The 72,089-nt window shown below is 42.6% G+C and overlaps 1 protein-coding gene and 1 long non-coding RNA gene across 4 annotated transcripts; both read right to left on the minus strand.

Annotated features, from left to right (window-relative positions):
• Window positions 1–12,292: 12,292 nt before the first annotated feature.
• Window positions 12,293–21,050, minus strand: LOC124672641. The gene is made up of 3 exons (XM_047208840.1): window positions 20,472–21,050; window positions 13,347–13,534; window positions 12,293–12,734 (listed from the first exon to the last, which is right to left on the minus strand). Exons 1-3 carry the CDS (start codon window positions 21,048–21,050, stop codon window positions 12,293–12,295), a joined length of 1,209 nt encoding a protein of 402 aa, XP_047064796.1.
• A 12,698-nt stretch (window positions 21,051–33,748) lies between these two features.
• LOC124679332 lies at window positions 33,749–38,581 on the minus strand. 3 transcript variants are annotated; one of them, XR_006994928.1, is made up of 3 exons: window positions 38,212–38,581; window positions 34,542–38,115; window positions 33,749–34,077 (listed from the first exon to the last, which is right to left on the minus strand). It is a non-coding gene; the product is annotated as an uncharacterized LOC124679332 (long non-coding RNA). The 3 variants fall into 3 exon arrangements; XR_006994929.1 differs by having other exon boundaries at window positions 34,542–37,679; window positions 37,958–38,581; XR_006994927.1 differs by having other exon boundaries at window positions 34,542–38,581.
• Window positions 38,582–72,089: the final 33,508 nt, after the last annotated feature.

The raw sequence follows: 72,089 nt of genomic DNA on the forward strand, positions 1-72,089 counted from the left end.
TTCACAAGCCTGGGCGTCACACTTGATAAGACAGTCAGTAATGCCGCAAGAACCGGTGTCTACACATTTGTTGCGCACGGGGAATTGTATTATAAGATGGACGATCTGGTGCCTAGTGGTCACGGACCTAGACATCTCCAGCTCTACTTCTATGATACTGATGAAAGCTTAGAACATAGAGTGAAGCGGTCTCCAGATCTTGACATCAATATCATACGGAAGATCCTTAACATACTAGAAGACAACCCGTATGTGCAGACCTTTAAGAGCATTGGATCTGTTCCCAACCTAGAAGAATATAGGATATCCCTTAACACGTATATAAGACTGGACCAACGAAGGTACAACAAACCCACAGCTTCCCAAGTGGCCGCAATGTGGGTTGAAGGGAGTGACCCGCAGAACACTTTTGATAGGCAAGTTGTGGTGTATGGAAAAGGAGACCGTCCAATATTTATTAGAGTTTACTATGGTTGCTATGATCCTTTGGCGTATCCATTATTCTTCCCGAGAGGGGAGACGGGATGGAACCGTTGGATCCCATATGAGAAACCACCTTCCGTCGCTCAACAGACCAAAGAGGGTGACACCGAGCGTGAAGACTTCCAATGTCCAGATCAGAGTTCAAATGTAGATGCAGAGCAAAACACTGATGAGATCGCAGGTGATTATTACAATGCTTTAAAATGTCTGCCACATTTTAATCATTGTTACTGGAGATCACTCATTAATCAGTTTTTTATACATGTTCCAGATGATGAAGATGATCAGGATGATGATGAAAATGGATCGTCTAGAAAATTTGTTAGCGCAAGGGAGTACTACTGCTTCAAGCTACAAGTCAGGAAAAAACTTTTTAACATTATATTGTTTGGTGGACGCGGGTTTCAGCAATGGGCTGTCGACATGTACATCAAGATGGAGACTATGAGACTTGATTTCTTCTCCAAGCCTAAGAATCAGATGCTAATTCGTGCTGATCTTTACCAGGTATCACAATGTTCTCCACTAATCATGATTTCCATGTTATATTACACATGATTGGCCCTAGACAACTATATTCACCACAAAATGATGTTTTCTTTGATTTGTTTCTTAAGGGTGTTGTTGATGTATTCATGCTGGTGAGACAAGTGGTTCCCAGGTTGGCAAGAGAATCGTGCTACCACGGACTTTTCCGGGAGGAGACCGAGACATGCAACGAAGATTTTTAGATGCGATGGCGATAGTCCAGCGGTTTGGGAAGCCGGATTACTTCATCACGATGACTTGTAATCCACACTAGGAGGAGATTACATCCAGACTTGAACCCGGGCAGACACCACAAGACCGTCCAGACCTTGTGGCTAGAGTATACAGGGCCAAATTACTAAGTATGAAGGATCTCTTGATCAAGAAAAAGTACGTTGGTGAGGTTGCTGCATATGTCCATGTTACCGAGTTTCAAAAGAGGGGGCTGCCACATGAGCACATGCTTTTGATCATGCGATCAGATAGCAAGCTAACAAATCCAGACGGATACGACAAGGTGATATCTGCAGAATTCCTGACAAGGATAAGTACCCTGTTTTGCATGCTCTCGTGGTCAAACATATGCTCCACGGACCATGCGGTGCTCTCAAGAAAATTTCTCCTTGCATGATAGATGGTGAATGTCGATTTCGCTATCTACGGCAGTTTTGTGATGCTACGCAGCAAGGAAAGGACTCATATCCTATCTATAGGAGGAGGGCTGATGGTCGTAAAGTGAAGGTCAGAGGAGCGAGAATCGGATAATAGGTGGGTTGTCCCATACAACCCTGGTTTACTTATGCGATATAATTGTCACATCAATGTTGAAGCTTGCTCTAGCATCAAGGCGATGAAATATCTATTCAAGTACATCTATAAAGGACATGACCGTGCATCATTCTCAGTCGATCCAGCAGTAGATAATGATGACGGAGTAATCAATGAGATTAAACAATACAGGGATGCTAGGTTCGTGGGGCCACAGGAGTCTATCCACAGGATTTGCGCTTTTCCAATGTTCGGTGTCTCTCCCGCTGTTCTCCAACTTCAACTTCATTTGGAGAATATGCAGACAGTCACATTCAAGGAGGGTGATGATCTAGAGGATGTCATCAATCGAGATTCTTCTTCCATGCTCATTGAATATTTTAAGATGAACAAGGTTGATCCTTATGCGAGGAACTTCTTGTATAAAGAGTTCCCAGAATTCTATCGTTGGATTAAGGGCAAGAAAAAGTGGCAGAGAAGAAAATTAAAGGGGCGGGGGCAGGTTGGGAGAATTGTGTACGCACATCCTGCTGAAGGTGAAAGGTACTTCCTCAGAGTGCTTCTAAATCATGTTAGAGGTGCAACATCATATGAAAATTTGAAGAGTGTGAATGGCAAGCAATGCGCCAATTTCAGAGAATCATGTGAAAAAGAGGTTTGATAGAGACTGACAAGACCCTTGATGACTGCTTGACTGAGTCTGCTACTTTCCAAATGCCATATGCTCTAAGATGGCTTTTTGCAACTATTTTGGTGTTTTGCGAGGCGACCAACATCCGATCATTGTGGGACAAACACCTCGAGGCAATGTCTGAGGACTACCGCCATAGCCAGCCCAACCAAGCCGTAGTAGAGCAGATGGTCCTTAGAGACATTAGAGATCTGGTGCATTCGATGGGGAAAGATATTGGAAGTTTGGAGGATTACGTGGTGACGCGTGGTGATGCTTGACTGAGTCGTGGTGTTTGGAGGAGATTTTTGGCAGGTCCTTCCAGTGGTGACGCGTGGGACAAGAGCGCAGATCACTGACGCTACCCTACGGAGATCTTACTTATGGGATAAGATTAGAAAGATACGCCTCACGCGTAATATGAGGGCGCAAACTGACCAGTGGTTCTCCAGTTACCTTCTCAGAATTGGCGATGGAACAGAAGAGACGATCGGTGACGATTACGTGCGTCTTCCGGATAAAATTGTTATTCCTTACGCTCCTACTGAAGAACCTGTGAACAAGCTTATTGAACATGTCTTCCCATCGCTTCATGAGAACGCCGCATCTGGCTCCTACATGAGCTCACGTGCCATCCTTTCAACCAAAAATGAACATGTGGACAATCTAAATACAAAGATGATTGAAAGGTTTCCTGGCCAAGAAAAGGTATATTCTAGCTTTGACTCTGTCGAGGATGATGCACGCAACAACTACCCAATTGACTATTTAAACTCCATCACTCCAAATGGTCTGCCCCAGCATCTTCTAAAACTCAAAGTCAATTGTTCTGTCATTCTTCTCCGAAATCTCGATCCTCACAACGGGTTGTGCAATGGAACACGATTGATGATTAGAGCATTTCAAAATAATGCAATTGACGCAGAGATTGTTGGTGGATAACATGCTGGAGATAGAGTGTTCATTCCGAGGATCCCTTTGTCGCCCTCTGAGGACATTTCACTTCCTTTCAAATTCAAGAGGAAACAGTTCCCCATACGGTTGAGTTTTGCTATGACCATCAACAAAGCCCAGGGGCAAACCATTCCAACTGTTGGTATTTACCTCTCTGAGCCTGTATTCTCGCATGGACAGCTTTATGTTGCATTGTCGAGGGGTGTGTCAAGGCAGACCACTCGGATTTTGGCCAAGCCAAATAATGATATAGATCCCACTGGAAAAAGCACGAAGAACATTGTGTACATGGATGTATTGGAGGGATGAAATAGAGGTTTGTTCTTCCTTATGTATGGTCATTTATTTTTAGTGTTTAATGCTCCTACTGCATCTATTGCTCTTCTCATTTCATATTGCTCATTTCCCTTTTTCTGATATAAGTATTTTTTTGTTTTGCAGCACATTTGTTGCCAGGTTATGAAATACGATCTGGCCGGCATATATCGTGATGATATGTACAGTTCTATACAGCTTGAGAATGGGGCTTATACTTGGCTTGATGATTTCCTTTTTTTATCTCATAGTTCTTGTGGTCCGCTGCTCTGCACAAGTACCATTCCAGGTTTCAGAGAAAGGTGAATTGCCGAGATTACCAAGTTGCTCATGATATCGCTAACATAGGCTGCAGTGTGTCAAGTATGGGTGTGATGCTTAATTCAGTACTGACCGTTTAAGCAAGATTGTAAGAACTTGGTTTCTGTGAATTAATAAGATCACTCTTTCAAAAAGAAAAGATAAATCTTATCTTCGTATGTAAGGGTTTATTTGCTGTTAAATTCTCAACTATGTCACTTTTCATGTCTTCCAGGAAACTATATTTTGTTTCCATTGAAAATATGTGTTCATTCCATTAACTCGATATGCAGCAAATGCAACAGTCCTTGCACTTTGCCTCACGCACCACATCGCCGGTTTCTAGGTTTCAGACGCTGCAGCCACCTCTTCGTCAACCCTGCCGGATAACGCTGCAGCTTGGTACAGTCAACTCCCAGGTTTGCTATCACTTGGTTTGACATGCAAAGAATTAATAGGTAGTCCGAATTGATTGATGGAATTATGTCTTTTGAAGGCGTTAGAAATTATTAGATCTATATACCAATGGTCTGGTGGATTTTTCTTTTTGCAAACTACCTTTTTAACTTTCTGCCACACCAAGATCATGAAAAAAGTAGATGCTGTCAGCTTTTCCTACCTTGTTTCCTCATATTGTTACATCAAGATAGATAAAACATTCTGATGTTTCTCGGCTGCTGGAAAATTTTAAATTGTTATGAAAACGATATAACTAAAATGAAGCAATGTATCCATGTCGGCCCTATGAAACACGGTGCAAACTTATATATGCCATGAAGAATATTCTATCATGTAATAATTCGAAGATTTTTTTTTCTTCCAATACGTGAAAATATCCGCACATAAAAAGGTATATGTCTTTTCTAATTGATATGCCTACCCAAGGGAGAGTGAGGCTATGACTTGATAATAATATGCTAAAGCCTAAATGATTGCAGGTGTACCAGATGAATACATACAGTACCAACAATAAAAGATACTAAGAGCAGACATTGCTATAGCAAGAATTACGAGACAACTACATATGTACATGTCAAAATAGTTTCCAAGTGGAGAATCATCTATATTTACCTGAAACAACACATTGCAGTTCATCCAAAGCAAATGTCATGCCCAGAATTGGTATCATACTGGAAATGCATTCCAGGACTTCCACCATTCCAGGACTTCCACTAGATTTCATGAATACAGCAATACCATACACCTATTAAACAGTTGAAATGCAGGAAACGAGTTAAGCATTGCAGACTTTTTTTTCATACTCTGATACTTCAGTATTAAGTAAATGGCGAAGTTACCTAAGTGGGGCATTACAAAAATAGCACCATGGAAGAATGATCCCTGCAAAAAATAGCAATTACCAAAGATCAGTTTAGTGGTTGTTGCGAGGACCTGGAATGACCACAAAACACTACATAGCGAGCACAATCAGTAGTACCAATGACATATATTAGCCAATATTATTTCATTGAGATGGCAAAACATCCATGTGAAAGCTTACAGTGCATGACACCAACCTATTTACAATTGGGAGAAGGCATATGAACTGCACAGACTGAAGTATGGTGTTATAGAATAATACTAGGGATTTCAAGTAGTGTGGAGATGAGAGGGAACTGACGAACCTAGGATGGGGGCGATCTTTCGGGTAGGCTTCTCCGGCAGAGATTAATTGAGGTGAGGTGGGAAGGCGCGTCGACCATCCACTCTGGGAGGCTCGCGACACGGCCAAACCGCCGGAGCAGAGCTTCCTCGCCGGCGTCCCGAGGCGCTTGCGTCGATACACCAGCTTGTCCCACGGGAGGAGGATGAAGCGCCGTGGATCCCTCCAGCACGCACTATCGCCATGGCCGCTGATCCAGTGGACAGAAGATCCGCGCCTCCACCTCCGTCGGCGTTCTGAAATGGCGCAAGCGGCGGGAGGCATCACGCGAGCCAGAGCTCGCGGGGGCAGCGGGGAAGGGGGAGGCTGGAGTGGCGACGGTCCTCGCGCCAGCTCCGGGGAGGCAGTGGCCCTCTTGCCAGCTGCTGGAGGCAGGGAGCGGAGGCTCAAGCTCCATCGGCGGAAGGCATAGGAGGGGAATAGGGGATGCTAGAAGCGACTGGGAGAGAGAGGGAGGATAGTGAGAGCGTGGCAGCGAATGTGTCCGATTCAAGAACAGTGCTGTGGGCGACATCACCTACATTTACGTCTTCTTTATTTTCTTCTACACTTGTACTGACCAATTCCATAATTTTATATGGCCAATCGAGTATCTCTTCTGTTTCAGTTCTGAAAAAAGGGCGTTTGCTTTTGAATTATAACTGGGAGTTTTAAAATCCTGTTTGCTTTTGAATTATAACTAAAACTATTAATATTATTTTGAAGATTTCACTTGATTATACACTAAATTAATCGTCAAAATTATGTAGGCACATAGATTATGATGTGATTTGTCCATGTTAAACTTTATGTGAGATGTTTTGTTTAACATTACTAAACATGTATTTGGCTCGATGATATCATGATATTGTTTTACGTAATGGTTGATGGTGTTCCTTCATTGGAGTAAATAACTTTTTTGCCATTACAATTTTTTTCTAAATTATTTATGTGTCATTGTATTTTCAAAAAATCTCTTTCATATATCTTATTCTTCATTTTATCCTCCGTTTTGCGCTTAATGAATTTTACACCATGTCGTATGTGTACGAAATGGTGGTTACACCATTGAGATGTGTGCGTGAAAGAATTTTTAGTTCAGACTTCAAGCTTTTTTTCTTATATAATTTTAATATTTTTGAATTTGTCGGTTACCTAAATACTTCATAAGTACATTGTCATAAACATGTGTGAAGGTTTTGTTATATTTTAAAGTTGTAAGTTTTGTAATCATACTAAATTTAATTTATGTCTTATGCGCTTTTACTAGTAAATAGAAAAGGAGAGGAGTTTGGGATGGCCAGTTGTGTTACGCTCCTGAAGCACGAAATGCATACATAGCTGGCTAGTCGGGATTGTTGTAAGGCCACCGCCACTCAAACGTTTGGCTGGGAGGATGTAGTAGTTGTGCGTGAAACCCAAAACTGATCTCGGGTGCATATGCACCCGGTATCTACAAAACATACTTCAAAAAGTTGAAAATTTAGGGAAAATTTTTTTTATGTAGAGGGACATGTTTTAGGTGTGCTCATGAAGTTTTACATAAAACTGATAATTTTTATGACCTGTGTAAAAAAGATAAAAAATATCTCGAGAAATAGACTATTTTAGCATAATTTTTTTTATCTTTTTTACATAGGGCACGAAACATGTTGTTTTTTGGTAAAACAAATTTGTGAACATGTAACATGTCAAGATATACACGAGAATTTTTTTAAAATATTTTTTTGACATTTCTAAATAAATTAAAAATACATTTCAAATAAAGGGTACAGATGCACCCGGGTGCAGAAACACCCTGTCCTAGCTACTTAGTTCCTTACCTTCTGTATCATAGACCCGTTCAACAACATTTTTTGGAATGCAAGGGAGAGAGATGGTGAGAAGCTGGAGGAGGAAAAAGACGAAATTCATGGTGTCGATCTAGGGGATCACTTGTGAGGTTAGAAATGTCCATTTCTTCAGATCCAAGTTCCTTGGGTTTTATATTGAAGGTGATGCATCCAATATTTATTGGTATTCATTTAATTGCATGTTTTTCTTGTTTACCTCATCTAAATTATACCCTTTTAATGTATGTTCTTTTTGAAAACATTAAACTTGAAACCACTCTTATTTTGGAAAAAAGTAAATGGTTTGTATGATTTTTATCAATAGATAAGACCACAACACAATCTGGATTTGTAAGTATTGACATAAACTCATAATATTAGACGATTTTAGCTTTTCTACAGATATGTAAAAAAAAGGACTACCCTTTTAAATACTATGCATCTATTTTTTGTTCTTATTTTTTGTTCCCATTGGCTCTACATACAGGTTGATGGGTGTCCCTCATGAGGCTGACGGTGGGCCGTCCGTGCTAATGGCATAATTGGAGGTGAATGAAAGCGAGATAGTTACGACGGCAAAAATTGCTTTATATGTATTAAGTTGGGTCTAACACAACATCCAGTGATATTGTATCGACCGTTTTCCTCGGAGTGGTGATTGGGGGTTCTATTTTCGCGAAGTCAGAAACTTTACGTATGATTGCCAAACCAGGACGAAGATCCAAAGAAGGAATTGAGCAGGTGTCAACTGAACACAGTGGCGACGGTTGCCCGCCTCCCCTATATTTTTATTGCAAAAGAATAAGGTTTGCCGGTTGTTAAAGGATTCCAATGAAGATCAGTTCGCATAACTCAAGGTAAAAGTCGTTTAACTGAATTACAGTATTATTTACATACACAAGGTAATAGCAACATATATAGAAGTGGAACGTACGAATGTACCAATAGTGAAGCTTTAATTCCGTCGAATACCTAATCGATGGCAAAGCTCTAGCTTATTTAAAAAAATATTTATTACTTTCAACAAGACTTTGGATATCCCTCGACCGATGTAGCACACTCACAAGAAACAAATCTATATATTTTTTAATTTTGTTTTGTTATTATATTTATTTATTAGGACTAACATATTAATAGTAGTAAAAATGCACACGTTTTCATTTACACTTTCATGTGTAGGTATTGTATGGATATTAGAAAAATCACGAAGTAGCCTCTCTTTGCAGTGAAATTCAGACTTTCTCAAAATCTTATCCCTTATGGACCAGTTTTTAGGAATTCCGAAAAGGCTTTTGGAAGATTTTATCAAATAAAATAAATCAGAACATGACAGTTCTGCCTTCTTTCCAAAGCTTTGCTTGCCTATTTAAACGTCTAAATGCAAGCTCTTATGTGACGAGTCCACTTTACATCTATTATATACTAAAAGCACAATACGGTGTTTTAAAATAGAGACATCATATTAAGCCACATCATTCTAATTATTTTGTCAGTTAGATCTAAAATTTGCGGCTAGGATTTTACGTTGTTGCGTAACATGTGCATGCACCTATTATTTTAACGTACCTGGCTGACACGTTAGTGGACCCACCTTTGTTACTTAGGTAGAAAAACCGAATTGATCCATTATATCTAACGTCAAAAGGCAGTCTCCAAGAAAAAAAATTACATACCCTTTCGATTTACACGTTCAATGATTGTATACAGAAAATAAAAGACTCAGCGTGAAGGAAGCGATTTGCTTCCATGTCAAACAAAAAAGAAGAGATTGTATACGTGCAATATATATATCAATAAGAAAAAGGAGTTGTATGTTAGATGCAGGTTAGAAAATAAGATTTTTTTTTCCAAAGAGCACGATGCACGCAGCATTAGGGCATCTTCAACGCGGCGACCCACCCCGCGTCCGCGCGTTCGGATAGGTTAAAACGGACAAAAACGCAGTCCAACGCGGTCATGTATCGCAAATGCGGATGGCCACAGTGTCCGGGACGACCCAAACCCATCCCAAATCTAGGCCAGGTTTGCGTGGTCGCGGATGGCACGCGACGTCCTCGCACGTCCGCATGCCCGCCTCCTCGCCTCCCTAAGCCCAGCTGTCGGTGGGAGGCGTGCGTCCTATTAAAAGTGGACTGAGAGGGAACTACCGCTGTCCAGTCCACTTCCCCACTCGTGGTCCACCTCCCCCACACGCTAGCAACCGCTGCCATGGCTCCAAAGAGGGCTTTTGCTCCCTGTGCCAACGACGGTGAGGCCAGCAGCAGCAGCCATCTTGCACCGGCATTGAGGGCGTTGTCGGACACCGCGGTGGTCTCTACATCGGATAGGCCGGCCGCGTTGGCGCGACATTGGCGCAACTCGCGCCGCAAGGTGCCAAAGCCGGAGGAGGACGACGACCCGGACATGCGCGCCGCTCTGGCGCTGTCCATCGCGAAGGAGGATAGGCCAGGAGCAGCTGCCGTCCTGCGCCGGCGTTGAGGGATGTCGGGCACCGCGTCTCTACATCGGATAGGCCGGCCGCGTCGGCACGACATTGGCGCAACTCGCGCCGCTGGTGCTGAAGCCGGAGGACGACGACGACTCGGACATGCGCGCCGCTCTGGCACTGTCCATCGCGGAGGAGGAGGAGGCCAAGTGGCCGAAGCTCGCGGGGGTGATCCGTACCTGCGCGATGGAGGAGGAGGCCCGGCAGGCGGTCGAGGACGCCGAGGCCTGAGCGTTGCTCAGCCAGGCCCACCGGGAGGAGGAGGCCTTGCAGCGACGCAACGAGGCCAGGCTCCAGCACGAGAAGAATAGGTGCGAGGAGGCCAGGTGCCAGCACAAGGAGGATAGGCGCCGGCGCGAGTAGGACAGGCGTGGAATGCATCACTTGTAATGTTTAACGTCTTTTCCGGTCAAGACCAAGATAATAGCTTTGTGGCTTATGTCTATTTGATGCTAACAGTATATGCGAGACATCAATTGTGTGCCACAAACTTGTGCAACAAAGATTTGATTTGGGTTCTCTTATGTTATATACCTACAACAAAATTCACCTTGGGAGATTTGGAATGAGCGGAGCGCGAGGATTTTTGAAACTTTGAATCTATGCACATTTCTATAACATCCCATATTTGTAATAAAGTGATAACTTGCACTCATGAGCATAACATGCATTTAATTTAGCTCTAAAAAACATTCCATTAATCGAAAACTATAAATGAAATCATTGAAATCATTTAAGCAGCTAATGGCTGAGATTAAAAGATGAAAAAGTTACGTAAAACATTAGTTATGTACAAACAAGATAACAAATTGAGATGGATAAAATAATACATGGCGAGTAGCGACGTTGCCATATGTCCATGGATCCGAGATCGGGAAGCCCAGATTGTGTTGTGCTGTGGAAACATAATCCTCACGTTCAACGATTTATTTCCTGTTTTCAGTATCACCACATACAAAAGACACATATAGTCAACCATATATTGAAAAGTGTCTTTGGCTAATGGGCACCAGTGCTCCTACTGATTAAAAAAATTCAAAAATCATACATATTTATTTCAAAAAAATCTGAAAATAAATCTAGACATAATAAATGATCGTAACCTAAGGTGTGTAAAATTTCAATATGAAATTCTTTATATTGTAGACTACATAAAAAAAAGACAAAGTCTGTTGAAATTTGGAGATTTGAAATATGCATACCCAGATCCACACGTTTGTTATTTTTGTGTAGCCCATAATTTTTTGTATTTGAAACTGACATTTTGCACGTTTATGGGACATTTCATTGGCTACACCATGATTTTTTTTATAATTTTTTTGAAACACATAAATGTGATTTTTATTTTTTTTAAAATAGCAGGAGCACTGGTGCCCAGGAGCAGCAAATCTCCGTCCACGATATATTCCTTTCTTATTGCACAAAATAATTCTCCAACAAATTATAAATGGTTAAAGATGTCTTTGGCACAAATGATATTCTGTTAATATAGTATTTATGGTGAATATAGAACCATGCTAATTCAAATCTCATATATAACTGCCGATAGATCATAATAATAGACAAAAAATTACGTTGCCCTGCGAGGGCCACCTTTCTAGTTATAGAAAATAGCAAAAAATTACACATGTGCGGAAAAGCCTATATACGTATATATATGTTGTTTTTATCCATAAAAAACAAGGTAGGACAGCCGCCTTACCTTTCCCTATGGGGACCTCCATGCCTGACTGTGACATTCGAATGCAGATTTAGTCGGGATCAAGCATGATTGTGACATTCGAATGCAGATTTAGATTGCCGAGAGTTATGCTAGGTCAATTATTACTTACAGGATTGTTCATAGCTACACGGATAGAAAAAGCATGAGAAAACCATGCATGCATGAATAATTTGATGATTAGTAGGGAGGCTTCGCTGAATCTCCAATTTGTTACCCTCGTGGCCAGAATACATGTTGTGCAATTTGAGGCGAAGATGCTATGAAATTGATCAAGATCTTTTTTTGTGTTTGCAGGTGAGAATTCGAATTTCAGTTGTAGCCTCACATTTTCTTGCATGTTTCCTCATGCTATGAACACGAGGAAATCTTATTGATCAATGTGGCCGGGAGATGTGAATGCGTTTGGTCTAGTTAGAGAGTCGCCATTACACTGATAAACGGTTGCAAGGCAAGTCATCATAAAATTCACTACAAAGTACTCTCAGCGTTTACTGAAACTGATGCATCATAGTACATTTACTGAAACTGGTGCATCATAGTACATAACATGAGCTTGAGAATCGGTAATGTGAGTTTGCACACATCGTTAATACTAATACGATGTCTTCCTCACAAACACAACCATAAGCAACTCGTCAATCACAGGCAACCAGGTCTTATCCTTGGAAGCATACACACCCAGATCCTTGCAAGCCTCTTTCTTGGCGCACACCATTAGCTTGTATCCCATCACGTCCGCTCCATATTTCTCGATTCGGAACACACCGAACGACCTTTCACCCCATTCCTTGCTAGCGGCCAATAGCTGATGCCTTCCTGATAATGTCTCCAGGGAACGATCGGAGAGGTGCCAATCTAGCATTGTTGCGCAGAAACTATCAAGGTCATGGAACTCAATCCAGATGTCGCTCGACAACCGGATCGGCTCTTGAGTTGATATTTTCCATGGTAATGGTGTCAAATGCAGGGGTGTGCCAAGGTTTGTATTGTTGCGCTCCCGGAGCACGAAATGGAGACATTGTTCGCCAGCGGGAGCACGAAATGGAGACATTGTTCACCAATCTGGATTGTTGTAAGGCCACCGCCACTTAGGCATTAGGCCGGGAGGATATAGTAGTGGTGCTTGCTAGTTAACTCCTTACCTTCTGTGTCATAGACTAGTTCGGCAACATTTCTTGGAATGCAAGGGAGAGAGATGGCGAGAAGCTGGAGGAGGAAAAGGAGGAAATTCATGTTGTCGATCTACGGGGTCACCTGTAAACTTAGGAATGTTTTTGGTCGGTGTTTCTCCATATTCAAGTTCCTTGTTTTTTTATATTGAAGGTGATGCATCCATCATTTACGTCTATCCATTTAATTGCATGATTTCCTTGTTTACCTCATTTAAATCATTTCTTTTAATGTGCCTTCTTTTAGAAAACATTAAACATGATAATGTCTCCAGGGAACGATCGGTGAGGTGCCAATCTAGCATTGTTGCGCAGAAACAATCAAGGTCATGGAACTCAATCCAGATGTCGCTCGACAACCGGATCATCTCTTGAGTTGATCTTTTCCATGGTAATGGTGTCAAACGCAGGGGTGTGCCGAGGTTTGTACTGTTGCGCTCCTGGAGCACGAAATGGAGACATTGTTCACCAATCTAGATTGTTGTAAGGCCACCGCCACTTAGGCATTTGGCCGGGAGAATATAGTAGTTGTGCTTTCTAGTTAGCTCCTTACCTTTTGTGTCATAGACTAGTTCGACAACATTTCTTGGAATGCAAGGGAGAGAGATGGCGAGAAGCTGGAGGAGGAAAAGGAGGAAATTCATGTCGTCGATATACGAGGTCACCTGTAAACTTAGGAATATCTTTGGTCGGTGTTTCTCCATATTCAAGTTCCTTGGGTTTTTATATTGAAGGTGATGCATCCATTATTTATGTCTATCCACTTAATTGCTTGATTTCTTGTTTACCTCATTTAAATCATTTCTTTTAATGTGCCTTCATTTAGAAAACATTAAACATGATAACCCTTCTTCTTTTTTTGGAAAAAAGTAAAGGCTGGTAGGCTTTTTATCAATAGATCAGACCACAACACAATCTATATTTATAAGTTATAAAATAAACAAACTCATTATATCAGACGATTTTAGCTTTCTATGGATATGTACAAACACTGATAATATTAGGTCATTTTTTATCTCTTAATTTTGTTCCCACCGGCTGTATAGACCGGTCGATGGGTGACCCTCATGAATCATGAGGCAGACGGTTGCCACTCCGTGCTGATGGCATAGTTGGTGGTGAAGCGAATCAAGATAGTTATGACGCAATGAAATTGCTTGACCTATTTTAATTGACACAAATACAATGCACTGCGTGCTCCTGATCATTACAACTTTGCGTCAATTTAATAAGATTGGAGGGAGTATCTATTAAGTTGGATCTCACAACATTGAGTGATATGTACCAATTGTTTTCCTTGGTGTGGTAACTGAGGGTTCATCAAACCAATGGGAATGTAGGTCTTATCTCTATCTACTAGCAACTGTTATTTTGTGATCCAAATTCATATACTAAAGGGAGGCTAACTTCTGACGAGCGGAGCGAGGCCCGCCCATATGTCGTGCCCTACAGGGACGCCTGCGGGGGGTGCGGGGGGCGGCAGCCCCCCGCGGTACGGATCGTTGCCACCGCCTATTTATATTCCCTGTAAGCCGCCGCTAGGGTTATCATCGCATCATTGTACACCCACGGCGTTTGTAAACACCACCGAAATAGTGAAGTTTTGCTGGCTGGCGCCCGTGGTTTTTCCCTTGTGTGTTGCAAGGGTTTTCCACGTTAAAATCTCGTGTCCCCTGCAGTGTTTTACTTTTCGTTCTTCGTTTATTGTGCATCTCAAATATAACAAGTGGTATCAGAGCCCGTGTTCTTTGGATCTAGGGTTTACGAGATGTCGTCACTGAAGTTCGATCTACCGCAGCTGGACTACACCACGAGATTTGCTTTGTGGCAAGTGAAGATGAGGGCGATTCTCGCCCAATCTTCAGATCTGGATGAAACGATCGATGCTTTCGGCGAGAAAGCGAAGGATACCTGGACCGATGCGGAGAAGCGGAAAGACCGTAAGGCTTTATCGTTGATTCAACTCCATCTGTCCAATAATATTCTGCAGGAAGTGCTGCAGGAGAAAACCACCGCCGAGTTATGGGTCAAACTAGAGGAGATCTGTTTGTCCAAGGATCTCACGGGCAGATTGCACGTGAAGATGAAGCTGTTCTCGCATAAGTTGCAAGAGGGAGGTTCGGTAATGAATCACCTATCTTCCTGGAAAGAGATTGTTTCTGATTTGCAGTCTATAGAAGTTAAGTATGAGGATGAGGATTTAGGTCTTCTTCTTTTATGCTCGCTGCCTAATTCTTTCAGTAATTTTCGTGACACCATATTATTGAGCCGCGACAAACTAACTCTCGCGGAAGTTTATGATGCTCTCCAACAAAAGGAGAAAATGAAATTTATGGTGCAGGCTGAAAGTTCGTCCTCCAAGGCGGAGGCGTTAGAGGTCCGTGGCAGGACTGAGCAGCGAGATAACTACTACCACAACAACAGAGATAAGAGCAAGGGCGATAGAGGTCGCTCAAAGTCCAAAGGACGTGACAAGTTCTGCAGGTATTGTAAGAAATCTAGCCACAATATTGATGATTGTTGGAAGGCTGCAGAACAAGGAGAAAAGGAACGGAACTTACCAACCGAAAAATAATGATGGTAATGGTAAGGCTGCCGTTGTCACCGGTAAGGGTGAGGCTGCTGTTGTTGCTGGTAGTGATAGTTCTGATGGAGATTGCTTAGCTGTTTTGGCTGCATGTGTTTCACGTGATGATGAATGGATTCTTGATACTGCATGTTCGTTTCATATTTGCTGTAACAAAGATTGGTTCAGTTCTTATGAGTCTGTGCAGAGTGGAGATTTTGTGCGTGTGGGGAATGACAACCGAGTGCAGCATTGTTGGCATTGGTTCTGTTCGGATCAAGACCCATGATGGGATGACACGCACGTTGACAGGAGTGAAACACATACCCTCCATGGCGAGGAATTTGATCTCTTTGAGTACCCTTGATTGTGACGGGTACAAGTACAAAGGTGGGAACAAACTTTTGAAGGTATCATCAGGTTCTCTCATTATTATGATTGGTGATATGAATTCTGCGAAATTATATGTCCTTAGAGGTAGCACTTTGCCTGGTATTGCTGCTGCTGTTAGTTCTGATGAAACTAGTAAGACTAACCTTTGGCACAAGCGTCTTGGACATATGAGTGAGCTTGGCATGGCAGAATTGGCAAAGAGAGAGCTAATTGATGGCTGCGATTTAGGTAATCTTGAGTTCCGTGAGCACCTGCATCTTTGGTAAGCATAAAAGAGTAAAATTTAATGCTTCCGTTCATACCACCAAAGGCATTTTAGATTATGTACACGCTGATGTTTGGGGTCCGTCCCGTAGAACTTCTAATGGTGGTGCTAATTACATGCTTACAATTATTGATGATTACTCAAGAAAAGTGTGGCCATATTTCCTGAAACATAAATCTGATGTTTTTAATGCTTTTAAGAAGTGGAAAGTTATGGTAGAAACCCAAACTGAAAAAAAGGTTAAGATACTCCGTATTGACAATGGTATGGAATTTTGTTCAAATGAATTTGATGAGTTTTGCAGCAATGATGGGATGGTAAGACATCATACCATTCCGTACACCCCTCAACAGAATGGCGTGGCTGAAGGCATGAACAGGACCATTATTTCGAGGGCTCGCTGCATGTTGTCTAATGCAAAGATGCATAGAGGTTTTTGGGCTGAAGCAGCCTCCACCGCATGTTATCTCATCAACAGGTCACCTTCTGTTCCACTTGATAAGAAAACTCCAATTGAGGTATGGTCTGGTTCGCTCTGCTGATTATTCAGATTTGAGAGTTTTCGGTTGCATCGCTTACGCTCATGTTGATAATGGAAAGTTGGAGCCAAGGGCTGTTAAGTGCATCTTCCTTGGTTATGGTTCGGGAGTTAAGGCATATAGATTATGGAATCCTGAAACTAAGAAAATTGTGTTGAGCAGGAATGTCGTTTTTAATGAGGCGGTTATGTTTAATGATAGTCCGTCTACTGATATTTCTGATGCTATTGATTCTCCTGATGATGAGCAGCACAGAATTGGCGTGCAGGTGGAGCACGCAAAGGAGAATGAAAATGTGTTTCCTGAAACCAACAATGATGATAATGATGTTCCACCTTCACCACCTTTTGTTCAGCGACAAGGACGGTCTATTGCTGCTGACCGCCCTAAGAGAAATATTACACCTCCTACCCGATTAATTCAAGAATGTGATATTGTTGTTTATGCTTTGAGTTGTGCTGAACAGGTGGAGCATGATATTGAACCAGCTACATATACTGAAGCCATTGCTTCGGTTGATAAAGAGAAGTGGGTAGGTGCGATGCAAGAAGAGATGCAATCGCTTGAGAAGAATGGCACATGGGATGTTGTGCACTTGCCTAAACAAAAGAAGGCTGTCCGCTGCAAGTGGATATTCAAAAGAAAGGAAGGTTTGTCTCCTAATGAGCCTCCACGGTTTAAGGCAAGGTTAGTAGCAAAAGGTTTCAGTCAAATTCCAGGTGTTGATTATAATGATGTATTCTCCCTGGTTGTGAAGCATAGTTCTATTCGTGCTTTCTTTGGTATTGTTGCTATGCATGATCTTGAGCTTGAGCAGCTAGATGTAAAGACTGCTTTTCGCATGGTGAGTTGGAGGAGGATATATATATGGACCAACCTCGAAGGTTATGTTGTGCCTGGTAAGGAGGATCTTGTTTGCAAATTAAAGAGGTCCCTTTATGGTCTGAAACAGTCGCCACGACAGTGGTATAAAAGGTTTGATTCATTTATGCTTACACATGGTTTTGAGAGATCTCAGTATGATAGTTGTGTGTATATCAAGTTTGTTAATGGATCACCTATTTATTTGCTGCTATATGTTGATGATATGTTGATTGCTGCCAAGAGCATGAAAGAGATCACTACTTTAAAGAATCAATTAAGTAGTGAGTTTGAGATGAAGGATCTTGGTCCTGCTAAGAAAATACTAGGCATGGAAATCAAAAGGGACAGAAAGTCTAGTTTGTTGTTTCTTAGTCAGGAAAAGTACATTGAGAAAGTTCTTCATCGTTTTAATATGCATGATGCAAAGTCAGTTACTACTCCTATTGCTTCTCATTTCAAGTTGTCAGCTTTGCAATGTCCTAGCTCTAAAGATGATATTGAGTACATGTCTCGAGTTCCCTATTCTAGTGCTGTTGGTTCCTTGATGTATGCCATGGTTTGTTCACGTCCTGATCTATCATATGCTATGAGTTTGGTCGATCGATACATGGCTAATCCTGGTAAAGAACATTGGAAAGCTGTTCGGTGGATTTTCAGGTACCTTCGCGGCACATCAAAAGCTTGCTTGAGGTTTGGCAGGATTGGTGAGGGGCTCGCCGGATATGTGGATTCAGATTATGCGGGCGATTTGGATCGGAGAAGGTCCCTCACAGGTTATGTGTTTACTGTTGGTGGATGTGCTGTTAGCTGGAAGGCTACTTTGCAGGATGCTGTTGCACAATCTACTACTGAGGCTGAGTACATGGCTATTGCTGAGGCAGGTAAAGAGGCTGTTTGGCTGAAAGGGTTATATGCCGAGCTTTGTGGAGATAATTCTTGCATTAAGTTGTTCGATGACGAGTCAAAGTGCTATTTATCTTACTAAAGATCAGATGTTCCATGATAGGACAAAGCACATTGATATTAAGTACCACGCAATCAGAGATGTGGTTGCAAAAGGTAAAGTGAAGGTATGCAAGATTAGTACTCATGATAATCCTGCTGATATGATGACTAAGCCTGTCTCTGTGTCCAAGTTTGAGCTTTGCTCAAGCTTGGTTGGTATAACTGTTTAGCCCAAGTGGCTATTGGCGCCAGCAAGTGTTTTCTTTGTTGATTCAGGTGATTGTTGAAGTTCATGCTACAAGGAATTTGTCTCAAGGTGGAGTTTGTTATTTTATGATCCAAATTCATATAGTAAAGGGAGGCTAACTTCTGACGAGCGGAGCGAGGCCCGCCCATATGTCGTGCCCTACAGGGACGCCTGCGGGGGGTGCGGGGGGCGGCAGCCCCCGCGGTACGGATCGTTGCCACCGCCTATTTATATTCCCCTGTAAGCCGCCGCTAGGGTTATCATCGCATCATTGTACACCCACGGCGTTTGTAAACACCACCGAAATAGTGAAGTTTTGCCTGGCTGGCGCCCGTGGTTTTTCCCTTGTGTGTTGCAAGGGTTTTCCACGTTAAAATCTCGTGTCCCCTGCAGTGTTTTACTTTTCGTTCTTCGTTTATTGTGCATCTCAAATATAACAGCAACTAGATAAAACTAAAATCTCTCTTGGTGCCCCCAAACAGATAGGTATTTGGAGTTGACAACATATATTAGATAAAAAGGATAAATATATTTTTGATTTTATAAATTGAAAATACTTTAATTAGAAGTTTATTTACAACATGGATTTGCTACCATGGGGCATAAATATGCATGCTGTAGGAACCCATCGATGATCGCCGTCTGAAACTGCCACTTGACAGCCACTTCACGGTCGCCACGCGAGCTACTGACAAAAAAGAGGTGGTCTCCACCACATGTTGCTACTTCCTTGGACTGACGGTGGTTCCCTTAGGGCATCTCAAGCGGCCCGATGTATTTCGAACATGATTTGTATCTGTTTGGATAGAATCGAGGACACGAAAATGGCTAATTTTTGGCGTTGTCTGTTTGGGTGGAGAGCTTTAGATAGTTTTTTTTTTACATGGCATATCAGCTTGGGTAGAGAGATTTAGATAGATTTTTGTTTCCATTTGGGTTTAGGGTCTCCGCCAGTTTCTCTTCTCAAGAAACTACTACCATGTAAATGCTTTCTTTATATAAAATAAAATAAAGATATACACTGGGGAAACCTATTGTTCAGCCTCAAAAAACTAATCTAGCGGGACGATTGCCCTTACCAAGGGCGGTTGGGTAAATAGCAAGGCACTCTCGACTCTATTCTTTCGAAGTCGGAAACCTTACGCATGATTGCCAAACCAGGACGAAGATCCAAAGAAGGGAGGTCAGCAGGGGTCAACCAAACAGTGGGGCTCATGCATGGTTGTGAAATTCTAATGCAGATTTAAACTGCCGAGATTTCCGCTAGGTCAACTAGTAATTACATGATTGTTCATACCTACGCGGATGGAAAAAAGGGTGAGAAAACCATTCATGAGTAATTTGATGATCAATAGTGAGGCTTTGCTGAATCTCCGCTTTGTACCATCGCTGTCAGAATACATGCTATGAAACTTGAGGCGAAGATGCTCTGAAATTGATCAAGATCTTTTTTTGTATGTGTGTGCCCGAGAATTTAAATTTCAGTTTGTAGCTTCATATATTCGTGCATGTTTCCTCACGCTATGAACACGAGAGAAACTCTTGTTGATCAATGTGGCTGGGAAAGGTTAATGCGTTGGGTCTAGCACTCTAGCTAAAGAGTCGCCATGCATTACACTATGAGAAACGGTTCCACGGTAAGTCATCATAAGATTCACTACAAAGTACTCTCTGCGTTTATTGAAACTTGTGCATCATCATAGTACATAACATGAGCTTGAGAATCGGTACTGTGAGTTTGCACACATCGCTAGTAATATGATGTCTGCCTCACAAATACAACCATGAGCGGCTCATCGCTCACAGCCAACCAAGTATTATCCTTAGATGCATACAAGCCAAGATCGTTGCACGAATCTTTCTTGGCGCACGCCATTAGCTTGTATCCCGTCACGTTCGCTCCATTTTTGTCGATTCGGAAGACGCCAAACGACCTTCCACCGTCCTCGTTGCCAGCGCCTAATAGCTGACGACGTCCTGACAAAGTCTGAGGCAAACGATCGGTGAGGTGCCAATCTAGCCTTGTTGCGCAGAAACTATCAAGGTCATGGAACTCGATCCATATATCGCTTGAGAGCCGGATCGGCTCCTTAGTTGATCTTCTCCACGGCAATGGCGTAAACCGCATGGGGGTGCCAAGGAGAGTGGTGTTGCGCTCCTGGAGCACGAAATGCAGACATAGCCAGCCACTTGGGCTTGTTGTAAGGCCACCACCACTCAAATGTTTGGCTGGGAGGATGTAGTAGTTTCCCTTGCTACTTAGCTCCTTACCTTCTATGTCATAGACCAGTTCGGCAACAGTTATTGGAATGCAAGGGAGAGAGATGGCGAGAAGCTGGAGGAGGAAAAGAAGGAAATTCATGGGGTCGGTCTAGGGGATCAATTGTAGGGTTAGGAATGTATTTCAGTCGGTGTTTATTTCGATCCAGGTTCCTTGGATTTTTATATTGAAGGTGATGCATCCAACATTTATTACTATCCATTAATAGCATGGTTTGCTTGTTTAACTCATTTAAATCAGACACTTTTAATGTGTATTATTTTAGAAAACATTAAATGTGAAACCCTTCTTTTTTTTGGAAAAAAAGTAAAAGGCTTGTATGACTTTTATCAATAGATAAGATCACAACACAATCTAGATTTATAAGTAATAAAATAAACTTATACTATTAGGTTATTTTATCTTTGTATTGATATGTACAAACATGAGTACTCTTTAAAAGAATCAACAAATTTGAGGCAAATTTTAATTCATCATATGGAAATTCAAAAAGAAAATGGAAAACTTGCGCACGGAGTCAACCTATGTGATGTAGTGCTAATAAAAATACAAACACATGTATATGAAGGTTTCAGAAAAGAACCCTTCACAATATTTGTTACCATGTATGAGTTTTCTTGGCTTTGTACCCAAGTGAGCATGTGTCATGAGAAATCCATATCTAACTTAGTCATCATGACCATATTTTTGGCAGAGTGTGCATCTCGTCATGGAAAAGAACTTTGCGAACTAGAGTCCACTTGGCTTTTTGCCTAAATGAACATTTGACATGCAAAATCCACACTAGTCTTACTTATTATGGCCCTGTTTTTGGCAAATATGTGCATCTCGTCATAGCAAAAAACTTTCCTAGCAAGTGTATGAAACTTTTATTCAAACAAATATGATTTTACATTTTATTAGTGCACAAAGAGGGCCATATGTGTGTTATTTTGTGAAGGGGCTACCAAACAGAAGGTGCACACTGCCATCATTCAAATTTTCGCAAGCATTAGTCCTTATAGGAAGGCTAGTTCCTAGGTTTGAGGATTTATCTCAATTTGCAGCAATATATGGAACTATTTTTGAGCTTGGGCCAATTAAACTTAAATTTGAACTATAGGTGAAAGCTCAAAGTAACCTTTTGGGTTTTGTGTGTTTGATGGTGTTGAAGAATTTGTAGTCGGACTACGGTCGTTGACCCCTCAAAACCCGAAAGCTCGAAGACCGAAGCCATATTATACACTAGGACTTAGGTGGTAGTTTTTCCCTTTTTTTCGTGTGTGTCTCAAAACGTTGGATGGAGAGATGTTTTTTTGCTATGGCTAGTAGTACCGGTACTAGAAGCGGCAGTACCTCTATTGCTTTCCATCACACATGTACACACAAGCAGAAACCCATCCAGCGGTAATGCCTCTGCTAAACTAGAAGCGGTAGTTCCGGGTATGGCACCGCTCATGGTACAACTTCTTGTGTCAAATCATTCCATGTCCAAACTGGTACCAGACGTGTACTTGTCCTAAAACTGCCGCTCGAACTACCCCTGTTGTGTGATCACGGTAATCTGGCTGAGCTACCACTTAGGTACCGGTAAATGGACTCATGGCAGCAGTAGTACTGGTCTGGTAACGCTTGCGGTACCGCTCGGGACACTGAACTCGCAATAATTGCGATGGTATCGTGACCGGTATTTGTACCGGTAGTACCACTCGGTGAGTCCCATGTGCCGCTTTGATTGTAACGGTAACACCGAAGTGGCAGTACCAGTCATGCGCGAAGTATCAGGAAAACGGTTGGATCTGAGGATCCCTATAAAAAGGGGTCTTCTTCCCTAGCCCGCTCGAACGTTTTTCCACTCTCTCTCCGATGCATGTAAAATGTCTACATGAACTTTGTCCTTTATCATATTGAATTCCCACATATTTGCAACATATATGATGATAATACCGTCTTTTACATTGATTTATGGTGATTTACCAATGACCCCCTTCATCTGGTTTATAAATGCAGGACAGGAAAACCCTGTATTGCGTATTTTTCACTTTTTTTTTGAAGGGTCAACAGTGGGGCAAAAAACCCCACTGCAATTTTTATTAATAGATAAAAAAGGTTACAGATGTACAAGTTGTACAAAGGAAAGAAAAAGAAAGAAAGAAAGAAAGAAAGAAAGAAAGAGAAAAATAAAGAAAGAAAGAAAGAAAGAAAACAAGAAAGAAAGGAGAGCTCTAAAAGGTCATGAAGCTATGAAGCCAGGTCTTGAAAGGATTCTCCCATTTTTTCTTCATTCTGTAAGAAAGCAAGTAGATCTCTTGTTTGAAAATTGCCTTCCAGGCTTGTAAAGTTGGTGTTTGTTCCTCAAATTTTTTCCTGTTTCTGATTATCCAAATGGACCATGAGGCGATAATAATGATTTCCACTGAAAAAGGTACATTCAGCTTGTCCTTGATATCATATAGAGCTTCCATGATAGATTGTTGGTTCGAAATATGGGGGCAGATAAATGACCAGCATTGCTGTGCAAATGGGCAACTCCAGTATTTTTCACTTTCACAGACCTGTACGGAGTTAAATTTATCTGGAATTTTTGGAGCGTCACTTTTTCATCAGGAGAAGCACCCTGGGCCCTGGAACCACACCTAGAGAGGCCTGATGCCCTAAAGAGTACAGGTGGCGCGCCCTACCTTGCTGGGCGCGCCACCCACCCTCTTTCGGCCGTCGATCATCCGATTTCCCCTATTCTTTCGCCCACCGAGGTATTTTGACATAAAAATCACTATATATATGGCCCTGAAGAGTTATCGGGAGGGGAGCACCGCACAAACACAGAAACACGAAAACGGAGGCTGTTGCAAAGAAGATTGGAAGGGGAAACTCTGCCAGGATCACCACCGAGGGATCTCCAGCTTCTCCAACGTCTTCATCATTATTACCATGATCAAGGGAGATCAGTCCACCTCAAGACTACAGGTTTGTGGCAGTAGCTTGATCTATTTCTCTCATGTTCTTTATAGTTCTTAGTGCCATATGAGCTGCCTCGCATGATTAAGGCCCTATTTATAATACCTATGTGGTGGATCCTTATTCTGATATTGTCCTATGAGATCTGATCATATTATGTGTAAGATGTATTGATAGATGCATATTATGTACCCCGTTCTTAAGTATTTGTTCTGATCCAACATCTATGCAAAAGCGTGTGTGCGGTGATGCGTGTATTATATGGAGTAGCATGGTTTTAGTGATTGGATAGTGATAATATTTTCAAGATCTATTATGGCCTTGGCCTTTTCTTTTTCTACCTCACTAGGGATAAAGTGAATGCATATGCTATGTTCGTTACGTGACAGTAGTGATGGTCTTGTTTGTCAAGGTAGCATATTTGATATTCAAACTTCATGTTAAAGTACTTATGGCTATGCTATGTTAAATCTTAATACAAGATTGTATGTAGTTTTCCCTTCTTGTGGAGTATAAGAGAAATGTGTTGCATCATCTCTATGTTAGAACGTGATGCCCATATTAATTCTGATCTTACGCATACTATTATTTGCACCTTCATATCTCATTGATGAATTGTTATTTGTCCACTACAACTTAAAGAGAGAATGGTCAAGTGAACCCATGAATCTCGGTCCATTTTTTATCATAAGAAACACCTTTATATTGCTTTTATCTTATTTTCTATTTTCTGCATTATTTTAATCCAAAAATGCAAAATATTTACTTTTCCTATTTGCATCCAAAACACCAAAAACGATCAAACTCCTTACAGTTTTACTTAGTTATTTTATCTAGTCTAGTTTTACTTGTTTTATTTACTTGTGTTTATTTACTTACACGAAACCTTGTGCTTGACAACCACACGGTGGAGTTGGGGATACAAGGCATTTATTTTACTTGGATGATTGCTAGAAGAAGGGAGAAGAGAATACTCTTTGTCCGGTTCCCGAGAGTTTGATATAAACCCTTGAGTCACCCTTGTGGGGAAAATACTTTGCTGACACAACACTCTGCACTTGGAGTCCCAACGTCATCACTCTCCTCCATTGTTGTTGAGCTTCAAAGCACTAGGTCTCCCTCCCTAGCCACCCAATCAACCCCAAACTTTGGGAATCGAACGAGGAGGGCCCGATCTACACATCTGCCCAAGAAATTTCGAATTCCCCCTACTAATCCTTAGTGGATCTTGGAACCGTAGATCTTCTTTTGTGGAGGTCCTTGTCGAAGATCTCACCTTGAGGTTTGTTTGATTTTGTTCAAGACCTTGGTGATGTTGGGAGTATAGCTGGGCATGGGTAGCCCAACCCGGATGACCCGACCTGACCCGGCCCAGATGGCCCGACCCGACCCGTTGCTGGCGTGTAGTTGACACACGTCTGTTGGGAACCCCAAGAGGAAGGTGTGATGCGTACAGTAGCAAGTTTTCCCTCAGTAAGAAACCAAGGTTATCGAACCAGTAGGAGTCAAGGGCCACGTGAAGGTTGTTGGTGACGGAGTGTAGTGCGGCGCAACACCAGGGATTCCGGCGCCAACGTGGAACCTCCACAACACAATCACAATACTTTGCCCCAACTTAACAGTGAGGTTGTCAATCTCACCGGCTTGCTGTAAACAAAGCATTAAACGTATGGTGTCACTACAGCAAAATCAGCATCTAGCGACGGGTTTTATGCCTTGTAGCCACGGTTTTACCCGTCTCTACAAGGTCTAGAGATGGTTCTACCACCCGTCTTATGACCGTTGCCATAGCAACCGTGTCAAACATGTAAAGACGGTTTTGATAACCATGTCTCAACTAGAGACGATCACTAGATACGATCAAGTCCTTCGCTAGGTAGTGAATTCAAATTCCAATATAATTCACTTGACATGCCAACAACCGTCTCTAATTCAAATTATACCCATCTCTAGTTTTGAAATGTGAAAGATGGGAGTAATTCCTTAGAGATGGCTATCATATTGGTAGAGATGGTTTTCTCGTGTCTAAGCCAAAACAAAAGAGACAGTTTTCTGTTTTGCTTGATACGGTCCGTCTACTTTATTGTATAATGTTTATGAATAGCAGGTATATAATTACCTACATACATTATGCATAATTTTTGGCCAACATCACAGTAGGTATCTATTACATAACATCAGCAAGATAAAGGCACAAAATATTGAGAAAGAAAAGGACAATTTTACTAATAGTGTTCAGCCAGAACACAAAGCAATCTGTAAGGTACAACGAAATAGTTCAGAAAAGAACCTAATATCACAAATGCAAACTCTTGACTACCAGATGTCTTTATAATATAATAAATATCTGCAATTATAACTATTATGATTCAGTTTCTAGGTAAATATTTCCTATTCCTGACTTGCTTCAGGGCGATTCTCCGGAAGTTGACGTCGACTTGTTAGGTGACAATTGAATCCTCTTCCCGTCAGAAACCTGCCATTCAAAGGAAAAAATCATTTTATTTTTCTGATTTGTTATATGTGAAAGAAATATGCATTTTCAAGTGAGAGCATAAAAATATTTATGTTTGTAAATACCAGCTGCCTTCTAAGATGTGGTGGTGGACGTGAAAGCAGATCATCTTCTGGGTACTTCTCCACAAGATAGGACAACACAAATTTCATGAGACCATCTTGTGCGCTACTAGTGCTAGTTCTTCCTTCATCTCTTGACAGAGTGAAAAACCTCCCACGAAAATACTTCGATGGGGTTGTTGGGCCCATGCCACGGACACGACCAGGGTGGTCCTTCCCAAATACATATTTCATGCCTTTTTCATAATCTTCCTCGGTAAGTTCATGCCCATCTAACTTTTTCTCAGCCAATTTCATATATACCTCATTCTAAAAAAAATTAATTAGAGGGCAACCAATTTTACAAGTAGAGTAAACAGTGAAAAAAAATCATGTACATGCTATTGAAAAGATTATATATTGGAGAAGTTATGTCAAAACTATAGATCCATCAAGAAAATAATATATAGCATAATCATAGGTAGGTTTAATAAAGTGTAGTAACATAACTACTGTAGGCAGACACCAATTTAAAGATGAGCCATATACTTTGAACCGTATAGAACAACCAATATTCAGCTGGGTAGAACAGTGATTAACGTTAGGAATCGTGACACTCTTGAAAATATTTATCCAACATAAATTACCTCTTTACTAATCATATTGCCAGAAGGAACACAACACGTACTCATGGATCATTTATGTAGCTTCAATCTTGATATTCACCCTATCAATATCAATGACCATTGTTGTACAACCAAGTTCTTTGGAGGTCTATCTACACTGATGGAGCATTTTCTACAACAAGGCAATGTTCATGTGAACCAATAATACATGGAACATTCAATCATCACAAAAGGTACTAGGATATGCATATTGATCTCTTAGTGTATATCAAAAGTACAAACCATAAGCAACCAAACCTAGGGCTTTTGTAGAAATGTGAGCCAATACCAAATTATGCATAGTTACTCCACTATAAAAGAATCAATACCATTTTTTCCTCAGTTAACGCATTGACATAAACGCCATCCTTAGTTTTATGGCATTCATCAAAGAAAGTTGCTCAATCCACCTCCCTTCCAAGAGTATCTTCCTGGAATATTACAAATGTCAAAGTATGAGACAAAAGGAGAAAAAAGATAGACAAATCAAGCAATCGATAATTACCACTTCCTTCCTCTTCCTAGCAAAACTTTTTCTTCCTAGTGTGTATGGATACTTAATATTCTTTGAATTATCGCTCTTTTATTAGTAGTGGTGATTACAAGTGTTTTCAGTTTGCTACAATAATTATTAAGACGCTGACCTAACCTAGGTAATGATTGTGTGGACCTAGTTTCAGAATTTCTCGTCCACTCTAGCCAAATCAATTGCTACCAGATATAAACAACCTTCCTCGAATCGACTATACAAAGGGACACCATCTACAGGAACAAGTACCAGATTCTGTGAACACATAGTTGACATAAAAGACACTTTAAAAGAGGTAGATGGTAAGGTAATACCTTGATGAAGAATAATCCGATGTCAAACAGTCAACTCTGTCCCCTCAGGCCTCAGGAGCCCCCCGAAATTCTAAACCATAGACAGAGTGGCAGAAAACAAAAATCAAACACTTGGTGTGTTAGACATAGAGATAAGCTAGAATCCCATGATTGTCGCATGTAGATCAAACAGCATCTGTAGCTTCCCGCCCGATGGGCATATTCACGGCAAAACATCTTGTTTCACTTGGTATCAGATTGGTTCCGTTCCGTTCATCTCCTCTCCACCATGTCCACCCTCCCTGCAACCTCTGATGCTCTCGTCGGCCCGATCATGGCCGCCCCGCCTACGCCTGCTCCTGCCGTCTCCATCAACTCCATCACGAGCCTCATCACCATCCGCCTCAACCGGGGGAATTTTCTCCTGTGGAAGACGCAGGCTGTGCCCGCTCTGCACGCCGCGCACCTGTTCGGCTACGTCGACGGCTCCATCGTCGCGCCTCCGCCGACCATCACCGAGGGCACCGGTGACGCCGCTCGCGAGGCCGCCAATCCGGCGTTCCTGCGCTGGTACCAGCAGGACCAGCTGGTCCTCATTGCGCTGCTGGGCTCCATGTCCGAGGACCTCGTGGGCCAGATGACGCAGCTCACCACCTCGGCGGCCGTGTGGGCTTCGCTCCACGCGATGTTCTCGTCGCAGAATCGGGCGCGCCTGATGCAGATCCGTTACCAGCTCTCCAACACCCGCAAGAAGGATCTTACGGCCACCGAGTACTTCAACCGGATGAAGTCCCTCGCCGACTCCATGGCGGCCATTGGCGTGCCCCTCAAGGAGGACGAGGTGCTCGGCTACATGCTCGCCGGGTTAGGCTCCGAGTACGAGCCGCTGGTCGTCTCCCTCACCACTCGCGCCGACACGGTCAGCCTCGACAGCTTCTACGCCTACCTCGTCGGCGCCGAGCTCCGCCTCGAGCAGCAGGCCTCCATGGGCGACATCCACTCCTCCGCCAACTCCGTCGCTCGCCACTCGGATGGCAACCGCAGCGCTCCTGTTGGTCACCCGGGACAGGGTGGCCAGGGCGGTGCACAAGGAGGTGGTCGCCCCGGTCAGCAGCCGCAGCAGCGGCGCAACAACAACGGCAACGGACAGCAGCGTCGCAACGGCCCCAAGTGCCAGGTCTGCTCCAAGTACGGCCATGATGCCCTTCGTTGCCGCCAGCGCTTCAACCACGCGTTCCAGCCGGAGGACAACCGTGACCGTGGTGCGCGGTCCGCCAATGCTGCTCAGGCTGGGTCCTACTCCGTCGACCCCAACTGGTACATGGACTCGGGCGCCACCGACCACCTCACCAGCGACCTCGACCGCCTCCACATGAATGAGCGCTACTCCGGCAAGGACACCGTCCAGGTCGCCAACGGGCAAGGTTTGCATATTTCTCACGTTGGTCGTTCATGTCTTACCGGCTCTTCCAAACCATTGCACCTTAATCATGTGTTATATGTTCCTCGACTTAGCAAAAATTTGCTTTCGGTTCACAAGCTTGCCTATGATAATGACGTTTTTGTTGAATTCCATCCTTTTTATTTTTTTATCAAGGATCGAGCCACGAGGAGGGTTCTTCTTCGCGGTGATTGCCATGATGGCCTCTACCCGGTGCCAAGCTCCACCTCTTCCGTGTTAGCTGCCATTCGTCATGGTCTCTCCAGCGTGAAAGTCTCCACCGATCGCTGGCATGAGAGGCTCGGTCATCCATCTAAAAGCGTCGTCGATTTGGTCCTTAGGACAAATAAAATAGCTTGTGCACCTTCGAGTGAGTCGTCTATTTGTGATGCGTGTCAGTGTGCCAAAGTGCACCAATTACCTTTTCATCGTTCTACTCATGTAACCCACAGTCCTCTTGAACTTATTCACTCCGATGTTTGGGGTCCCGCTGTCACCTCTGTTGGTGGGTTTAAATATTATGTGAGTTTTCTCGATGATTTTAGCCGATTTACCTGGATTTGTTTGCTTAAACACAAGTCCGATGTTGAGTCGGCTTTCTACTCCTTTCAAAAACATGTCGAGCGCCTTTTTAATTCCAAAATCCTTACTGTTCAATCCGATTGGGGGGGCGAATATCACCGTTTAAACAAATTTTTCCGTGACGAAGGCATTGTTCACCGCGTTTCATGTCCACATACTTCCGCCCAAAATGGCATTGCCGAACGCAAGCATAGACATATTGTTGAAACGGGCATTGCTTTGCTCGCTCATTCTTCTCTCCCAGTTCGTTTTTGGGATGAAGCGTTTCTCACCGCCGTCTATCTTATCAATCGCATGCCTACTCGCACTCTCAAAAATGCCTCTCCACTTTTTCGCCTCTTCAATGAACAACCGGATTATTCCTTTCTTCGCTCCTTTGGGAGCGCATGCTGGCCAAACTTACGGCCGTACAACAACCGTAAGCTATCCTTTCGGTCTCGACAATGTGTTTTTCTTGGGTATAGCTCCATGCATAAAGGGTATAAGTGTCTTGATCGATCTACCGGGCGCGTTTATATTTCACGCGATGTCGTGTTTGACGAAACGGTTTTTCCCTTTTCCACCAATTCTCACTCGGCTCCATCTTCTGCATCACCACCCTCATATTTTCCTCTTTCTGAGCCGGTATTATATGACGATCGCGTGAGAAAATACAACCTTACTTTGTTGGAGCCTTCTGACCCTGCCCCGAGCAGTTCTCGTTCTATTTCAGGTACAGGCAATACGTTTGCTGCGTCGCCCGATCCTGCCAGGCACGCTGCTGCACCCGTGATCGACGAAGGCGCGATCGATCTGCATGGGGCGTCGCCCCGAGGACATGCTGGGCCTCTTTCGCCAGCCCGCCCTGCCCCTGGGGACGTGTTCTCCTCGCCCGCGCCGCGTGGGACGGCCATCGCGGGCGACTCGCTCACATCGCGCCTCGACGCGGAGCTGTCGACTTCGGCGCCTGCGCCGCCCTTGTCGCCCGCTGCATCGCCCACTTCAGCTGGGGACGCCTCTACATCATCATCGGCACCCCCATCTCCCGCGGCTGCATCATCAGCGCCGGCTTCCACGACTCCTGCAGCACCTGCGCGTCCTGTCACGCGCTCCCGGAATGCCATCTCCAAGCCACTTAACCGCACAGACGGCACTGTCTGTTACGACCCTCGTCGTCGAGCTTTTCTTGCCGAGCCGTCTTCGTACCGCACGGCGCTTGCTGATCCTAACTGGAGGTCTGCTATGGACGCAGAAGTTCAGGCCCTTCATGACAACGCCACATGGATCCTTGTTCCACGTCCTCCCGGCCAGAATATTATCAGTTCCAAGTGGGTGTACAAATTGAAGCACAAAGCTGATGGCTCCATTGACAAATACAAAGCTCGCTTGGTGGCTCGGGGCTTCACGCAGCAGTACGGCATCGACTACCTCGACACTTTCAGTCCGGTTGTTAAACCAGCCACGGTGCGACTTGTTCTTTCTCTTGCCGTCTCGCGTGATTGGCATCTTCGACAAGTTGACATCAGCAATGCTTTCCTTCACGGTGTGTTGACCGAGACAGCATACATGCAGCAGCCCCCTGGCTTTCAGGATCCTCAGCATCCGGACTATGTTTGCAAGTTGCAGAAGGCGTTGTATGGCTTGAAGCAATCGCCTCGCGCTTGGTACTCTCGGTTAAGTGATCGCCTGCAGCAGTTGGGATTCACCACTTCAGCCGCTGACACCTCCTTGTTTATCTTCCGTCGAGATGGTGTCACTATTTATATGCTGGTCTATGTCGATGATATTGTGATTGCTAGCTCGACGGTTGCCGCTGCTGATCGCCTTCTCCAACAACTTCAGCACTCTTTTCCTGTTAAGGATCTTGGACCGCTGAATTATTTCCTTGGCATTGAAGTGACTCGCAATTCAGGGGGCATCAGTCTGACTCAACAGAAGTACTCACTTGATCTTCTTAATCGGACTCGTACGGAGAATTGCAAGTCCGTTACTACGCCAATGTGTACCCAGGAGAAGCTTTCTCGAGAGCTCGGCCACTCCCTTAGTGATGATGATGCATTCCAATATTGGAGCGTTGTTGGAGCATTGCAGTATCTTACCCTCACACGCCCAGATATTTCATTTGCGGTGAACAAAGTCTGTCAGTTCTTGTCGAAGCCAACAGATGTTCATTGGGAGGCGGTGAAGCACATCCTGCGTTATGTGAAGGGTACAACCAATACTGGCTTGCAAATTCGCAAGTCTTCTTCAACACTTATCAGTGTGTTCACAGACGCGGACTGGGCAGGTTGCACTGATGATAGGAGATCCACCGGAGGTTTCGTCGTGTTCTTTGGACCTAATCTTATCTCCTGGAGTGCTCGAAAGCAGCCAACAGTATCTCGCTCATCTACGGAGGCCGAGTACAAAGCGCTAGCCAACGGGACTGCCGAAGCGACATGGTTGCAGTCATTGCTTAAGGAGCTTCGTATTGCCCAGCCACGACCACCGGTGCTTTGGTGCGATAATTTGGGCGCCACCTACTTGACAGCCAACCCGGTGTTTCATGCACGTACTAAACACATCGAGGTTGATTTTCATTTTGTGAGAGAGAAGGTGGCACTTGGAGCTTTGGAGGTTCGGTTTGTGTCTTCCGCTGATCAGATAGCCGATGCATTCACAAAACCGGTAAACAAGCAAATGCTTCAGAAATTACGTACCAATCTCAACCTAATTACTGTAGGTTCAGATTGAGGGGGAATGTTAGACATAGAGATAAGCTAGAATCCCATGATTGTCGCATGTAGATCAAACAGCATCTGTAGCTTCCCGCCCGATGGGCATATTCACGGCAAAACATCTTGTTTCACTTGGTGTGCGCGCACTAACAAATATACTCATGCAGATATAATCGGAACGCACACGAGGAAGAAATCTGAAACAAATAATTGGAAAGACTTAGTCTTCAAGCTGCGGCAGTATATACCTTCGTATTTCCTCTAGGTTCTGAATTGGGGAGGGCGGCGATTAATCCCAGATATGGTGAGATCAGAGGGGTGGCGGCTATGGGGATCAGACTCAGGAGGTAAGATATGCAGGAGGCTCCCAGCCCGTCGTGGATGATTTCTGCAGAGTTTGAAGTGATCGATTCTTTCTGGCGGGGCATCGGTCCTTTCTCGCCGGGGCAGCTACGACTGGATCCGCTTGCGGGGGCGAGTCGGATGCAAGATCCTGCCGGTGTAGCGACGGCACAGTGGCGCTGCTGCGGGGCGGTGCTGCTGCGATCCAGACGTGGGGGCGGCGCGAGGGCGGCCGTGGCGAGAGAATAGGGAAGAAAGCTTGTTTGACCCGAAGCTCTGTTCGAGATGCTCCACATAAAACTCTAATATCCTAACCGTCTTAATATTTGGCGCCGAACATAAAACTCCGCACCGTCGGAAAATTTCTTTCACGCGATCTTTTACTTTCGCGCTATTTCCTCTCTTCGCCAACGCGCGCCACAGGAATTCGCTAGAGACAGGCTCTTCACCGTGTCTTTTCCGTGTGTACCTTTGATAAAACTAGCAATGGCCGGCGTGGCGGGACGCCGCGCCTGGTCTACTGCTTGGGTGTTACTATTTTCGTCATCAGATAAAAAGATAATAAGACATTCATTGTTTTTTCTTCAGGAGTATGGGCGTGTTGGGCTGCTTAGTTATCCTCTGCCCTTGGGGTAGTCAGGAGGAAAAAGGCAAATGCATGGAAAAAATAGCAACAAATCCCCAACAACATGATCGATGGCCCAATACACTACACTTTCAGAACATAAATGCTGATAATTCGAGTACAAAGTAAGCCACATCAATTAGCATATTATTCTCTCTATAAAAAGAGTGCATTGTCACAAGGAAGCTTAGAACTGCTGATCATATATTCACCTTGTCATTAATTATGTTATCTTGACACTATCCAAAACAAACATTAATCCAGTGTGTGCTCACTTCCATCATCGACTTCCTTCGTTGTCAACTCCAACATTGGCCCCTCCAATATCTTTTCTTCTAGGTTCAGCAGCAACTTGATCCATCACTTGTGTAGTGGGATCTGGACAGAGGAGGCGACATCTCTTGAGTGTTAGATGAGGTTTTCTCCATTGCAGCTGCATCACCTAATAAGTAGCCAACGCAAGAAAATATTAGGAAGAACCAACATATTCGACAATTAGTACTGATTGGCCCAATAATGTGGCTCAATCATTCAATTTCTGAAAAGTAGCCACTTGACCGCACTGAACCAAAAGTAGTCCGTCATTCAATACAACAGATGAAGAACTAACATATTCAAGAATTAATACTCAATGGATCATGCTCATTCAAGTATGCAGGGAAAACTAACCGATCAAAGATATTAGAACTCAATGAATCGTGTAATACCCACCTCCCCTTGTGGGGCAAACAAAAAGAACTCCTAACACATATCTAGTAACCCAAAACTGGAGGGACACATTGGAGAACTCAACAGCAAAAAGGACAGAAAGTCACTGCTAGCTTAACTGAAATCACCAAAAAAAAAAAGAGCTTTGCATACGTTGATAAAACAGCGAGTATAGACATTAAACTTAACAAAACTCACCATATCGACCTGTAGGATATCTGGACGTGACGTAGGGCAAGGTACATGGCCAAACCATCAGCGTTCACCATTTCAATAATAAATGAAAAGTGCCGTCCATTCACAGAAATCACAAGTACCATTGAGTAACTATAATTTTTTACCACTACCTTACTCCATCTTTGTGATCTCGCTAATCTTGGTTCTGTATAGATGATCATTAGCTCTGTACTTCTTTTGCGTCTAGCCTACGATGAATGCTTTGAAGTTGTAAACTGAACCTTCCTTCAGTTGGTCTCTGAACTGATTCATGCGGTTAGCTGGTACACATCCTTCATCCCTAGAATTTTAAAAAACGGTTTAGTGTTTCTTTAGGATCCACAATAATATATACACAAAGTAAGAACTGAAGATTGGTGCTAACCATAAAAAATATAAGAATATCTGAAAAAACAGATACCTTATAATACTGATTGGGCCAATAAAGTAGAAACACATTGAAGAGGGAATAAGAACTTGAACATTGTCTCAGGTATAATAAAAAAATTATATAAGAATGTAGCTTGAAGTAACGTAAGTGAGAGGGGATTCAATGTTTCAAGTAATATATTATTTAGAAAGCTGGCAACATTAGTGAGTACTGAGTAGGCATCTGTAAGAGAAGATGAAGCAGGAAAATAGCCGGCTCACAAAAGTGGTACATATTATTTAAGTGAAGCACTAACATTAGTCCCTTCGACCAATTGAAATGCAGGTGACATAAAGAAAAAGACAGAGCATCAGTATACATAGAAGGGGATTGAATAAAAAAGACATATAAACCACACAGAAGCAGAACCTACATATTTGCAGTGCCAAGAAAAAACATTCACATTGGAACAAACAGTTATATACCAATGGTAATGACTCGGCTGGTCAAACTGCAAGTGATTTAGATGTGATGCACGCAATGGCATGAAATTTACATGTACTTGAAGTACAAAAAAAAGATGTTCATGTTGTCACAAACAGTTTCCTATTTCTCGATATACCACGTTTCCGATTTCAGATGTCGCCTCACCTTTTTCATCTTCTGCATGCCGTGAGGTGCTGGTCACACTCGTTGAGGCAAAAGGCAAGTAATATTTGCACGTTAAGTACCACAATATAATAAGTAAAATTATTGTTCATATCACTCAACTTTGAGAGCATGCAAAAAAATTTAGCAGCAACAGGTATCCTATAAAAGAATCTGCACTGAGATCCCGTAAATAGAAAAGCTTACAATTTGAACGGAAAAAACTTGCTGCGTCATCTTTAGTATAAATGAAACACTAATCCAGCGTGGATGATCATTGCTCAGATCTTCCATTATGATCTTTCATCATGTTCATGTGTTTCCAATGCTCGTGAATGAACATCAACATAGAGGGCCCAACTGACAAAATAAACAAACTTACACACCACTTTCTTACATACACAATTGCATACCATCATGGTCTTCCATATTACAATGCCTTACCTCCTAAATTCTCACTTCTTACATACACAAAAATTCTTAGAACCAGTATCTGAATGGTGCGTGGTGCAGGAAATCAAAAGATTTGCTAAATCAAAATCTTGGATTATCTTCATGGTGGTGAACGTTTATTTCAAATTTTTCTGTGATAATCGTATAGAAAATCTGGATTGTGGTACATTTTTTTTTGGCAAAGGGCCAAAATTATTTCTGATAATTCAAGGAATTTATGCAGAAAGAGTGTATATGTGTGGATTTGTGGAGGTGTACCTCATGGTCAGAAACAATGAAGTCCAAGTCATATAAACTTCGATGCATAACCTAGAGAAGCCGCAAGTGAGGCACAAAGCTAAACTGAAGTCAAGAAAACAACAGCAAGAATAATGCGATGGCACATAAAAAAGGAACATAACCGATACCATCAGATATGTTGTCAACCGGCCACTTGCCCAGCTAGATCTCGAATCTTTCCCAGTTTTGTACTCACAAGGGAAAGAAAAAAAAAACGTGCGCATCTTGGTTATATAAAGACCATGCGAATCCTACAGTTGTTATATTATAGGCCCTATTTGCCTCAGTGCATTCTAAGATAGTGCCCAATTTTGAAATTAAAATGGATCAATGCATCGCAGATTTGAAGTAGTACAATCAATAGTAAAAAAATGATGGCCTTGAAATCAAAGATAATACATGCATTTCAATATACATGTTGATCTTTACATAATATATAAGCCTCAAACTTTCATCCTGGATAAAGTAGGTAGTGAGAATGTACCATCTCCTAAAGGCTATTAGCTTCTTAATAGAAAACAATCTATCTGCATGATTTAGGTTTAGGAAAAACTCTGTTATATATGTGGAACATAAGAGAAGCTTCCGTGAGAATGCACCATCCCCTATAGACTATTAGCTTCTTAATAGAAAACAAATTATCTGCATGATTTGGAAAAACTCCGTTATATATGAGGAACAGAAGAGAAGCTGTCGAACAAAATCAAACTTTCTGCTTGCCTAGTCTACTTCCATTTTGCATTACATAAGTATCAGCCTACAAATATATGGCATGTCTGTTCAACAATAATCATTGGATGTTGTGGGTTCTCGAAAAAGACTGCGGACACAGGAAATAATAGTGCCAATGTTAAGCAATGAGCATGAGAAATCTTAGATCATAAAATCAATTTTCTGAACGACTTAGGCATCACCTGAAAGCTTATGTTGTTCCTTCAATATCAGCATGGAACTGATCTAACATACATAGAAGCGCATCTCAAACTTCAACTTGGACAAAAACTATAATTGGAAGTAGTACAAAATAATCAACTATGCCACTTGTTAGCTTAGTTGTTAATGGCTCACCGGCCAATACAACGGTGCCAATATTTACTTAATCAGCACATAAAAAGATCAGCGGAAGCATGGTAGCAATGACCACTGTCATGTTCACAACCTTAGTCTCTCTGCAATTTGATCTGCAAGTTCTCACAGATTATTTTGTACCTGACACATCATCCCAATCATGATTATTTATCCAGCACATAAAAAGATCAACGGAAACATATTAATTTAATTTCCATCTAAATTCAGCTAGATGTTAGACAATCATACCAATTGAGACACCATCCGACAACATGACATGTCAAAAGAAGTGAGCAAGAAGTCTGAAAGACAAACACGAAAGGATAAGCAGACAGAGCACTTCATTGATGCCAATTGATTTATATGGAGCAATATGAGAAAGAGAGTACACATTTCGTATATAGTGCGTTCATTATTCTCCACTACTGTACGGATCAATATCAATACAGCATGCTGCTTAACAAAAATAACTACCGTCCACAATCTGCACATGCTAAGGCCTGTGTCCTGACTGGACTGAAACTGAAACTGAAGACATAGAAGAGATTAGAGATGTGAAGGAGGAGAAGAATGAGGTCACCTGGCCGCCGGGTTGCCCGCTGTGGTGGTCGCCAGAAAAGCCAGCAAGCTCGTGCACGAAGTTCTCATGGTCTCCTATGTCTGTCCTCCGCCATCTTAGCCCACATCAGCACCCACAATGCCTCCATCAACGACTGCGTGCTCTGTCTGCCTCGAACCCTATACTGGCACGCATCAGAATTACAACAGGAGAAAGAAGTTAGAAAACAGAGGCCACCCAATCGGGAGGAAAGGTAGAGGCAACCCATACTTAACCTGGAGAGAGCAGCAACGCGGCCGTGCCGACGGAAACCTTCATCGCGGAAGGCCGCGCCCAGCAAGGCGCCGTGGATCATGCCACTACATCTCGGAAGGGCTGATGGTGAGGAGGATGCCGGGTCACGAAGGTTGGCTTCACGGGTACGCCACCGCCGAGGACGACCCTGATATTTCAGTGGTCCAATCGGCGAATTAGAATTGGCAGCGTGTGTGAATCAGTCGCCGGTGTCGCAGATCTGGAGCAGGCGGTAGGCTGCTGGACATCGAGCGCGGAGAAGACGGACCAACCGGCAGGATCGGGGGACACCATCTCGGTGAGGAGCTGTGGCGGAGAAGGCGGAGGCCCAGCTCTCTCTCGTGCCGGACTTCATGGTCGACGCCGCATCCCACAGAGAGGGAAAGAGAGGACTCGCCGTTGGGAACGATGCATCCCGGCCGACGTTGTCTCCTCCCATATTCGCGCCGACTCGGGAGGGAGAGGAGGATGCGCCGAGGTCCTCCTCTGCGCTGCCATCGTCCTCGAGAAGAGGGCACCGACCTCCTCCTCCTCCGCGCCACCAGCGACCTCGAGAGAAATAAGAGTGCTTATCGCGTTGATAGACGGGTCCCTAGGTGCCACGGTGGATAGGACGGGAGTGGAGAGCGCCGTGGTCGGAAGGGATGTGAGCGGCGGGGCAAATGGGCCGGTCGGCTCCGAACACGATGCACTTCTTCTGCTAACGTCGGCACCGCTTTGACTGCTCAACGAACACTACAGCCACACCCCGCGTATACCAAAGCCCCACGAATGAAGCAACTCGATGGAAAGTACATACGTCTGCACACGTGTTGGCAGTAGATGAGCTTCCAGCCTCACCTAAAAATCCGAGGAAGCACCACAACTCTACACAGAGAAAATACAGGGCCAAACAAACAGTCCAAAGTGTGAACGTGTCTCCACCACCTTAATTCCTAACCTCTCCCAAAATTATCACAAAAAAGATGTTTGTTACCCTATATAATATAGTAGTTATATTTACAACCAGTTTCGTGGAACCTAATTAGGTAGACAAACGTAGAGACGGTGGATCGAGCCGTCACATGTTCTTGTATTTCTTTCTACTTCATAGTTCATCTTTTAATTGGCTGATTTGAAATACTAGCACTTAAATTCGAGTCAATTAAAAAAGAACGGAGGGAGTATTAAACAGGGATCCGTGGTGTCCGTACGTGGAAAAACCACTTCGTACGTAAAAAAAAACCATCGCTTCCTTCGATTGCCACGAAAACCTGTACTCTGGAGTGATCGCACGACAAGGAAAACCGGGAAAACCACCCCGAGAAAAGAAAACCAACGAAGAAACCGTTCTCACGTCCTCCTCCCGCGAGTGATTCCTCTTGCCGTGTTAGCGAGGTGGTACTAAAATAGTTTGCGGTCTGTCACGTCCAGTGCTTCGCTGATGGGCCGTCCTAGATCCGCGCAGTGCATTTTCGTCCGTCGCTTTCTCCTGGACCTGGCCCAATCGCTACGTCCTTTCTTTCCGGGCCAGTCGGTAGTCCTGGCAGCGCACGCAGGCACACAAGGATCAGGTTCCGATCCGAACGAGCCTAGCTTAGCAAGGATCAGGTTCCGATCCGAACGAGCCTAGCTTAGCAAGGATCAGGTTCCGATCCGAACGAGCCTAGCTTAGCTTAGCTACAATATATTGTGTTATGACGTCCCTGACAAGCTCTGTAGATGAGACACGTTGAAGAAACAATCAGAGGCGGCAATGGCTGAGGATCGATTCATTAGGTCTCTAGATGAGACACGTACGTAGAAGAACCTGTCAACGTACACGAAGATGATTGCCTACCGCCGGCTGCCCGCAAAGACGGCGTCTAGCTAGAGCTCGCGTCCACGTGCCAGAAAGTTGTGGACGAGGGCACGCCCGCGACGCGACTGTTTCGTCTCCACGACGCTAGACGAAAAACAAACGAGGACCACAGCCGATAGAAAATTTCATCAACATGAAATAGGATGAGCTAGCTGAAGAGATTCCCGGGCAGCGAACGGGTCAATAGCTCCTATGCGACGTCGTTGAAGAAACGCGTCCAGAATGCGACGTTGTTGGTGGATATAGCTCTCATGCGACAGCTGAGATGGCCCAAATAGCCTATGTGCGACAGTCGGCCCAGACACAGGTTAGTGGTAGTATTATGTGATCCTCGCGGGTCCCACAACTTATACACATCAGCCGAGGGGCCTCAAGCGCGGGTCCCACAACTTATACACATCAGCCGAGGGGCCTCAAGCGCGGGATCCACCGCTTGTCCACGTCACGGCGTGGGACCCACAACTAACAACCGAAAAACAGAGCCGCCACTCCCGGAGCCATCCGACGCCACCATTCCGACCGTTGCCCGCACCTTCCACCCCTCTCCCTCTTCTTCTCGGGCTCCGGCGACAAATCGCGGCGGCGGATGTCGAGCGCTTCATCCTCCCAATCCCGCCGGCCGCAGTATGGTCCAAGTGCCGATGACGAGGTGCCCGGATTGCCCCGTACCGCACCCCCGAAGCGGCGTGTCACCATGTCCGACACGCACGGCAATCTTGGGCGCGAGTATGTCAAGTGCGACAGCAAGCCGAGCCGGGGAAGGTCGGATCTTGGTTATACCTCTCCCAATTTCATTTTGGTGTGTCCAATTTCGCTTTTTGAGCCGATTTGGGAATTAGGGTTCATATTTCCGATTTGGGAATTAGGGTTCATCGTTCGATTTGGGAATTGGTTTCAGGATCTACGCAGTTGCAAGCATTTTGAGTGGTTGGACGAGTACATCGATAGGATTCAAGGTCAAGGCGCATCCCCGGGGCTGATGTTGGACAAATCGTAGCTCCCACCACCGGCGGGCTTGCTTCAACTGTTGGGAATGGGGAAGAATTCAAGGCAGCTGAGTTGAATGAGCTGAAGCAGATGCACAAGCAGATGAAGAAACTCGTGGTTCTGAAGAAGCAGGATAATATGATGGCTGCATTCTTTTATCTTTGTGTAATTGCTCTTGGGATTGCTTATGTGCTGATCATTAGTCGATAGACGATGAAGTTAGATATGAATGACACGGCACATGGTCTTCTTTGATTTCCATCTAGATGACCGTCAAGAATGAATTGCAATTTAGTTTTTGTGCAATGTTAATTACCGTTCAACGTGCACTTGTTTTTGTGATAGAAGAACAAAGTGCATTGTTATGTACCCTTCAATATAAGGCAATGAGCAAATTGTAGTATAAAGTTTTGTAAATAAAATGAGTAACATTCAAATTTGAGGACAGAAAATGAGAAGCAAAAGAAAAAGGTAAAAAAGAAATAGATGAAAAGAAGTGGAGGAAAAGAGAAGCGGCCTGGGCCTGGCCCGGCCTGTTAAGCTAAATGTAAAGCGGGCTGCGTCTGTAAACGAAAAAAAAGGGCTAGGATTGAGACCTAACCCTGTGGCCCGGCCTGTTAAGTTAAATGTAAAGCATGACCTGGGTTTTTCATTTCATATCACTCTTTTCTCGGTTTCATATGTTTGAGGGTTAGGATTGAGCAATGTGATGCACTTCGTTTTACCAAATGCATAAATGTTTGACCACATGGAAATTAAATAAAAATACTCATAAAACATGGAAATTAAATAGCATACATAAAGTGGGGCATATATGCCGAAGCAAGCACACGGTTCAAACTCACACGATACAAACTCACACGATAAAACACACAGAACGACAATAGATAATAAAAACTAGAAAACAATAAAAGATGACGCGACGCCGTCATCCTTGGCTCCTCCTTGGCTCCTCCTTGGCTCCTCCTTGGCTTGGCTCCTCCGGTGGTCACTCCTCCTCGTCCTCGATGGCGATGGTGGGCGGGTAGTGGAAGTTGTAGGGGAGGGAGTGCATGTTTCCGAGAGAGGGGAAGATCGCACGGAAATTGGTGAAGATGTTGTAGGTTGTGAATGCGATGAACTCGCATCCACACCAAAACACCTTCCCAAGAAGGAAGAAAGCGTCGTGGGGGTTGACAAAGCGGACGGTGAGGCCGATCTGGAGTTCACCGTTGCCCCGTCGAAGTACGCGTCGAGGTGGAACATGGGCGGCGCGCCGCGAGGGCGGTTGAGGTGGCGGTAGCCTTGCGAGAGGAAGACCTCCGCAAGTTCCCTACCGGTCCTCCACCGAGAAATGGTCCACACACGGAGTTGGTTCTCCACAATCACTCCCGCCGGGTACTCGCGCTCTGGGACGGTCGCAGGGAGACGGTAGGTTGGGTGGGTGAACGCCATGGGCTTGGTGATGGTGGCTAGGGCACGGATGGGACGGTTGCGGCTTGAGAGAAGGAGAGTAGTGGCGAGTGGTGAAGAGGAAGGGGATGGGTGCCCTTAAATAGCCAAAGAATGGGAGTGGACGGGGGCATCGTGTGAAAGAGAAGGAGAAGGGGAGGGGGCGTGTGAGAAAATTAAAAAGGGGGCAGGGCCCTTAAATGGATGAGCTTGACCCGTGTTCGTTTGCATGCCCGTGTTTCCTGAAACGATGGCACGTCTGCACTGCCCGCCCGCCAATGTGAGCTGCTCCATGGCTGAAAAGAGAGCACGCCGCCCCCGCACCTGCGACACGGGCCCGAGACGCAATAAATAGCTCCGGTACTACGCGGCAGGGCTGAAAAAAGATGCCCTTCCGATTTGCTTGTGTATGTTTGTACATGACCGTTTGAACTTAAAGTAGAGTATTAAGAAAATGAATCGACTAAAATAAAATGAGTTTGTAAAATAGACACGAAAATGAGTTGATTTAAAGAAACTATGTTATGCTTGTATTTGGCAAACACACACGAAAAATGAGTTGAATAAAAGAAAATGAGTTTTGTTATGCTTGGATTTGAGAAAGACACATGAAAATGTGTTGAAAAAATCAAAATGAGTTTTTCTATGTTTGGATTTGGCAATGACACACAAGCATGATTTGATTTTGAAGAAACTAAGTATGTTATTCTTGGATTTGAGAAAGACACATGAAAATGTGTTGAAAAAATCAAAATGAGTTTTGCTATGTTTGGATTTGGCAATGACACACAAGCATGATTTGATTTTGAAGAAACTAAGTATGTTATTCTTGGATTTGAGAAAGACACATGAAAATGAGTTGAAAAAATCAAAATGAGTTTTGCTATGTTTGGATTTGGCAATGACACACAAGCATGATTTGATTTTGAAGAAACTAAGTATGTTATTCTTGTATTTGGCAAAGACACACGAAAATGAGTTGAATAAATCAAAATGAGTATGTTATGTTTGGATTTGGCTATGACACACAAGCATGATTTGATTTTGAAGAAACTAAGTATGTTATTCTTGTATTTGGCAAAGACACACGAAAATGAGTTGAATAAATCAAAATGAGTATGTTATGTTTGGATTTGGCTATGACACAGAAAGACACATGAAAAAGAGTTGGATAAAACAAAATCAGTTTTGTTGAATAAAATAAAGAAGTTTTGTTACCGTTGGTTTTACCGTTGCTCCTCTAGATGCCAATGACAGACGACACACACTGCCCGGCCTCGTATTTTAGGGCCCCGTATTTTATGTGTAGCTTTAAAAGGAGTGGCAAGGCTGAGACGAGGACGCTGCACTCTACAACATAATAGCTCTGCTGCGACGCTGCATGGGGCATGCATGCCGACGTGGGCGTTCTGCTCGATGGCTGGGTCGGGCGCGCAGGCTCTCCGAGAGGCGACACGTTTCGGCCCAGCGGACAAAAGGATGTGAGCTCAGCCCAAAGGGAGAAAAGATGGCGGCCAATCGGATTCGAGAACTAGTCCTCCCACGGATCACGCTCGCCGGCCCGCGGAATCCTTCTAGAAGCACAGATCGGACGAATGCGGTTGGTCCTCGGGGTTAGGCGACGGTCCAGATTTGCCGTTAGGGTTAGGCTGGCCGCCAGATTTGAAATGAGGATAAAAAATTCAAAAAAATTCAAAAAAATATGAAACCTGCTCACATTGTCTTCTTATGTCATGTAGCAACAACTCAAGTTGATAAACATGGTCTAGATACATTGTAACGAAAAAATCATGTGTACAATGTGATATCTTGAACTCTGCACGTACGAAGTCGAGGATTTGAGAGAAGGGTTTGAACTTTGAATCATGGAATGGAACCAAAACTTGGAAATAGGTTCATTTTGGTGTAAATAAGAAGGATCCATGCTTCATTTCTCAAATTTTTGTTCTGAACTTGTTCAAATGCTAGTCAAACCATAGCTTTGACCAGATTTCAAATGAGGATAAAAAATTCAAAAAAATTCAAAAAAATATGAAACCTGCTCACATTGTCTTCTTATGTCATGTAGCAACAACTCAAGTTGATAAACATGGTCTAGATACATTGTAACGAAAAAATCATGTGTACAATGTGATATCTTGAACTCTGCACGTACGAAGTCGAGGATTTGAGAGAAGGGTTTGAACTTTGAATCATGGAATGGAACCAAAACTTGGAAATAGGTTCATTTTGGTGTAAGTAAGAAGGATCCATGCTTCATTTCTCAAATTTTGTTCTGAACTTGTTCAAATGCTAGTCAAACCATAGCTTTGACCGGATTTCAAATGAGGATAAAAAATTCAAAAAAATTCAAAAAAATATGAAACCTGCTCACATTGTCTTCTTATGTCATGTAGCAACAACTCAAGTTGATAAACATGGTCTAGATACATTGTAACGAAAAAATCATGTGTACAATGTGATATCTTGAACTCTGTAGATACGAAGTCGAGGATTTGAGAGAAGGGTTTGAACTTTGAATCATGGAATGGAACCAAAACTTGGAAATAGGTTCATTTTGGTGTAAGTAAGAAGGATCCATGCTTCATTTCTCAAATTTTTGTTTTGAACTTGTTCAAATGCTAGTCAAACCATAGCTTTGACCAGATTTCAAATGAGGATAAAAAATTCAAAAAAATATGAAACCTGCTCACATTGTCTTCTTATGTCATGTAGCAACAACTCAAGTTGATAAACATGGTCTAGATACATTGTAACGAAAAATCATGTGTACAATGTGATATCTTGAACTACTGCAGTACGAAGTCGAGGATTTGAGAGAAGGGTTTGAACTTTGAATCATGGAATGGAACCAAAACTTGGAAATAGGTTCATTTTGGTGTAAGTAAGAAGGATCCATGCTTCATTTCTCAAATTTTTGTTTTGAACTTGTTCAAATGCTAGTCAAACCATAGCTTTGACCAGATTTCAAATGAGGATAAAAAATTCAAAAAATTCAAAAAAATATGAAACCTGCTCACATTGTCTTCTTATGTCATGTAGCAACAACTCAAGTAACATAAGATGATTTAGACAAGGTTGAAAAAAAAGTTGCTTAGAAATGGGGTCGTTTACCCTCACCCGGAGGCCGTTTTTGAACACATCTTTCATTAAAGTGATGAAAATGAGTTTACTCCACAAAATTGTTCCAATTGATTAACAAGTTATAACAAACTAGTGCAGAACATTCAAATAGCATTGCAACATCAAAAAATGATGTCAACAACAAGAGGTGGGCCTTTTTCTCCACGCTTCCTCCTTAAAAAGCATATAAATTGGAACAAATATATAAATTAGATACTGAAATAAGCAGATGAAACAAGGTACATAAATTGGAGAATTAACATTAACATACTTTGGTTGTACAGGAGTGTAACGGCATTTTGGGGAACCAATTCTATGCCCAAGTTCCTCACACAACTTGCACCTGTTTTTGTTACCTTTTTGAGCCCTTTTAGGCTTTTCTGGTTTTTCCTTTTTCCCCTTCTTACTACAACCCCCCTTCTCAAACCAAGCTTTGTATCTGCTCTGTTTGGGCCTCCCAGCCTTTCTTTTACTCAGAGGGGGCACAGTGTAAATTCTATATCCACCTCAGGCCACTGAGATTGGTCAGTCAGGGCTGGAATTGGAGTTGCATATGCAGCCTTAAACTTTTGTACTGAGTAATACTCATGCAAATATGGGTGCATATTTAACCTGGGTTTAGATGCCAAAAAAATTATGGCATGCTCACATGGTTTTCCAGTGTGTTGCCACTCTAGGCAAGTGCACTCCTGCAACTCAATGTTTACCACATGCCTCTTTACACTCCTTGCATCTTTAACTTCAGCATCAAATAAGGAGGATTTCTCAACAGATAGATGTGAAAGGTTTCTACTCTTGTTGACCACCTGTTGTACCACTGCTGGAAGCTTGTCCCCTTCCAACATATCACCAAGTCTTCCTCTCAAGTCCCACAAACGCATGATCATGATCCTTATTTGATCCACCATGTCATGCACAGGCAAATCTTTTAAATCTTTCACTTTATTGTTGAAACTTTCTGCCAAGTTGTTATTGATGTGATCACATTTTATTGCAGTATTAAAACCTGATCTGTACCACAACAGAGAATGGTATGTGTTCAAACAGGAAGCAAATTCATTGTCAGCACAAGCTGCCATGATCTTACCAAGGTGGTAGGAATGTGTATGTGGTCTGTAAGCTCTTGCTGCTGGCCACATGCGCCCAAATTCATCTCCTCTGAATTTTTTTATGAGATTCATCCACATATGTCCAAAGCACTCTCTCTGCTCAGCATGGGGGAAAACATTTTTTACAGCATTTTCCAGCCCTTTACATGCATCTGTGTGGATGGCCAAAGGTGAAACTGGCCCTATGCATCTTTTCAGTTGCATCATGAACCATGTCCAGCTTGCCTCTGTCTCTGATTGAAACAGTCCAATTGCAATTGGGAACATCCAGTTGTGTCCATCCAAAGCATTGCATGCAGCCAACTGACCATTCCACTTGCCGGTCAAAAAGAAGAGTCTATGCTCAAATATGGACGACATCCTGCTTTGAATCCATCTATGCAAGGCTTCAAACACATAAAAAACTTGCTGAAGTAAACACTGCCATCCTCTCGTAACCTCTCGTATCTATCTCCACCACACTTCCAGGTGACCTCTTCTCCACCTCAGCTTTAAAGCTATACAACATCCTAAATGTATTTGCCCAGTCACCATACAATGATTTCATTGCCCTTTGTTTTGCCTTCCAAACTGTGGTATATTTCAGTTTGATGGGGTACAACTTCTCCAAGTCCACTTTAAGCCTTTTTGCAGTAGTGTTTGGAGTTTTTGCTAAAATAGGAGTAATCTTCTCTGTAATCCAAAGCTGGTTTGTCATATTTGAAACTCTCTGTGAAGTGCTCATACATGTATGCTGGTTTGGTATTTGATTTACCCCGATCGTATCGCCATCGGGTTGTAGTCCGCGGATATGTACCATTTGCATGGATTTCCACCACCATCATAGCCTTTGCACCTAGCATAAAATTTCTTCCTATCAGTCCACATAGTCTTGGCATCAAACTCTTTTTCACCGCATAGGTCCTAAAAGACATCCTAAACTCATTCATATTTGGCCACAACTTTCCAACCTCAACAACTGGGTTCTCTTTGTCATACAAACAGACCAGCTCATTGTCATTTGCATCATCCACATCATCTGCAGCTTGTCTCATCAGCTCTTCTTCATCCTCATTTCCACGGCCTGCATTTGTGTTACCATGTGCGGGCAAAGAACTGTCATCCTCGGTTGCATGGCCTTCATCTCTGTCATCAATCGGAATGCCAAACATTTTGGCCATTTCAATGTCAGATATTGGTGCAATGACTAAATCTGTTTTTTCATTCAACTCTACTACATTCCAGTCAACAACAATCTTTTGAGCACCATGGTTTCCCTCCTCTGCATCTGCATCAGCCCCTGTATCTTCAGCTAGTACTGTCGGTTCAGTGAACAATGACAACATCTGCCCCCTCCTTTGTGAAGCCCACTCATCATCTTGCATCTGAGCAGCCATCTTTGATTGCACATAACCTACTCTGAATTTGTTTGTAGATCAATAAGCTCTGCATGAAAACTTACTTGATTGCTTTCCCACCCTTCTTGACGATCAATTTCAGCAACCATGGATTCTCCATCTTCAATTCTCACATATTCACCCTTATAGTTGTCAAACCGTAGCACAGACACCTCTTGTTCTCGGACCCCAAACAATCTTCTCCCCTATCTTCTCCACCAAATTGCGCACGGCCTCCTCCTCCTTTCCCTCCAATTCCTGCGGATCAACATCTTCAAGATCAAGAGCCAACCTCACGGTGCTATTTGCAATGTCTTGGACGCTTCCATCACTCAGCTTTGCTTTACAGAGAAATAATTCGACTGTAATTGCGAACGTGGTGGCAGAATCGGGCGCATCATCTCCCCTGTCAATGGTGGGCAGCGGCGGCGTAAGCAAGCAATTGACCCCCAAATCGGCCCCCAAATCGATAACGATAACATCAAAAGAAGGGGCGCATTACCGATTTGAAGCACCGACTCCTCCCTCCATCTGATTCAGCCCGCGCTCCTCTCGATCCGCCCAGATACGCTGATTCTAAATCGGCAACGAAACTGAACATCAAGACAAGATCCAGGGGTATGAGACTAGGATTTCGCAATTACTCACTTGCAATGGCTCCACCGCCGCCGAGATAGACGCTCCGCCGCCGAAAAACTAGGCCCGCCGCTGTCGGAGAAGAAGCCCAGGGCGCCGCCGCTCGCCGCCGCTCCCAGTTCACCACGCGCGAGTCGAGCTGACCGTTGAGTCGTGCGGGACCCTCAGTCGTGAACGGTTGACTCTACATGACCTGGACCATGGTGGACCCCACTTGTTATAACCCTCACTGTCCTAACCTAATCGCATCCTAACTAAGTGTCTTAACCCGCGTCACCTGCCTGTCGCACGCGAGCTATTTCAACCAGAAAAAACGACGCATGGGAGCTATTTTAGCCAACTACGTCGCACCATGGAGAATTTCACTCAACGACGCCGCATAGGAGCTATTGGCCCGGCAGCGAACACAGCGCCGATCTGATTGAGCTCGGCGATGGGCACGGCCACGACGCTGATATGATGCAGGGGCGTCTCTTTGTCGGAGTGGAGGGCGGAGGAGAATATGGATGCAGAAGTGGTGGCGGGCAGACCAAGTCCCCTTGATCTTCCAGAGCGATACGATTTTATGAAGTGTGCACGACAGCAACAACCGGTATTTGTTGTTCCTATCTCCCGCCTCTAATTAATTTGCTGGAGCAAGCCGTATGGTAGGGGTAGAAGTGTGTCATGCGCATCCGCGTGCGGTAGTACCATGGGTGGCCGAACTTTGCCACACGCCGAGCTCCACAAGGCGCTGGATCATGACCTTGTGTCCCGATTTGACAATAGTCTCGCTCATCTCTTTACATATAGCGGGACATGGTCGTGATCCAATTCGGAAGACCAAAGTGAATGCATGGTACGTGCATAGCTTCATAGCCTTTTGATTTATGAGATTTTTTTTTTACACAGCGCTACATGCACCTATACATGCTCACTCTTAGTTTTATGGCAAATATATCAAACCCCGCAAGTAATTAAAGTGAGTAGATCAGGGTGGGAAAACACGGTGTCACGGTTTTGGTTCTAGCTTAATTCAAACTTTTGTAACAAACTGGAAGTAATATTTAGGTTTGTGAAGAAAAATAAACTAGCTGCCACTAGCTGGTTTGAACGGATTAAAACGGTGTGAGTTTTGCACACCCCTATGAGTAGATAATAAGCTGATCAACTAATAGAAGCGGTAGTTTCGAGTGGATTGACACCCTTCAAGTTAGCTTCGAGGATGCTGCATGAAGTGGATGCAGGTTTGCCAATTGCCTCTGCTCATTATGTTCTTCATTCATTTTCTCTATGATGAATCAAACACTCCTATTTTCAGCAGTTCAATTTTCGGTTAAACAAATTAAATTTAGGAATAAAATAGTATATGAGGTAGTAATATAGAAAATAAAAGATTAAGACCAGGCTATGTCTACAACGATTGATCGATTTTGGGAAAAAATATAGATCGCACCTTTGCTTTTCACTAAATAGTTTCGAGCATTAAGCTAAAGTTTAGCGATAAAAAGATCAAGTTGTATTGAACAGCCGTGGTGTGAAGAGGAGAACAAATAAGGCACTATCACTTCATTTGCAACCAAAACATGTGGATGTAGTCTGTAGACATAGGTTGCTTCTGCTGATAACCTCGCCCCTGGATCAACTCGGTTCTGTTTTTATATTTGAACAAATGAGGTACTCTCACATGTCATGACTGAAGTGCTGAAGTGTCTTAGTAACTATGCTGATATGATTTCATATTCGCAGCAACGCGCGGGCATACGACTAGTAGATGATAAGTGGGGGATTCGGTGCGAGTGGGTTAACACGGACAGGTTAGCCCGTCTCTTTTAAACCGTAGCTATACGCTGGTTTTGTTGTAGTGTGTGGAAAATGATGTTTGTTTGCGAAGAACAGTAAAGAACAAAGTTTGCAGTAGATTGTATTTCAGATGTAAAAGAATGGACCGGGGTCCACAGTTCACTAGTGGTGTCTCTCCGATAAGAAATAGCATGTTGGGTGAACAAATTACAGTTGGGCAATTGACAAATAGAGAGGGCATAACAATGCACATACATATCATTATTACGACTATGATATTTAATCAGGGCATTACGACAAAGTACATAGACTGCTATCCAGCATGCATCTATGCCTAAAAAGTCCACCTTCAGGTTAGCATCCGCACCCCTTCCAGTATTAAGTTGCAAACAACAGACGATTGCATTAAGTATGGTGCGTAATGTAATCAACACAAATATCCTTAGACAAAGCATTGATGTTTTATCCCTAGTGGCAACAGCACATCCACAACCTTAGAACTTTCTATCACTGTCCCGCATTCAATGGAGGCATGAACCCACTATCGAGCATAAATACTCCCTCTTGGAGTTACAAGTATCAACTTGGCCAGAGCCTCTACTAGCAACGGAGAGCATGCAAGAACATAAACAACACATATATGATAGATTGATAATCAACTTGACATAGTATTCCATATTCATCGGATCCCAACAAACACAACATGTAGCATTACAAATAGATGATCTTGATCATGATAGGCAGCTCACAAGATCTAACATGATAGCACAATGAGGAGAAGACAACCATCTAGCTACTGCTATGGACCCATAGTCCAGGGTGAACTACTCACACATCAATCCGGAGGCGATCATGGTGATGAAGAGTCCTCCGGGAGATGATTCCCCTCTCCGGCAGGGTGCCGGAGGCGATCTCCTGAATCCCTGATACGTCCAATTTGCATCACTATTTTATATCATAATTTGCTGTCATTCATTGATATATTTCATATTTGGAGATGATACTTATGTTATTTCATCTATTTTGCATGTTTCATGATTATTGGAGGATCGCGCACCGGAGCCGGGATTCTCGCTGGAAAAAGCACCGTCGGAATGCAATATTTCGGAAGATCAACAGTTGACGGAAATTATATGAAAAATCCTATTTTTCCAGATGACGAAGGGAACCAGAAGGGGGAGAAGAGGGGACCCGAGGTGGGCCCACCCCATAGGCCGGCGCGGCCCAAGGCCTGGCCGCGCCGCCCTGTGAGGAGGGGGCCCACAGCCCCTCTCGCCTCCTTTTCTTCGCGTACTCCTTCGTCCCGAAAACCTAAGCTCCAGAGGTACGTCGCGAAGAGCCACAGCTGCCTCTGCGGGGCGGAGAACACCAGAGAGAAAAGAGCTCTCCGGCAGGCTGAGATCCGCCGGGGAAATTCCCTCCCGGAGGGGGAAATCGACGCCATCGTCACCGCCATCGAGCTGGACATCATCTCCATCACCATCACCATCATCTTCAGCATCATCACCGCCGTCTCCACCGCTGCACCTCGTCACCGCTGTAACAATTTGGGTTTGATCTTGATTGTTTGATAGGGGAAACTCTCCCGGTGTTGATTTCTACTTGTTATTGATGCTATTGAGTGAAACCGTTGAACCAAGGTTTATGTTCAGATTGTTATTCATTATCATATCACCTCTGATCATGTTCCATATGATGTCTCGTGAGTAGTTCGTTTAGTTCTTGAGGACATGGGTGAAGTCTAACTGTTAGTAGTGAAGTATGGTTGAGTAATATTCAATGTTATGATATTTAAGTTGTGGTGTTATTCTTCTAGTGGTGTCGTGTGAACGTCGACTACACAACACTTCACCTTTATGGGCCTAGGGGAATGCATCTTGTACTCGTTTGCCAATTGCGGGGTTGCCGGAGTGACGAAACCTAAGCCCCCGTTGGTATATCGATGCGGGAGGGATCGCGAGGATCTCAGAGTTTAAGGCTGTGGTTAGATTTATCTTAATTACTTTCTTGTAGTTGCGGATGCTTGCAACGGGTATAATCACAAGTATGTATTAGTCCTAGGAAGGGCGGTACATTAGCATAGGTTCACCCACACAACACTTATCAAAACAATGAAGATTAATTAGCCGTATGTAGCGAAATAACTAGACTAAAATCCCATGTGTCCTCGAGAACGTTTGGTCATTATAAGTAAACAAACCGGCTTGTCCTTTGTGCTAAAAAGGATTGGGCCACTCGCTGCAATTGTTACTCTCGCACTGTACTTACTCGTACTTTATTCATCTGTTACATCAAAACCCTCTGAATACTTGTCTGTGAGCATTTACAGTGAATCCTTCATCGAAACTGCTTGTCAATACCTTCTGCTCCTCGTTGGGATCGACATTCTTACTTATCGAAGATACTACGATACACCCCCTATACTTGTGGGTCATCAAGACTATTTTCTGGTGCCGTTGCCGGGGAGTGAAGCGCTATTGGTAAGTGGAATTGGTAAGGGAAATTTTCTACTGTTTGTGCTGATTTTATTTCTGCCTGCTGCTATAACTCATTATGGAGAGATCTTCTCTTGAGTGTTTATTTGGGAAATCTACTACTACTGCAAAGGTAGTGGATGAGGCGCCGGGTAAGGAAGAAATACCATACAAAATACCTATGAAAATTATTGAACGCGTAGTGGGTAACCGTTATACGGGGGATGGAACTGTCCACCACTGGAGATCATTTACTTGTTCTTACATGAATTATGCGGTTTATTCAAGTGTGCAGGTATTGCTATGGATGAAGTGAGGAAGAAACTATTCTCCGTATCGATGTACGGTAAAGCGGCGCATTGGTATAAATTACTTGGATAATGGGGATTCTCTTGAATGGAATGGTATTGTGCCCCGGTTTTATTCTAAGTTCTATCCTCCAAGTGAGATTCACAAAGATCGGAATCGCATATATAATTTTTGGCCTCATGAAGGAGAAAGTATTGCCCAAGCGTGGGGAGATTGAAGTCTTTAATGCTCAAATGCCCCATTCATGAGCTTCCTGGTAATATTATTATTGATAATTTCTATGCAAGACTTTCTTTTCAAGACAAGACCTTGTTGGATACTTCTTGTTCTAGATCATTTACACGCAACAAGGAAGAGTTTAAAAGGGACCTTCTTAATCGGATCCAAGAAAATACTGAAGGATGGGAGAATGACAAGGATAGAGAATCAGGTATAAATTATGATTACAAATGCATTGAAGCTTTTATGGATACTGATAAATTTCATAATATGAGTGCTACTTATGGTCTTGATTCTCAAGTTGCTGCAAATCTTTATAAAGCTTTTGCTTCTCATTATGAATTTCCTAAGAAGAACTTTGATAAGTATCATGAACCGTATAAAGATAAAATTGATTCATCTATAAATAAATGTGTTGTAGTTGAAACTGTTGATCATGTTATTCCTGAAGCTTATATTGAAAAAACTCCTTTCCCTGCCAAAATGAAGGAGTACTCTGTTATAAATAGTGCGGTTCATAAAAGTGAAAAGAAACCTATAGAACCTGAAGAACAAATAAAAGTTGAACCTGCTGTTGCAATTGTTAAAGATCTTGTGACTGAAAATGTAGAAGATGGTCATATTATTTTCTGTGAAGATGCTTCTAATATTGTTTCGCATCCTAATAAGTCTAGGAAAGCTAGTGTTCCTATGCTATCCGTTAGAATTGGTGATCATTGTTATTATGGTTTATGTGATATTGGTGCAAGTATTAGTGCTATTCCTTATGAGCTTTACACGGAGATTATGCACGAAATTGGTTCTTGTGAACTTGAAGATATTGATGTGGTTATTCGGGTGGCTAATAGAGAAACTATCTCTCCAATTGGTATTATTCGAGATGTGGAAGTTTTATGTGGTAAGATTAAATATCCTGCTGACTTTTTGGTACTTGGTTCTGCTGCTAGTAAATATTGTCCTATCATTTTTGGTAGACCTTTTCTAAATACTTGTGGAGCTATTATAGATTGCAAGAAAGAGAAAAATTTGACTAAATTTGCTGGTGAATCTTATGAGTTTAACTTCTCTAAATTTACTAAAACTCCTTATAAAATTGATTCGCCTAATAGTGATTTTAAAGTTGAACAGTGTGCATCTATTGCTCTTGCTCCTAGTAATCCTTTGCAGCAACATTTGGAGAATAGTGAGAGTGAAGTTTTTAGGGAAGTAAGAGATGAGCTTGATGAAATTTTCCTTCGTCAACCTATTCTTAAGCATGATTTACCGGTGGAAGATTTGGGTACAACACCACCACCAAAGGAAGATCCTGTCTTTGATTTAAAACCATTGCCTGATAACCTTAAATATGCTCATATTGATGATAAGAAAATATATCCTGTTATTATTAGTTCTAAGCTTTCAGAGTTTGAAGAAGAAAGGTTATTGGAAATACTGAAGAAACACCGAGGTGCTATTGGCTACACTCTTGATGAGTTGAAGGGGATTTCTCCCTCTATTTGCCAACACGCCATTAATATGGAAGATGATGCGAAGCTCGTTGTTGAACCTCAGCGTCTTCTAATTCCTAAGATGAAGGATGTGGTAAGAAATGAGGTATTAAGACTCCTTGAAGCTGGTATTATATATCCTATTGCTGATAGTAGATGGGTGAGTCCTGTACATTGTGTTCCTAAGAAAGGAGGAATGACTGTTGTGCCTAATGATAATGATGAGCTCATACCTCAAAGAGTAGTTGTAGGTTATAGAATGTGCATTTATTATCGAAAAGTTAATAAGGTTACTAAGAAAGATCATTTCCCTTTGCCTTTTATTGATCAAATGTTAGAAAGGTTATCTAAAAATACTCATTTTTGCTTTCTTGATGGTTATTCTGGGTTTTCACAAATTGCTGTTAAAACTAAAGATCAAGAGAAAACCACTTTCACTTGTCCCTATGGAACTTATGCTTATAGGCGTATGCCTTTTGGTTTATGTAATGCTCCTGCTACTTTTCAAAGATGCATGTTTGCTATTTTTCATGGCTTTTGTGAGAGTATTGTAGATGTATTCATGGATGATTTTTCTGTCTATGGGAATTCTTTTGATAGTTGCTTGCGAAACCTTGATAAAGTTTTGCAGAGATGTGAAGAAACTAACCTTGTTCTTAATTGGGAGAAATGCCACTTTATGGTTAATGAAGGAATTGTATTGGGACATAAAATTTCCGAGAGAGGTATTGAAGTTGATAGAGCTAAAGTTGAAGCAATTGAGAAGATGCCCTATCCTAGGGATGTTAAAGGTATTCGTAGTGTTCTTGGTCATGCTTGGGTTTTATAGGAGATTTATTAAAGATTTTTCTAAGATTTCAAAGCCTCTTACTAATCTTCTTCAAAAAGATGTACCTTTTGTTGTTGATGATGATTGTAAGGAAGCTTTTGAAACTCTAAAGAAAGCCTTAACAACTGCCCCTATAGTTGAACCTCCTGATTGGAACTTACCATTTGAAATTATGTGTGATGCTAGTGATTTTGCTGTAGGCATTGTTCTTGGACAGCGGGTAGATAAGAAATTGAATGTTATTCATTATGCTAGTAAAACTCTTGATGCTGCTCAAAGAAATTATGCTACTACTGAAAAAGAATTGTTAGCTGTAGTCTTTACTTGTGATAAATTTAGATCTTATATTGTTGATTCGAAAGTTACGATTCATACTGATCATGCTGCAATTAGATACCTTATGACAAAGAAAGATGCTAAGCCGAGGCTTATTAGATGGGTACTTATTTTGCAAGAATTTGATTTACATATTGTAGATAGGAAAGGTGCTGATAATCCTGTTGCTGATAATTTGTCTAGATTGGAAAATATTGCTTATGATCCTGTTCCTGTTAATGATAGTTTTCCAAATGAACAATTGGCTGTAATAAAGGTGAGCTCGCGAGACAGTCCTTGGTATGCTGATTATGCTAACTTTATTGTTTCCAAGTACTTGCCTCCAACCTTTTCAGCTCAACAAAGGAGGAAATTATTTTATGACTTGAGGCATTATTTTTGGGATGACCCACACTTATATAAAGAAGGAGTGGATGGTATTCTGCGAAGATGTGTTCCCGAATATGAACAACAAGAGATATTGAGTAAATGTCATGGTAGTGCTTATGGAGGACATCACGCGGAGATAGAACCGCGCAAAAGGTTCTACAATCAGGTTTTTATTGGCCAACTCTCTTCAAAGATGCAAGGAAGTTTATTTTATCTTGTGATGAATGTCAAAGGGTTGGTAATATCTCCAGACGCAATGAAATGCCTATGAATTATACTCTTGTTATTGAACCGTTTGATTGTTGGGGATTTGACTTCATGGGACCTTTTCCCTCTTCGAAAGGTAACACTCATATACTTGTTGCTGTTGATTATGTTACTAAATGAGTGGAAGCCATACCTACAAAAAGTGCTGATGGTGAGACCTCCTTAAGAATGCTTTTAGACATTATTTTTCCTAGATTTGGAGTGCCTAGATATATTATGACAGATGGAGGTTCTCATTTTATTCATGGTGGTTTTAGAAAAACTCTTGCTAAATATGGTATTAATCATAGAATTGCTTCCGCTTATCATCCTCAAACTAGTGGGCAAGTAGAATTATCAAATAGAGAAATTAAATCTATCTTGCAAAAGACTGTTAATAAAACTAGAAAGAATTTGGCTAGTAAATTGAAGGAAGCACTATGGGCTTATAGAACTGCTTATAAAAACCCCATGGGAATGTCACCTTATAAAATGGTTTATGGAAAAGCTTGTCATTTACCTTTATAACTAGAGCACAAGGCTTATTGGGCTGTTAGAGAACTAAATAAAGATCCTAAACTAGCCGGTAATAAGAGGTTGCTGCAATTAAGTTCTCTAGATGAATGGAGAAGTGAAGCTTATGAAAATGCTAAAATCTTTAAAGAGAAAGTTAAGAAATGGCACGATAGAAGGATTATCAAAACAGAGTTTAATATTGGGGATAGAGTCCTATTGTATCGGTCTCGTCTCAGATTCTTTGCAGGGAAATTACTCTCGAAATGGGAAGGATCATATGTTGTTGAGGAGGTGTATCGTTCAGGAGCTTGTGGAGAAGCTTGTCGGGAATTCATCACCGCCACCGCCAAAGGAGTAATTAATCATCGGTATTGGCATCCCCTTGGTTTGTTCCAAGCTTGGGGGAGTGCCGCGGTATCACATCATCACTACCTTTTTACTTTTTACTATCAAGTAGTGTCATATCATGAGTAGGGAAGTTATCATATAAGATGGGTTGCAGTGTGGAAGTATCTCTCCTTTAGTTTGTCTATGTATCCCTTGGTGTGAGTTATCGATATGAAATATTAATGAGAAGTCTTATCATTTACATATTGCACACCTTATTTTAGTTTGCAATCTCTATTATATGATTGATCTTGATTTTAGTATTGGTACCACTTTGGGAGCATTGAGTAAATCTATTTGGTTTTGGCAAACTTAGCATTGGTCAATAGCAACAACACCTTGAGGTTTAAGTAAAAAAGAGAAATACATATAGTTGTTTCATTGTCTTCCTTTCTTGTTAGCTCATAGCTTATTATTCTGAAGTTAAAATTGTTTGTGCTTACAAGAAAGATGCATGATTGTTTCTATCACATTTATATTCGTTTGTTTCCCTCAACTTTTGTGCTTGCTAATTAACCTTGCTAGCCAAAGACCTATACTGAGAGGGAATGCTTCTCGTGCATCCAAACCTGAACCCAAACCTATGCCATTTGTGTCCACCATATCTACCTACTGCATGGTATTTCCTTCCATTCCAAGTAAATACTTCATGTGCTACCTTTAAACAATTCAAAATTTATTACTTCTTATTTGTGTCAATGTTTTATAGCTCATGAGGAAGTATGTGGTGTTTTATCTTTCGATCTTGTTAGGCAGCTTCCACTAAAGGACTAGTGGCTTCATCCACTTATCCTATAATTCGCAAAAAGAGCCGGCAACGGGGTTCCCAGCCCCAATTAATCAACTTTCATTAATAATTCTCTTCACATGTTTTGCTCGATTCATCAGTAAGCAACTTAATTTTGCAATAGACACTCCTCCATGGTATGAGATTGTTGGAAGGCACCCGAGGGTTCGGTTAGCCATGGCTTGTGTAAGCAAAGGTTGGGGGGAGTGTCATCCTTAAATAAACTAAAGTACATGTGTAAACAAAAGAGAAGAGGGATGATCTACCTTGCTGGTAGAGATAACGTCCTTCATACTATTTGGCAAGGGGGTTAGAGTACCCGCTACCATTCGTTGACAACAACAAACACCTCTCAAAACTTTACTTTTATGCTCTCTATATGATTTCAAAACTTAAAAAGCTCTAGCACATGATTTAATCCCTGCTTCCCTCTGCGAAGGGCCTGTCTTTTACTTTATGTTGAGTCAGTACACCTATTTCCCTCCATCTCAAGCAAGCATTTGAGTTGTTGTGATCAAACTATTATATTGTGATTTGCTTCATCATGTCTTTTACTCTTCCTTGTTTAGTACAAGTTTTACCTGAATGAATATAGCTTTGAAAGTTATCAATGATCATTATGATTGAGTATGCGAGATGAGCCATATAAACTTTAACATGAGAGCGCTGCTCAATAGATAAGTATAATCTGCTAACTGTTCTCTGACCAAGAACAAAGTTTGCCATCACCAACTATGATTTCTTATGCACCTTTATTTGTGATTACCTTATACTTGTTTCAAGTTGAGTTATATGAGGAAGTTGTTTACTAGAATGTCTTGTGTGAATGAATATGATGCTTCTTATCCGTATTTGATTTATCGACTCTTCACTCCATAAACATGTGGTCCTGTTTACCGAGTTCAGTTTCGCTTGGGGACAAGCGAGGTCTAAGCTTGGGGGGAGTTGATACGTCCAATTTGCATCACTATTTTATATCATAATTTGCTGTCATTCATTGATATATTTCATATTTGGAGATGATACTTATGTTATTTCATCTATTTTGCATGTTTCATGATTATTGGAGGATCGCGCACCGGAGCCGAGATTCTGCTGGAAAAAGCACCGTCAGAATGCAATATTTCGGAAGATCAATAGTTGACGGAAATTATATGAAAAATCCTATTTTTCCAGATGACGAAGGGAGCCAGAAGGGGGAGAAGAGGGGACCCGAGGTGGGCCCACCCCATAGGCCGGCGCGGCCCAAGGCCTGGCCGCGCCGCCCTATGAGGAGGGGGCCCACAGCCCCTCTCGCCTCCTTTTCTTCGCGTACTCCTTCGTCCCAAAAACCTAAGCTCCAGAGGTACGTCGCGAAGAGCCACAGCCGCCTCTGCGGGGCGGAGAACACCAGAGAGAAAAGAGCTCTCCAGCAGGCTGAGATCTGCCGGGGAAATTCCCTCCCGGAGGGGGAAATCGACGCCATCGTCACCGCCATCGAGCTGGACATCATCTCCATCACCATCACCATCATCTTCATCATCATCACCGCCGTCTCCACCGCTGCACCTCGTCACCGCTGTAACAATTTGGGTTTGATCTTGATTGTTTGATAGGGGAAACTCTCCCGGTGTTGATTTCTACTTGTTATTGATGCTATTGAGTGAAACCATTGAACCAAGGTTTATGTTCAGATTGTTATTCATTATCATATCACCTCTGATCATGTTCCATATGATGTCTCGTGAGTAGTTCGTTTAGTTCTTGAGGACATGGGTGAAGTCTAACTGTTAGTAGTGAAGTATGGTTGAGTAATATTCAATGTTATGATATTTAAGTTGTGGTGTTATTCTTCTAGTGGTGTCGTGTGAACGTCGACTACACAACACTTCACCTTTATGGGCCTAGGGGAATGCATCTTGTACTCGTTTGCCAATTGCGGGGTTGCCGGAGTGACGAAACCCGAGCCCCCGTTGGTATATCGATGCGGGGAGGGATCGCAGGATCTCGCAGTTTAAGGCCGTGGTTAGATTTATCTTAATTACTTTCTTGTAGTTGCGGATGCTTGCAAGGGGTATAATCACAAGTATGTATTAGTCCTAGGAAGGGCGGTACATTAGCATAGGTTCACCCACACAACACTTATCAAAACAATGAAGATTAATTAGCCGTATGTAGCGAAAGCACTAGACTAAAATACCGTGTGTCCTCGAGAACGTTTGGTCATTATAAGTAAACAAACCGGCTTGTCCTTTCTGCTAAAAAGGATTGGGCCACTCGCTGCAATTGTTACTCTCGCACTTTACTTACTCGTACTTTATTCATCTGTTACATCGAACCCTCTCGAATACTTGTCTGTGAGCATTTACAGTGAATCCTTCATCGAAACTGCTTGTCAACACCTTCTGCTCCTCGTTGGGATCGACATTCTTACTTATCGAAGATACTACGATACACCCCCTATACTTGTGGGTCATCAATCCCCCGAGATGGGATTGGCGGCGGCTGCGTCTCTGGAAGTATTTCCATATCGTGGCTCTCGGTAATAGGGTTTTCGCGACGGAAGGAATAAATAGGCGGAAGGGCAGCGTCGGTGGAGGCACGAGGGCCCCACACCATAGGGCGGCGCGGGCCCCACCCAGGCCGCACGGCCCTGTGGTGTCGGCGCCTCGTCGCCCCACTTCGTATCCCCTTCGGTCTTCTGGAAGCTCCGTGGAAAAATAAGACCCTGGGCGTTGATTTCGTCCAATTCCAAGAATATTTCCTTTGTAGGATTTCTGAAACCAAAAACAACAAAAATCAGCAACTGGCTCTTCGGCATCTCGTCAATAGGTTAGTGCCGGAAAATGCATATAAATGATGTAAAGTGTGTATAAAACATGTGAGTATCATCATAAAAGTAGCATGGAACATAAGACATTATAGATACGTTTGAGACGTATCAAGCATCCCCAAGCTTAGTTCCTACTCGCCCTCGAGTAGGTAAACGATAACAAGGATAATTTCTGAAGTGACATGCTATCATAATCTTGATCAATACTATTGTAAAGCATATGAGATGAATGCAGTGATTCGAAGCAATGGTAAAGACAATGATTAAACAACTGAATCATATAGCAAAGACTTTTCATGAATAGTACTTTCAAGACAAGCATCTATAAGACTTGCATAAGAGTTAACTCATAAAGCAATAAATTCTTAGTAGAAAGCTTTGAAACAACACAAAGGAAGATATAAGTTTCAGCGAGTTGCTTTCAACTTCAACATGTTTATCTCATGGATAATTGTCAACACAAAGTAATATGATGAATGCAAATAAGCAAGTATGTAGGAATCAATGCACACATTTGATACAAGTGTTTGCTTCTAAGATAGAAAGAAGTAGGTAAACTGACTCAACATAAAGTAAAAGATAGGCCCTTCGTAGAGGGAAGCATGGATTCCTATTTTTGTGCTAGAGCTTTTCATTTGGAAAACATAGAAACATTTTTGTCAACGGTAGTAATAAATCATATGTGTTATGTATAAGACATCTTATAGGTTGCAAGCCTCATGCATAGATTACCAATAGTGCTCGCACCTTGTCCTAATTAGCTTGGATTTACATGGATTATCATTGCATAACATATGTTTCAACCAAGTGTCACAAAGGGGTACCTCTATGTCGCCCTGTACAAAGGTCCAAGGAGATAGATCGCATTTGATTTCTCATTTTTGATAGATCTCAACTTAGGACATCCATACCGGGACAACATAGACAACGAGATAATGGACTCCTCTTTAATGCATAAGCATTCAACAACGAGATAAAATTCTCATAAGAGATTGAGGATTGATGTCCAAACTGAAACTTCCACCATGATTCATGGTTTTAGTTAGCGGCCCAATGTTCTTCTCTAACAATATGCATACTCAAACCATTTGATCATGATAAATCACCCTTACTTCAGACAAGACGAACATGCATAGCAACTCACATGATATTCAACAAAGGTGTAATAGTTGGTGGCATCCCCAGAAACATGGTTACCGCTCAACAAGCAACTTATAAGAAATAAGATACATAAGATACATATTCTTTACCACAATAGTTTTTAAGGCTATTTTCCCATGAGCTATATATTGCAAAGACAAAGAATAGAATTTTAACGGTAGCACTCAAGTAATTTACTTTGGAATGGCAGAGAAATACCATGTAGTAGGTAGGTATGGTGGACACAAATGGCATAGTTTTTGGCTCAAGGATTTGGATGCACGAGAAGAATTCCTCTCAATACAAGGCTTAGGCTAGCAAGGTTGTTTGAAGCAAAATCAAGTATAAACCGGTACATCAAAACTTACATAAGAACATATTGAAAGCATTATAAGACTCTACACTGTCTCCTTGTTGTTCAAACACATTAACCAGAAAATATCTAGACTTTAGAGAGACCAATCATGCAAACCAAATTTCAACAAGCTCTATGGTAGTTTTTCATTAATGGGTACAAAGTACATGATGAAAAAGCTTAAACATGATCTATTTGAGCACAACAATTGCCAAGTATCAAATTATTCAAGACATTATACCAATTACCACATGAAGCATTTTCTGTTTCCAACCATAATAATGATGAATGAAGTAGTTTCAACCTTCGCCATGAACATTAAAAGTAAAGCTAAGAACACATGTGTTCATATGCAACAGCGGAGCGTGTCTCTCTCCCAAACAAAGAATGCTAGGATCCGATTTTATTCAAACGAAAACAAAAATAAAAACAAACGAGACGCTCCAAGTAAAGCACATAAGATGTGACGGAATAAAAATATAGTTTCACTAGAGGTGACCTCGATAAGTTGTCGATGAAGAAGGGATGCCTTGGGCATCCCCAAGCTTAGATGCTTGAGTCTTCTTAAAATATGCAGGGATGAACCACGGGGGCATCCCCAAGCTTAGACTTTTCACTCTTCTTGATCATATTGTATCATCCTCCTCTCTTGACCCTTGAAAACTTCCTCCACACCAAACTCAAAACAAACTCATTAGAGGGTTAGTGCATAATCAAAAATTCACATATTCAGAGGTGATATAATTATTCTTAACACTTCTGGACATTGCACAAAGCTACAGAAAGTTAATGGAATAAATAAATTCATCAAACATAACAAAATAGGCAATGCGAAATAAAAGGCAGAATCTGTAAAAACAGAACAGTCCGTAAAGACGAATTTTTCTGGGGCACTTAACTTGCTCAGATGAAAAATCTCAAATTGAATGAAAGTTGCGTACATATCTGAGGATCGCGCACGTAAATTAGCAGATTTTTCTGAGTTACCTACAGACGGGGCTGCTCAATTTCGTGACAGTAAGAAATCTGTTTCTGCGCAGTAATCCAAATCTAGTATGAACCCTACTATCAAAGACTTTACTTGGCACAACAATGCAATAAAATAAAGATAAGGAGAGGTTGCTACAGTAGTAACAACTTCCAAGACTCAAATATAAAATAAAAGTGCAGAAGTAAAATAATGGGTTGTCTCCCATAAGCGCTTTTCTATAACGCCTTTCAGCTAGGCGCAGAAAGTGTGAATCAAGTATTATCAAGAGATGAAGCATTAACAGAGGGGTTTGGAGTTTTCTCAACTATTCATTGTATCTTATCTATGTAAGTTTCAGAGGCCCCTTTTTCATTACTCTTAGGCTTGCTATTCGCATCAAACAAATTTTCAGGAACGATCCAATCATAATTCTTTTCTAGTGCCTCGCACATTCCTAAGAGCTTGCAAGTTATTGATGTCTTAATCTCCCCTTCACAATTAACTTTATTAGTGTACTTTAATCTATCTTTTTCCATTTTTTCAAGGGTACTAGCAAAGTTGGTATAAAAGCCAAGCATCTTATATTTAATAAAGACTTTTCTAGCTTCTCTTGCTACATCACCAAATTCTTTAAGAAGGGTTTCTAAGACAAAATCTTTCTTTTCTCCTTCCTCCATATCGCAGAGTGTAAGAAACATATATTGCATTACGGGGTTGAGATTAACAAATCTAGCTTCCAACATGTGTACTAAAGAAGCAGCATCAATTTCATAAGTAGGAGCAAGTTCTACCAAGTGTCTATCTTCGAAATCTTCAGATGTACTAACATGAGTGAAAAAATCTTCTATATTATCTCTTCCAATGATAGACCCTCGTCCTACCGGTATATCTTTCAGAGTGAACTTAGGAGGAAACATGATGAAATAAACAAAAGGTAAATAAAGTAAATGCAAGTAACTAATTTTTTTGTGTTTTTAATATAGAGAACGCAAACAAGATAGTAAATAAAGTAAAACTAGTAACTAATTTTTTTTGTATTTTTGATATAGAGAACAAACAAAGCAGTAAATAAAGTAAAGTAAAGCAAGACAAAAACAAAGTAAAGAGATTGGATGTGGGAGACTCCCCTTGCAGCGTGTCTTGATCTCCCCGGCAACGGCGCCAGAAAATAGCTTGCTGGCGTGTAGTTGACACACGTATGTTGGGAACCCCAAGAGGAAGGTGTGATGCGTACAGCAACAAGTTTTCCCTCAGTAAGAAACCAAGGTTATCGAACCAGTAGGATTCAAGCGCCACGTGAAGGTTGTTGGTGACGGAGTGTAGTGCGGCGCAACACCAGGGATTCCGGCGCCAACGTGGAACCTGCACAACACAATCACAATACTTTGCCCCAACTTAACAGTGAGGTTGTCAATCTCAACGGCTTGCTTGTAAACAAAGGATTAAACGTATGGTGTGGAAAATGATGTTTGTTTGCGAAGAACGATGAAAGAACGAGTTTGCGATAGATTGTATTTCAGATGTAAAAGAATGGACCGGGGTCCACAGTTCACTAGTGGTGTCTCTCCGATAAGAAATAGCATGTTGGGTGAACAAATTACGGTTGGGCAATTGACAAATAGAGAGGGCATAACAATGCACATACATATCACGATGACTACTATGAGATTTAATCGGGGCATTACGACAAAGTACATAGACCGCTATCCGAGCATGCATCTATGCCTAAAAAGTCCACCTTCAGGTTAGCATCTGCACCCCTTCCAGTATTAAGTTGCAAACAACAGACGATTGCATTAAGTATGGTGCGTAATGTAATCAACACAAATATCCTTAGACAAAGCATTGATGTTTTATCCCTAGTGGCAACAACACATCCACAACCTTAAAACTTTCATCGTCATCGTCCCGAGATTCAATGGAGGCATGAACCCACTATCGAGCATAAATACTCAATCTTGGAGTTACAAGTATCAACTTGGCCAGAGCCTCTACTAGCAACGGAGAGCATGCAAGAACATAAACAACACATATATGATAGATTGATAATCAACTTGATATAGTATTCCATATTCATCGGATCCCAACAAACACAGCATGTAGCATTACAAATAGATGATATTGATCATGATAGGAAGCTCACAAGATCTAACATGATAGCACAATGAGGAGAAGACAACCATCTAGCTATTGTTATGGACCCATAGTCCAGGGGTGAACTACTCACACATCAATCCGGAGGCGATCATGGTGATGAAGAGTCCTGCGGGAGATGATTCCCCTCTCCGGCGAGGTGCCGGAGAGCGATCTCCTCGAATCCCCGAGATGGGATTGGCGGCGGCTGCGTCTGCGGAAGTATTTCCGTATCGTGGCTCTCGGTAATAGGGTTTTCGCGACGGAAGGAATAAATAGGCGGAAGGGCAGCGTCGGTGGAGGCACGAGGGCCCCACACCATAGGGCGGCGCGGGCCCCACCCGAGCCGCGCGGCCTCGTGGTGTCGGCGCCTCGTCGCCCCACTTCGTATCCCCTTCGGTCTTCCGGAAGCTCCGTGGAAAAATAAGACCACGGGCGTTGATTTCGTCCAATTCCGAGAATATTTCCTTTGTAGGATTTCTGAAACCAAAAACAACAGAAAACAGCAACTGGCTCTTCGGCATCTCGTCAATATGTTAGTGCCGGAAAATGCATATAAATGATGTAAAGGGTGTATAAAACATGTGAGTATGATCATAAAAGTAGCATGGAACATAATAAATTATAGATACGTTTGAGACGTATCACCCGTCTCAAAAATCCCGGGCCGAGCTTGTATGTCGGGCTGGGTTCGGCCTAAATTTGGATCCCAAATCGGGCAGGGCCGGGCTCGGGCTTGCAAAAAATAGGATTTTAGCCTAGTTCGGGACGGGCTTGTGATAACCCTCAAGTGCAGTGATCACCACAGTACAATTCGATAAGTATTTGAGTGTCGAACCCACGAGGAGCTGAAGGTAAACTATCTATTCTCTGAAGCCCTATAACCCAATTATATGGCTTTCTATGCAAAGGTAGGAGATATGTGATGACGGCTACAAGCAACGCCAAAAATATCTTGATACGTTGGGACTCCAAGTGCAGAGTATTGTATCAAGGGAGTATTTTTTCCCATAACGGTGACTCGAGGGTTTATATCGAACTCTCGGGGAACTGGATGGAAAAGTGTTCTCTTCTCTCTTCTTCAAGCAATCCTGCAAGTAATTAAATGCCTTGTGTCCCCAACTTCACCGTGTGGTTGTCAAGCACAAGGTTTCGCTAAAGTGAGCAAGTTCATCCCCAAATGGAGGATGCACTGCCGGCGCCCCCCAAACGGAGGTGCCGTCGCCACTGCCGGCGCCTATTTGGGGGCTGCCGGTGGAGATGCTCTTAGTAACATCATACATCTCAAGGCATTTTGGTGACATGGCATGCTAATAAATGAAGAAAGAGAGTGAGAAGTAACTAGCTATGTTACCATAACATCACACACCTCATGGCAAGATGAGTCTACAACATAATAAATGATACAATGCATGACACCACATATAAGTTACTACCCACTATGAAGGTAGTAACCTAGACTAGTAACATGGCATATGTTACTAGTCTAAGTTACTCCCCACTATGACCTGTCTAACGTGAGCATCCTAAATTAACCGCCGATACACCACACACTCGACGTTTTTCCCTCTTCAGCAAGTGCTGCAAAAAATCGCGCGCTGCAATTTTTTTAGCGTGGGCAGGACGTTGTGCTATTCGCCATGCCATATACTTCAATGTCATTATTATGCTAGGAAGTATGATTCTCAACTTCCTTTTCACTTCACTCGGGATAATTAAACTAACCTTTTTATCCACAATTTTCTCAATATCCTTATCGGAAATATCCTCGCTGGGTTTTCTCCTTTTCTTTCGCTGCTCATTGTCATCATTGTAATAGTAGTTCCACTGGACGCCGATTCCTGCGCCGACAACACGGCTATGTGCCGGATTCTTCTGCACCGGCTTTCTGAGTGTCCAGTTTATCGCCCGGGTTAAAGATTGATCCCATGGGGTCGATCCATCGGAGGAGGTTTCACATTCCAGCTGATTTTGCTTACTCTGCAAAAAAAACATATCAAACATTTAGAAGAATGCAATCGATTTGATAAAAAGCTACGGTAGATAAATTACCAGTTCAACAGTTAATTGCTTCATCTTCTTGTATGTTACATATTTCCCGGTTTCTTTTGTCTCGATGGTACCGAGCCCTGATAAACTCACGTTGTGGCCGATCCTCCAAATCTTCCCAGGGCTTGATTTTGGCAGCAGTTAAGGGATCAGCGTCCTCCTTTTCCCACCTCGGCCTCTTACATCGTAACAATGGCTTCCGAGAGTGACTGAACCTATGTTCATGCGACGCATGTTCAAACCCCACTTCCTTAAATCCTTGTTCTCCTTTCTAGCACAATTATTTTTGAATGTTTCCCACTCCTCCGTGATCATGGGATATGCTTGTGCACCTTGGAGTAATCATCACTCTTATCCACCATTCTTCGTACTCTCGTTTTCTAACTGCTTAAGTCCCTACTGAACTTATCGATGGCGTGGGTGTTTACTAGAGTTTTGGTGAGATTCTCGTTGTTGTGAGGGTCTGGGAATGTGTACCGTCTGTGCAACTTAGAGATAAGGCTAGCACATAATTATGCATTCTTCCTAATGTTCTTCTCGTTGATCGAAACGGTATCTCGAAGAATACATCCGCATTGGCCGCTATAACTAGATGCAACTGAGGGCGGCCAAATAGGCTCACCATTGGCAAGTTCCTTCCAAGACAGTATCTGTTATATTGTCAAGCTTGTTTCAGCGCCTCTCCATGCGTTGTTTCTTCAGTTTTTTGCCCTCGGTGACAGTAGTGGTCATGTTGCCATCACTGGCACTAGTGGCCGCGTCGTTGCCATCAATGCCACTAATTTCTTCCAAAAACTCCAACACTGCTTCTACTTCTTCTTGTATTGCATCTTCTTCTACTACATTATCTTTTTCTTGCGTCAGAGAGTTAGAACACGTCGCCTTCTCATTGTGGTCTCCCAACATCTTTGACCTAAAATTGAAATTCATACAGTAACAAAAAAAATTGACGGAAAATTTCGGCATGATCTTTGCTAAAAATGGGACATACGGAGTTGCCAGAGATTTGCCGAATCGGAAATTAATCGATATTTCGGCAAAACATCAGCTACTCATATTGATACACACCACGTAATCATCAATCACAACATTACAACACAAGTAATAGTATTAACATAAAATTTCGGCATGACTTTGCTAAAAATGGGACATACGGAGTTGCCAGAAATTTGCCGAAATGGAAATTAATCGACATTTTGGCAAGACATCAGAAACTCATACCGATACACACCACACAACTATTTCATCGAGCACGTTAAGGGCATACTGGGAGGTGGAGGGGCGACGCGGTGAGGGCGGTCGCCGTGTCGCTCGGGCGCGGGCGTGGCCGGCGGCGAGGTTGAGCGCGTGCGGCGGCTAAATGGTGCTGGGCACGGTCGGCGGCGAGGTGGTGTGGGCGGCGAGGTGGTGTGGGCGGCGGCTGAACGGCTCTAGCGAGGTCGAGCAGCGTCGGTGCAGAGATTGGGATCGAACAACTGTGAGCACGTGAGGGGAACTGCTTCAGCGCGACGATTGAATTTCCTTAAGTGAAAATAATAGCAGCGGATCTAACACGCATACACTTCCACTATTTGGCGCCCCACGGTCAAAATCTAATAGCAGCGTGCGTGCCCAGTGATACACTGCCGATAATAGGGTACTAGCCGCGTGTTGGTAGGCTCGCACGCTGCGGTTAAGTTGGCACACGGTTAGTATATGGCTATACTGGTCACGTGACAATTTTTGGAATGCGACTATTAATAGCAACTGTGTGTCCGCAATAGAGCCCGCTGCCAATAAGCTTGCCCCTAGCCATTTCCCTACTAGTGTAGATATCTAGCGGTGTTATGTGTCAATAATCGGAGATCTCCGACAGGTTGACCATGCAACATCCTAACACTTTGGACTAAACGAGGGGTAGAAGTGAAATTTGAGCATCTGTGTTCATGCATTTGAATTCAATAAGAATTTGTTCGCACCTAAAACTAACCTCAAAGTGATTGGAATTCCTTTAGACTAATAATTAGGGTAAGGTTATGAGTTGTTTGCGATGAATTTCGTCATCACCTTGGTTGTAATTAGATTCCTGGGGGGAAAGGTTTGGAATCAAATCAAACTTAAATTGTTGGAATTCAAATTGTAATTCCAAATAAAATCCTATTTACAACATCCAATATAATTACAATTATACAAAAAATAAATATCACAAGAAAGGAAATAAAAATAGAAAATTTGCTACAGGACACCGTTATTTTCTGGCGTTTGCCAAAACACACCGCTTGATTGTGTCTTTGCCATGTACCATTACAATTCCGTGGCACATTTGCCAGAACACACCACCTGGCCGAAAATGGAATGTTTTTCATTTTGTCTTCAAAACCAGTCATCCTAGGTAAAAGTGCAAAACTTTCCGTTTTCGGCTAGGTGGTGTGTTCTGGCAAATGTGCCACGAAATTGTTATGGTACCTGGCAAAGACACAATCGAGCAGTGTGTTTTGGCAAACGCCAGAAAATAACGGTGTCCTATAGCAAATTTCTAATCTAAAACCTAGCTATAAGTATCTTTTCTTATTTTGCTTTGATCTTGAATAACCTGTAAGCAATATAAGTAAACAGATCAAGTGGAAAGGCCAAGTGACATTCAAAGTTAAACCCAAATAGTGATAATCTTCACTATGCTGACCCTATCCATAGTAGCTTTGAATCAAACCAACCAACCAAGCTCATAGGCAACTCACACAACCATGTAGAGGCATGTGTTGTCGACCATAGGCATCACCCAAGGCAGTATAAAACATCCTAGTGATGGTCAGCTGTATAAGCAACCACAACCATCGACCAAGGACAACCAGAACACCAATAACACATGAACATGTTATTGTTCTAGACCACCAAATCATGAGGAGCTAGTGATACGTTGCAAACGTATCTATAATTTTTAATGCTCCATGCTTGGTTTACACCAATTCATATATGTTTTGCTCACACTTCGTTGCACTTTTATACATTTTCTGGCACTAACCTATTAACAAGATGCCACGGTGCTAGTTCCACGTTTTCTGACTTTTTGTATTTCAAAAAATTTGTACATGAAATATTCTCGGAATTGGACGAAACAAAAGATGAAGATCTTATTTTTCCGTAACAAAGACGAAGTCCGAAGGAGAGACGAAGGGGGGCGACAGGGTGACCAGACCATGCCTAGGCGCGGCCTGGCCCTGGCCCGCGACTAGGGGTGGTGTGGGGCACCTTGGCCTCCACCGACCTCGCCCTTCCGCCTATAAAAAGCCTCCCAAAGCGTGAACCATAAATCAATAAGCCTCCGCCCACGAAAAGTCTCGTAGCTCTGCCGCCATTTCATACAAGATTCAGGAGACATAAGTCTCTGTTCCGGCACCCTGCCGGGATGGGGAATTGCCCCCGGAGCCATCTCCATCGACTCCACCGCTATCTTCATCGCCGTTGCTGACTCCTATGATGAGGAATGAGTAGTTCTCCCCAGAGGCTGAGGGCTTTACCGGTAGCTATGTGGTCTATCTATCTCTCCATGTATGATCTTTATGTGATCATTAGCTTTGTAATCTAGTTGAATAAATATATGTTATGCTTCAACTATTGTGCTACTCAACTGGTTTTATTATGTGATCTCTGGGGACACCTCGTCCAACAGTGTGAAGGTGACAATGTGCACACCGTGTTTGTTTCTTATGCTTAATTTATAGAAATACTTATGAATTGTGGTGACTAGTTAGTACCATCTTTGTATTCTCAAAGTGACAGCGTGGGGTGTCCATAGATTGGGAATGCGAACTTTAAGGAATGCTTATGCAGACCTACTCAATGAGTTTGTGTTTATTATCAAACCGGAGAGTGGTTCAGAGCAGCATAGTGAAGTGATCATATCTATGTATTCAATTATGGTATCATTGTTGAGAGTGTCAACTAGCGAAAGTATGATCCCTAGGCCTTGTTTCCAAGCATTGAAACACCGTTTACAGCCAGTTCTGCTACATGCTTGCATGCTGCCATTTTTATTTCAGATTGCAATTACCACTCATAGTCATCCATATTACTTGTATTTCACTATCTCTTCGCCGAACTAGTGCACATATACACCTGACAAGTGTATTGGGTGTGTTGGGGACACAAGAGACTTCTTGTATCGTAATTGCAGGATT

Source organism: Lolium rigidum, chromosome 7, assembly GCF_022539505.1.
Source record: "Lolium rigidum isolate FL_2022 chromosome 7, APGP_CSIRO_Lrig_0.1, whole genome shotgun sequence".
In the NCBI taxonomy this organism is placed as follows: Eukaryota; Viridiplantae; Streptophyta; class Magnoliopsida; order Poales; family Poaceae; genus Lolium; species Lolium rigidum.

Bases quoted from the DNA above. Each gene is read 5' to 3' on its own strand.
- LOC124672641 (XM_047208840.1), bottom strand. From the start codon at position 21,050: ATGAATTTCCTTCTTTTCCTCCTCCAGCTTCTCGCCATCTCTCTCCCT. The intron at 13,535-20,471 runs GTTGTATTTGTG...CTAAGTTTACAG, and splicing joins TGAGCGATGAGCCGCTCATG to GTGACCTCGTATATCGACGA. The intron at 12,735-13,346 runs CTAGATTGGTGA...TCCATTTCGTGC, and splicing joins GGCGGTGGCCTTACAACAAT to TCCCGCTGGCGAACAATGTC.